Source organism: Rutidosis leptorrhynchoides, chromosome 4, assembly GCF_046630445.1.
Source record: "Rutidosis leptorrhynchoides isolate AG116_Rl617_1_P2 chromosome 4, CSIRO_AGI_Rlap_v1, whole genome shotgun sequence".
NCBI lineage: Eukaryota > Viridiplantae > Streptophyta > Magnoliopsida > Asterales > Asteraceae > Rutidosis > Rutidosis leptorrhynchoides.
This window is the reverse complement of record NC_092336.1, coordinates 163,486,391-163,558,479: the sequence shown is the minus strand read 5'-3', so window position 1 is coordinate 163,558,479 and position 72,089 is coordinate 163,486,391.

The window sequence follows — 72,089 nt, the reverse complement described above, 5'->3', positions numbered from 1 at the left end:
TTCTCTCTATCCTTATTCCATATCATGATTAGTATTATTGAAAATACTAATCAACGGTATTCTTGTGTTTTGAATGGAACAATGCCTCCTCGCCGTGTACCGCATCATGAGACTCCCGAACAAGCTCTACAACGAATGATAGCCACCGCTGTGGATGCGGCCATGGCCGGACACTCATCCAACAACAACAACAATAACAACAACCACAACAACAACAACAATGGAGCCGGTAACTCAAACGAGGGATGCTCCTATAAAGCTTTCATGGGGTGCAAACCTCACACTTTTGATGGAACCGGAGGACCGGTTGTGCTCACCCGATGGTTTGAGCAAACGGAAGCCGTTTTTAGCATAAGCGGTTGTAGGGACCAAGATAAGGTCAAATACTCCACTCACACTTTCGCCGGTGTCGCTCTCACTTGGTGGAACACCTATGTACAATCGGTGGGTACCGATGAAGCCCACGCCCTCTTTTGGGCCGATTTAAGGGAAAAGATGATCATCAAATATTTCCCTCGTGAAGAAACCCGAAAGCTCGAACAAGAGCTAAGAACTTTAAAAGCGGTCGGAAACGATCTCAAGGCTTATAATCAACGATTTTCCGAATTAGCCTTGATGTGCCCAAACCTTGTGAACCCCAAGTCTTCAAGGGTTGAACTTTACATGGATGGTCTTCCAAAGAGCATCAAACACGGAGTAATATCATCCAAACCCACTAATCATCAAGAAGCTTTGAACATGGCCGGAAAATTGATAGAAACGGTGGACGAAATCGTAGTACCGGTACCTAAAGCCGAGGATAAGTCGGGTAGCAACAAAAGAAAATGGGAAGCCACTCCATCAAGCAACTACAATAACAACTTCACCAAAAAGCCTTTCACCTCCGACACCAAGAAAACTTATGGCGGAAATAAACCCTTTTGTAACAAATGCCACAAACATCACTATGGTGAATGTGATAAATCATTTTGCGACCAGTGCCAAAGGAGTGGTCATGTGGCCAACGATTGTAGAATTGCCGCCCCCGTCGCTCAAAAGGGGCCCAATGCACCAAAACCGGGTGCTTGTTTTGAATGTGGCCAAACGGGTCATTTTAGAAATGCATGTCCGAAGAAGAAGGCTAACCCCAACACACGCGGCCGAGCTTTCAACATTAACGCCCAAGAGGCCCGAGATGACAATGAACTAGTCACGGGTACGTTTCTTCTCAACAAAACTTATGTTTCTTGCTTATTCGATTCGGGTGCCGATAAATATTTTATATCCAAGACTTTGGTTCATACTCTTAGCACTCCATCACTCCCCCTAGATACTATTTATGCCATTGAGGTGGCCAACGGGAACCTATTGAGTGCCAACACATATTACCGGGGGTGTACGTTAAATATTTTGGGAAATGAGTTTGAAATTGACTTGATACCCATGGAACTAGGGAGCTTCGATGTAATAATCGGTATGGATTGGTTAGCCAAAATGAAATCTCACATTCTTTGAGATCTTAATGCAATCCGGATTCCTATCGAGAACGGTGAACCCTTGATTGTCTATGGCGATAAGAGTTGCACCGGACTCAACCTCGTCTCGTGCTTTAAAGTTATAAAACTACTCCGTAAGGGTTGTTTTGCGATCCTAGCCCACGTTAAGAAAGTCGAGTCCGATGAGAAGCATATCGATGATGTGCCTATTGTTAGTGACTTTTCCGATGTATTTTCCGACGAATTGCCGGGTCTTCCACCTCATCGACCGGTTGAATTCTAAATCGATCTTATTCCGGGAGTCGTGCCCATAGCACGTGCACCATATAGACTTGCTCCATTCGAAATGCAAGAATTGCAAAGTCAAATCCAAGAACTACTTGACCGTAGTTTTATCCAACCTAGCCATTCACCATGGGGCGCTCCGATTTTATTCGTTAAGAAGAAAGATGGATCCCTACGAATGTGTACCGACTATCGTGAACTAAACAAATTGACGGTTAAGAACCGATACCCTCTTCCATGCATCAATGACCTCTTTGATCAATTACAAGTGTCTCATGTATATTCGAAAATCGATCTCCGCTTGGGTTATCATCAATTAAGGGTTAAGGGGGAAGATGTCTCCAAAACTGCTTTCCGGACTCGTTATGGTAGTTATGAAATTCTTGTAATGCCATTCGGTCTCACTAACACACCGGCGGTGTTCATGGACCTTATGAATCGCGTGTGCAAACCGTATCTAGATAAATTCGTTATTGTGTTCATCGATGACATCTTGGTCTATTCTAAAAGCGAAGAAGAAAACGAACAACACCTCCGACTCGTACTCGAACTCCTTAGACAAGAACGACTCTACGCCAAATTCTCCAAGTGTGAATTTTGGTTGAGGGAAGTTCAATTTCTTGGTCATGTTGTAAGCGATCAAGGTATTAAGGTAGATCCCTCAAAAATCGAAGCCATTAGCAAATGGGAGACTCCTACTACTCCTACTCACATACGTCAATTCTTGGGTCTCGCCGGGTACTATCGTAGATTCAATGTAAACTTCTCTTTGGTTGCACGTCCTTTAACCGCGTTGACTCACAAGGGAAAGAAATTCATTTGGGCGACCGAGCAAGAATCCGCGTTTTAAGTCTTGAAGACAAAGCTAACCACCGCTCCTATCTTGTCTCTTCCCGAAGGCAATGATGATTTTATTGTATATTGCGATGCCTCGAAACATGGTTTTGGGTGTGTATTGATACAACGAAATAAAGTCATTGCTTATGCCTCTCGACAACTAAAAATTCATGAATGAAACTACACGACACATGATCTTGAACTCGGAGCCGTTGTCTTTGCAATTAAAATGTGGAGACACTATCTTTATAGAACCAAGAGTACTATCTTCACCGATCACAAAAGCCTCCAACACATCTTCGACCAAAAGCAACTAAACATGAGACAACGCCGGTGGATTGAAACTTTAAACGATTATGATTGTGAGCTTCGTTACCATCCCGGGAAGGCAAACGTAGTGGCTGATGCCTTAAGTCGTAAGGAAAGAGCGGTGCCTCTTCGTGTCCTAGCTTTAAACATCACCATTCACACCAACCTCAATAGTCAAATTCGTGTAGCCCAAGACGAGGCTCTCAAGGATGAAAACATCTCTCTCGAACACTTGAACGTCCTCACCTCTCGATTCGAAGTTAAAAAAACCGGACTCCGATATTTCGCCGGAAGGATTTGGGTACCTAGTTATGGGGACCTACGAAGCCTTATTTTAGACGAAGCCCATAAGTCAAGATATTCGATTCACCCCGGTGCCAATAAGATGTACCACAACCTCAGGGAACAATATTGGTGGCCAAACATTAAAAGGGACGTCGCTACTTATGTTGGAAAATGCCTAACTTGCTTCAAAGTCAAAGCCGAACACCAAAGGCCATCCAAGTTACTTCAACAACCCGAAATCCCGCAATGGAAGTGGGAAAGAATAACGATGGACTTCATCACCAAGCTACCAAAAACGACGGGCGGTTACGATACCATTTGGTTTATTGTTGACCGTCTCACCAAATCCGCCCACTTCCTAGCCATGAATGAAACCGACAAAATGGAAAAGCTCGCACAACTTTACATCAGAGATATCGTAGCCCGTCACGATGTACCTTTATCGATTATTTCTGACCGAGATGGCCGTTTTGTTTCTAGATTTTGGCGTACCTTACAAGAAGCGTTGGGAACGCGATTGGACATGAGCACCGCATATCATCCACAAACCGATGGGAAAAGCGAACGCACAATTCAAATTTTGGAAGATATGCTACAAGCTTGCGTTGTCGACTTCGGAAAATCTTGGGAAAAGCATTTGCCACTAGCCGAGTTCTCTTACAACAATAGCTATCACGCGAGTATTAACGCCGCACCATTCGAAGCACTATATGGCCGAAAATGTCGTTCTCCTCTTTGTTGGGCCGAAGTAGGCGACGTGAAAATCACCGGACCTGAACTTATTCACGAAACGACCCAGAAGATCGTTCAAATCCGAGATAGACTCCGGACGGCCCGAAGTCATCAAAAGAGCTATACCGACAAAAGACGCAACGACCTCGAATTTCAAGTCGGTGACCGCGTAATTTTAAAAGTCGCACCTTGGAAGAGTGTGATCTGTTTTGGGAAGCGCGAGAAACTAAATCTGCGGTATATTGGTCCTTACGAAATCTTGGAGCGTGTTGGAACCGTTGCTTATCGTTTAGATCTCCTACCTCAATTGAGATCCGTTCATCCTACCTTCCATGTATTCAACTTGAAAAAGTGTCTTGCCGAACCCGATATCGTCATCCCTCTCGAAGAACTTACTATTGATGACAAACTTCATTTTGTGGAGGAACCGGTTGAAATTGTGGACTCCACCGTCAAAACGTTAAAACAAAGCCGAATCCCGATTGTTAAGGTCCGTTGGAATGCCAAAAGGGGACCCGAGTTTACATGGGAAAGACAAGATCAAATGCAAAAGAAATACCCTCATTTATTCGCGGATTCGGAAACGCAAGATCTCGAGGAAGAAACAACGACTACTACGCCTACTTAAATTTTGTGACGAAATTTCTTTTAAGGAGTAGGTAATGTAACATCCTGCCTTTTTCTGTTTACTTTCCGTTTAACTATTTTAAAGTCCGTTATATATTTATAACATCTCCCGTTGACACGCATTTTAAAATTATCTCGTTTAGGTAATTCACGCACCATTTCCAAAGTTGAGGGACTAAGATTGTCAAAAGAGCAAAGAGGTGACTAGGTCAAAGAGTCAACACTCTTCCTCATCCATTCATTTATCCATTTTCATTTCCTTTTTCTTTTCATACTTTCACCATTTTCTCTAAATCTCCAATACAAAGATTCATCATCTAAATCAAATCGAGCAAGCATCAATCCAAACAAATTACATATTCGGAATCCTTGCATCTTCCTCTTCGAATCCATACCGATTACATCTCATTTGGGTAACTTTCTAAAATCACTAGATTTTGTGTTCTTGATGTTTTTAACTTATAAAGTTGTTAATTAGTGTCTATGGCCCAAGTCTAACATGAATATATGATTTATATGCTTGATCTCGCTGTTTAAATGTAACTAGCATGAACTTGAAAAGTGTGTTTTTGATTTTGAGTTTTGGTTGCTTAAATGTTGTTAGATGTTATAAATGCATGTATTAAATGTGTTCCTAACATCACTAGCTTCAATTTGATACGTAGGTTGACATGGATTAGCTTCATAAGTAAAATTGTTAAATTTGTGAATTTGGGTTAGGGTTTGATAGGAGTAAAATGAACCTTTGATGCATTGAATGCTTTGCAATGTTGTTTGTAAGTGTTTAATTACATTGTATGCGTAATTATCTACGAAACGGCGTATCATATGTGTGCATTTATTTCCCGAATCATAATTATGCATTTATGAAATTGAAGCATTTATGATGAGAATTAATTGATCATTTAATTTGGAAATTTCGATTATTGCAAATGATGTTTTTGATTGATGAAACATGTTTAGTTGTGTTCCTTGTCAAATTACCTTTCCAACGATATAAGATACGTGTCGTAAGTGTTTACGGTTTGTGAATTGTGCTAAATTGAAGATTTAATTTAGACTTGAACAATTGAAACTGACCAGGCACCAGACCACGTTATATGTCGCGGCACGGCCCTCCTTGGTCGCGGCGCGGCATTTTCCGTGTTTGGCTTCTGAACTACATGGTCAAATTTCGAAAAATGTTTGCTATGCTACGCACCTCCGATTCACATGTAACTTGTTCTAACATGCTTATATATGAATAAAAACCTCAGAAAAATAGTTCGGGACCCGACCCGAACGTGTTCACTTTTTCGTTGACTTTGACTTGACCAAAGTTGACTTTTGTTCAAATTTAATCAAATAATTATGCAATCATTCTAACATGCTTTTATACTTGTACCTTGCATGAAACTTGACAATTTAATTCACATGCTATAATAATCGAGTTGTAACGAGCCATAGGACTAATTGAACACCTTGACCTATCGTGTTTACCGTTATTGATACGACCTACTTGTTTAGGTCAAGACTAGCATTCGTTCTTGCACACGTTTACTTGTGAAGTACTTTTATACGCTTGCACTCAAGGTGAGATCATAGTCCCACCTTTTCAACAACTTTTACTTTTAAACTAGGGGATGAGAAACATATACGTATCATACTTTTATGGTTTGAACACAAGTACGAAAACAAACATTCCACGTGCGAGTTTGAACAAAAAGCCTCAATTCAATTATCATTAGTTACACTTGCAGGGTGTAAACGAGAACTTATATTATGTGATCACATGGGCTTGACGAGCCTCATTCGGACGGTTCGTTACCGTTAGCGGATGAAATATATTTTCGAGTATAGTGTATGTTCTAACACTACATAACAGGGTACAAAACAGTTAAGTTTGATAATTGGGTGCTCGCGAACATACTTTTGGAATACAAACGATTTAGATAATCACTATATTAAATCTTGTGGTTCAAAAACAAACGTTACTAATACACCTATGATTTCACCAACGTTTTTCGTTGACAGTTTTTAAATGTTTTCTCAGGTCCGTAAATGCTATGTGATACATGCTTCCGCACTCTTTTTGTTAGTTGCTTGGATGTCGAGTATATATGCATACATGGAGCATCTTTTGGATTACTTTCAAAATTGTGTTGCATAGGTTTCATTTGTACGTTAAACATTGTAATGTAACTAGTCGTGGAACTACCTTTGTAAACTTGAAATACTTTTACATTTGAAATGAATGCGACACATTTTGGTCAAACGTCATTTTAAGGACTTATGACCACGTAACGGGACCTAAGTAGACGGCGCCGTCAATGACGATTTTGTCGGGTCGCTACACCAGTACGCCGTTCAACAAATTCACAATTTAGCCTCTTAGTTTCATCTTGGACCTCGTTGAAATCTCCGCAAAGTACCCAAGCCACGTCATAAACACCTACAAATTTTTCAAGGCTCGCCCACATTTTCAATTTATTAGCATCATGATGGGGGCCATAAAGATTAACTATAATGGAATCCTCATCCCGCCCTTTCCATTTCTCTTTAACCTCGATAAAGAATTCATCAATGAAAGGAACTCCAGCAATGAATTCATTTGTGTCCCACATTAGCAGACAACCCCCCGATTTTCCTATAGCCTCCTTTTGGATAAAATCAAAATCCTCAGTCCCACATAAAATGTCTATCATTATCTTATCAATCAATTTCAGCCTTGATTCCTGAATTGCAATCACATAAGGTTTTTCACGAAGAATGATTTTCCTAAAGTCCCCGACTTTGCTTTCCTTACCTGACCCAAATTCACGTATATTCAAAGAAAGAATTTTCATAAAAACAAATAAAAAATGAAGGAAGGCAGGAAGGGAAGGTTAAACTTGACCTTCATCCCAGACGAGTCCAATTTGATTTGCGAAGGCACCTAATTCAGCACTGTTTTCTAATTTTGCTCCCTATTTACCAATTTCAATCAAAACAGAATTCCTGGAAATTGAATTCTTCGATCTTCTATCTTTTGAGTCATGGTCAGAAATCCTGTCACTTTTTGAAGTTTTGCTTTTCTTCATATTGCCTTTCTTATCAGATTTTTTCTTAGAGCAAAGCACTTTCCTCTTAGAACAAAGGATGCCCTCCAGTTACCACTTAATTGAGTGTCATCCCTTGAGTTTGAAACTCCGTTCTTAGGGATTTCAATGTTTACCCCATCATCCCGGATATCTGCTGTGAAGGGAGTAAGATCATCTTCATAATAGCTATCGGTCGTATCCCCTTCAATTGACACATCGATGCTATTTTTATCCCCTTTCACATTTGAACCTGCATCGATACCCCTGCTTTTGGGTTCATTATTTGAACCTGCATCAATACCCTTGCTTTTGGGTTAATTATTGTGCATGTCTTGGGCCTGGGCTTCCATATTGTTATCTCTAGACAACTCATTGGGGTTAAAGTAATTATTAACAGGCTCGTGACTAGATTGGATTGGATCACGTGCAATCTCATTACTAGGCTCCGGATTACGTTTTAGCCCATCTGTCGTTTTCATCGAACTGGGCTCGTCAGGCCCAATTTCCTTACCATTTGGACCGTTAGGGTTGCTAGAAGATTGCCCTGACGTTTCATTTCCCACGTTCGCTGTATCTCCAGGCAATTCACCATGTCCCATGTTTTTTTGTCTCGGGAATAGAAGAGTCACCATCATTACTGTTGTTGTTATCCATTGCGGCTCCTGCAGCTCCCGATTCCAAGTCTTCCAATGGTTTTTTCGGCATCTTTCTTCCGGTAGATTTACCGTTCACCTGATGTTCATCTTCATCAGAACTGAAGTTGGAAATTTCGTCTTCAGAACTATACTCATCGTCACCCCAATTACTAGATTTTTAGTCTTCCATATCAATCTCTATAATATTCCCAACTTCTTCAATGGCTTTCACGTAAAAAAGACTTGTTCCTATTCTCAAATTGATGGTTTCATTTATAAGACCACATCCCCAGACTTCAACCAGGATCCTTCCGGCCACTAGACTTTGATTACCTTTAAGATCACAGTTATCAGTTTGATAGATTTGCCCCCACCACTGACCAAATTTTTGAAACGTACTCATTGACTAGTACTTTACAGGAACCCCTATGATATTAATCCACGCTAATCTTCCGGCAGGTGTGGTAGGGTTAACTCCACTTCTGACATTTGTGAGCCAATTTTTCAAAAAATGATTCTCATCTTCAAGAACATTCTTTACTGTTGTAACATCTTCAAACATAAGCATCATTTCTAGCCCACCGAGATATTTCAAATCGAAGTAAATTAGACCCTCAGCTTCACAAAATGAACGTAGGTTTTCTAAGTATTCAACCTTCTTTACCTCTCCAATTATCGCCTTCTCCATGATACTGGTGTTATCAACATCTTTCGGTATGTGGACAACCCGTTCATTGGATTTAGGGGCATCCTGAACACTAGTTTTTGTGTTATGCTCCGTTCTTTTGTTAAGGACCGTATCCCTCAAGTCATACGGACCCAAGACTACTGTCCTTCCTCCAATTACATCGCTGAATTTCCGTTCATCTCTAAAGGATTTAAGTGATGGGTTGGAGCTTCTACTATTGTTGTCGTGGACCTTGTTCTTCATGGTGTTGTTACCTTGAACTTCATCCTTGTTGACCTCGTTGTGGTTACCCTCCGGGTTACCTGTTCTTTCCCCTGCCTTGAAGATTTTAAGGATCTGTCCGTCAATCCCAATATCCCTTAGTTTACTTAGTAACCTCTCTTCATCATCCACTTCCCCAAAACGAACAAAAGCAAATCTTTTCCCATTTTAGTGTCTTTTTTGCCACATACACATCTCTCACCCAATCGAAATGTTTGAACATTTTCCATAGTTCCACAACTTTCCATTCATCCGGGAAATTGAAGAATATAAACGGTTTCAAGTGTTTTCCGGTTAAATACAGATTTCGTCGACCCCCTAAGTTACCGCTATACTCTTCCCGAACTCTATTCGTGCTTGTGGATTTTTTTTCCTCACTTCTCTCCATTGGAATCTCTCTCTCTCTCTCTCTCTCTCTCTCTCTCTCTCTCTCTCTCTCTCTCTCTCTCTCTCTCTCTCTCTCTCTCTCTCCCCCCCCCACCCCACATGTTTCTCTCTCAAGTAGTAATAATTCATCAAATCTAGAAAAGGATTAAAAACAATCGATCCGGATTTAGAAAAGGGTTATAATTAATTAAGTATATTGATTAATGGTTCAGAAATTTATTGCTTAATTCATTGTTAGATATGTATCCTAAAACTTTCACTGCGAGATCGTCAATTGCATCAATAATGTTTTCAGTGTTATTAATCAACTAGATTATGTATAAAATTAGTTCCTATGTTAACTGAAAAAATTAGTCCCTCACATTGTATGTTTTAACGGAAAAAATTAATTACACTAGCATGTTTAACAAATACCATATTTATCATGTTGAAACTTTATATGTGTTAATAATAACACATAAACAATAAGTTCAAAGTCTACACTATTATTTTTAGGGTATAGAACCTACATTGAAACAAAAACGAAAGTATATGATATATTCGTAGCTTTAACCCAATAATATAATATAATATAATATAATATAATATAATATAATATAATATAATATAATATAATATTACGGCTACTTGTTTCAACGGATATATATCCCAGCCAATCCCACATCGCCATGTCACCTTCTTCTTCTTCTTCTGGATGACAAACGCAGACTGACAAACGTCGACTGACAAACGCCGATCGTCAAACGTCCCATTACAGGCGTTTGTGGGCGTTTGTATAGCCATGTAGGCGGCACCAGGGAGACGAAATCAACCTGATCAACTTGCTTTACCTTTTACATCTGCCCAATCTGCGCCTAAGCATGTTTCTCGTATCACTGTCAGTGAAGATCTAGCACATGAATTAAATGACCTTAGCTCTAAGTTCTTAACTAAATTAGACTTCGTCGAACGAAAATTAACACTGATCGGATATAATTGTTTCTCTAGCTTTAACATTGATCTTTTTCCTTGTTCATTTTCAAATTAAATATGAGCAAAATGTAATTAATGTGAATCTACTATACTCTCTTATAGAATACAAAGAAAAATCCCGAAATTACTTAGGATAACTATTAGTTTTAAATTTTCTTAATTACCTCTGCTTTTTGTGGAACGAATCGGGACTTACTGTTTACTTCTACTACACAGATAAGGTAATTGCCTATATGGGTGGTAGTTTTAGTGGTACTTTCTAATTTAAATTTAAAAGTTAAATTTCACTCATCAGCGGCCATAAATATATAATATAATATAATATAATATAATATAATATAATACAATACAATTTGAACTCAGTTACCATACAATATTATATAATATAACAAATATAATATAATACAATATAATATAATATAATACAATATAGTACAATATAGTAAAGTACCATACAACACAGTATAGTACAATACAGTGCAACACATACAATACAATACAGTATATTACAATACTGTACATTACAATACAGTACCGTGCAATACAATACAACACAATACAATACAATACAATACAATAAATACAATACGATATAATACAATACAATATACTGTGTAATATAATACAATACCATATGATACGATATAATATAATACAATATAACATAATATAATATACATAGTAAGCTATGATATGATGCAATGTAAGCTAATATGGTATATATACTATAATATGATATGGTATAATGTGATATAATATAATTATATTTATATAATTATAATATAATATAATATGACACAATATGATACAATACTATTATGATACAATGTGATATGATGTAATTTGATATAATAGATGATATGATATGATGTAATTTGACATAATATGATATGATGTAATTCATACAATAATTTCAATAAATTTCCTACCTTACTTTCTTGAATAAATAAATGTACATGCTACTTTCTGTTTCTCGTGTATATAAATATCAGAGTGAATGTCATTCAATCTACCAATGACTAGACATTTTATCATGGCACGACCTTTAATCTTCATTGCGTTTTTTGTACTTTTTTTGATAACAGGTAGTTTTATTTTAATTTTTCTAATTTTTTTAGGACGATTTCGTTCATATTAAAATTTTATGTTTCGTTGGATGTACTATTAGATTAAATTCTTATCTCACTAATCAATTAGTATTATTTAGTTAACAAAAACCATTGTTTCTACATTTACAGGAATGGAGTCGCGTAATGATGCCAAGATATGTAAGGCGGATTATAGAGTTCCTCAGTGTGTTGAAGAGAATTGTGATAAAGTTTGTAAAGATCTATATGAATCTTCTACCGCCACCGGACATTGCACATCTAAAACAATTTGTCGTTGTCAATTTAGTTGCTCATAAAAAAAGAATATTGTTGATTCCTCCGCTAAAGATTAACAAAGTTATAAATTTTTATCACAATAGTTATTACTTAATGTAATTCAATGATTAGCATTTAACTAAATTAACAAACTAAATGCTTCATAGCATTTAAGTTTTTGTTTGTTAAGCATTTTCTAATGAATAATGATATACTAATATGAATAAAATATTTATATCTTCCGTGTATAATCCATTAAACACAAATAAATCAGTTTCGAAAACAAAGAGAATCTTGAAATAGTGAACTTTGAAGAACTCCCCTGTCCTAATTTTTCGGTACTCGACGGTTGTTCTAGACATTGACATCCGCCAATGGGGCTTTGCCTCATTGGTCACCATGTTAACATGGTGTTCGAGGAGACCAGGGTTCGAGTCTCGGGGGGGGGATTTTCGTGAATTAACTTCGTGAGCTAACCACTAACATTGCCTTTCAACAAAAAAAAAAAAAAAAAAAAAAAAAAAAAAAAAAAAAAAAAAAAAGCTTATTCATTTCCATAAAACATCAACGATTGATGATGCAACGATTCCAGCTTGTGAGAAAAACACTTAAGAACGTGTTTTGCACTATTATGTGTATAAAGCCATACTCAAAATAAAAGAAAATATATATTTTTTAGAAATTTAGAAACATATTTTTTAATTTTATATTTTTCACATCTATCACTATTTTTCAATGTCAATTCATTTGTCAACCAAACAAGAATATTGTTGATGCCTCCGTTAAAGACTATCAAAATTACAATTTTAACTTAATGTAATGTCATGTAAGTCCATGATTAGCAATCAACCAAATTAACAAAATAAATGCTCCATAACATCAAAGTTTGTGTTTGTTTAGCAGATTCTAATAAAAAAATATACAAATATGAATCAAAATTTTATATCGTCCGTGTATTATACACGAAGAAATCAGTTTCGAAAATGAAGGTGACACGACCCCGCCCGATGTCCATGGTACGAACCGTGTGTCTCAACAATAACTAAACAATCTTCTACATGCAATACTTAAGTTTATATAAAATTTTATAATTGGTTCATGGATATGGTAGTTACAAATGAGATACACAAAATACATGTTCTTAACATTCATTTAAAGCACAACGACAAGCTGTCATCGGTGGGTCTAGTCTATAGACTCCCATGATACGAGAATCCATGAACTTGACCATAGTGCGAAAGAGTTACCATTATGACATGAGAATATGTGCATAAAAACAGTCAACGTAATGATGGTGAGTTCATATGTTTAATACGACATATAAAGTAAATAGATCATAAGGTTTCACAGTTTATAATATATTTGTAAAATACATTCCACAAACATGAACTCCCATATAGAACTTAACCAAGCCGTACCCGAAAAACCTAGTCACTAATAATCCTAAAGTAACAAGAATGACGCATGAGCATCTGATTAGTTGAGACTAATTCGGATGTGAATCTTCATTTCCAGATAGATCTATCCCCATTATTTGTGTATACTTACCCAGTAATTAACGATATCAGAATAGGGATTCAATGGATTATAAACGTTACTCGGTTATACAAATAGAATGTAGTTCAAAATACATGTGTCCACAAAGAAAATAGAACGTGAGACAAGCATGATTCTCACCATAAAGATGAAAAATAGTAAAAAGGGGTTATAATACTCACAATTCAAATGTCAAGTGTTCTTGTTGTCGGTCGCAGTGTAGTAGCCAACGAATGTAATCCGAGACAAGGTACATAGGTCAATTTGGTGGGTCGAAGACTAAAAATATCCATTATATATTAGTAAGTTTGTTTTAGGTTACGTTTCCTCAAGTTTACATGTTTGATTAGTAGTTACGGTTTCGTTGTTTAGAGTTTTAGTCTTAAAGTAGACTGTCTAGAATGGTCAACTTCGGTAGAGTGTATCTCACTCAATTTTAATTCTTTTAAAGTGAACCCAATTCTAAAAGTTAGTTCTATGACTAAGGTTTTCAAAAAAGTAATGTTTTCTACTTGACTCCAAGTATTCATTAGTCTAGAGTTGGATTTCTCACTAGGGGTCAAAATGCTTACTTTTTGACCTAAAAAATATGATTTATTACTAAAAATACTAATAGTAAACTTACTCATTTACCGTCAATATTTTACCAAACGTTGTGTATTAAGTTATATTTTAACATAAAAAATTCACTTGATTTCAAAAACTTGTTTAGGTTACTTTTATGTGCAGAATGATAACAAAAGTTTTTAAGTATGAGCAAAACCAAAGGTTAACTTTCAAAGACCATATCTAACTCATCCTTCGTCAGAAGCTAAGGGATGTGGTGATCAGAAGAAGAGGTTTGATGGGTTGAGGTCCGTTTATGCTAAGGTTGTTTCTCAGGTTGTTCCCCATGTGTGCAAGGAGTTGGTAAACAACCAAGAGGTGAGCAATTATCTTACTGAGATTGTTCTCGCAGCTAGGTAACATGAGAGATGTACCCTTCTGGGGGAACTGGCTGAAAAGGGCACCGTTCGTTTAGAAGATTATTCTGAATACACTTACCAGGGTAATGCTTTTGTTGACACAGCTTGTGCCAAACTGGTTGATGCTCAATTTGACTATGTTGCTGTTATTGCTGCTCACCCTGATGCGAAGCCAGTTTAGTTGATGAAGCTTTGTGCTAATGGTAACCTACCTTGACTCTTGTCCTCTTTATGTTTTGACCGTATGTGGTAACCAATTTGTGGCCTAGTGCTTTTAGGTAATTTGTCGTTTTCGTTTTATATTTATGTCGTTTCTGCATGATTGTATATTTATGAAATCAGACAGCTTGTAGCGTTGTCTTCTTTTTGGGAACACTTCAAAAGTGTTCTTTTGTGAGGAGTTCACTAGGTATCTATTCGTGAGCTATATTCGCTCTTCTTGTGAATACCTTGGTGTTCCCCTTTTACGAAGAATATGTAGGATTTGTTTTGTTGGTGTTCTTTTCACCGGAAGAACCTATAGGATATCCCTTTAGGAGGGATAACTTAGTAAGTTATTTTGGTTCTTTTTAAGTGGAGAATCCATTAGGAATTTTTTTTGTGCACAAGGGAATACAGTTTACATTTTCCAAGTATCTTGGTGTTCCGTTTATGTTGAAGAACCCATTATGTACTTGTTATGTGTTCTATGGAACACAGTTTATATTTTCCAAGTATCTTGGTGCTCTTTTAATGTAAAGAACCCATTATGTACTTGTTATGTGTCCTAGGGAACACAGTTTATATTTTCCAAGTGTCTTGGTGTGATGCCCCGTCCAAAACCATCATGTACGGATCATCAACAACAGGTCCATTATACGGTATAACACTACATGCTGTTTTAAAAACAAAGTTTTGCATTCATAAAAGATAACATCTTTCCAAAGACAAATGTTTTACAAAAGTGACGTGCTTCTACGGATAGAAAGCATTAATAAAAGTACGTGACACTTAGGTCATTACAAACCATGGTTCGAATATAACATAAGTAGTGAATGCAAAATAAAAGTCCATGCTTAAGAGACATCTCTAATAATGCAGAGTACAGCGAAAGTCTAACACAGCAAGTCTATTACAGCGGAAGCAATTTCATCTAAGCATCTGAGAAATAACATGCTTTAAAAAGTCAACACGAATGTTGGTGAGCTATAGTTTTATTGTAAACAATAATGTAATGTAAACCACGAGATTTGTATTCAAAATAGTATGAAAAGTATATGCTTAACCGTGGGCACTTGGTAACTAACTTAACAAAGAAATATAATATATCACCCCCTAAAAGTACACTTGGCGAGTGCGTTAAAACAGACGAAGTATTAAACACCCGTTAAATGCTAGCGCAACTAGCCCGAGTGGGGATGTCAAACCCTATGGATCCATATCTAAGATTTGCGTTCACCGGTTCATAAACCAATGACTAAACGTTACCGAGCTAAGGGGAAAGTTTGTGTCGGTATGTCACCCACACATATATAAAGTTAAAGTACTCGTGTCTAGTATGTCAAACATAAAAAGCGCATGTATTCTCAGTCCCAAAAATAGTTAAAGTAAAAAAGGGAGCTATAACTCACAGTGAATGTATGGTAAAGTCGATACGAAAACGTAAGCAAGTAGTAAGTCGGTCCAAAAGTCATCAACCTAAGTCAATGGTTGCTAAGTCAGTAAATCGTCCCAAAAAGTTTAAAAGTAATTAAGTTGAGTCTTAAGTATCATCATTATCATCATACGTAAAAGATAAAGTAAGTTTTCAATAAGAATAGAGGTCGAAACGAAAAGCTGAATTCGAACAGCGCTACGACCTCTACACAAACTGAAATGACACGCGGCTAGTGGCCAAGGCTCCGTTTGTGAGTCCTCTTACCGCTGTACGAAATTCAGATCCTAACTCGATGTTGTTTGACCGTGGCGACGGTCAAAGCGCGAGTATGTCAGAAATTTCAGCAAGTCGTTACGAAGGTGTAGTGAACTTCGGAAGACTATATATCCTAAACCGTATATCGAATTTAGACGAGTCTTAAACGAAAAGTCATCTACACAAACAGAACTATCTGGAAATCAACTTTCCAGAAGCTCCAGGAGTCTGATCAGACCCTGAAAAACAGATTCAAGTGCTCTGGTGGGTTTCTTGGTGTTTGATGCTTATCACGGTTCTCATCCTTGATGCGTATAAGCCTCAAGTGTACAACTCTTTGATGTTTTAGCATCATTTTGACCAATTTTTAACTATCAACACACGATGTCAAGACTAAGAAAAGAAATACAAATCACTTAAGAGTTTTAGAAGGATGATGAACCAAAGTTACATCAAGTTCTTAGTTTTGACTTACGTATAAGTTCTATTTGGAATTTAAAGCTACAAACTTGGATTCAAACCAAACAAGCAAGACCTTAAGTCATAGAACTTAGATCTTAGATAAATATTAAAGACCTTAGACTAGAAAGTCTAGATCTTGTGTTCTAGGTGAAATCCTAAGTTATAGAACTTAGACTTTCAACTTTTACAAAACCTTAAGTTATAAAACTTAGATTTTTGCAAAGTAGAATGAATATAAGCTAATGAGCTTTTGTTTTAACAACTTGGATGACCATAAGTTACATAACTTAGATCAAACAAAATAATGAAACCCTAAACTAGAAAGCTTGGAACTCTTAACAATACTTATGAGACTTCAAGCTAGAAAGCTTGTATCTTTGTTTAATGAAAACACAAGTTACAAAATTGATGTAAAACAAATTAAAGAAGATCATAAGTTAATAAAATTGATCTTTTAACAAACTTTTTGTAGAAACCTAAAGCTAAAAAGATTGGATTTTTAATGTTCTTGAAGATCCTTAAAGCAAAAAGCTAGATCTGCAAATACATGAAGATCATAAACATAAGTTTTGATCTTTTAACAAAAATAAAGAGATCTTAAGCTACGAGCTTAGATCTAAGAAAAGTAATGAAGATTCAAAGCTAAAGAGCTTGAATCCTCCATGTTCTTGCATCTTCTTCAACTAAAGTTTGAAATTACAAGATATATGAAGATTCAAGTTACAAAACTTGAATCTTTGAACATGATGATGATGATTTACGAAAATAAGAAGGAAAAAGAAGATAGAAATTCAAGAAAACTTACAAGTTTTCTTAAGTATTTTAGAGTGAGAAACTAGAGAGAAAACAAGAGAGCATTTGTGTGTGTGTTTTGAGAAATGAGAGTGAAGTTAAAAAAATGAAATGGTAGTGGTGAGGTATGTAGGCCGACGGTTTAGGGTGGGGATAGGGGGACCATTTTGGCTTCATGTGGTGTGGTGGTTCAAGGTGATGTATGCATGTTGGGATCCCATGTAGCATGGTGTAAGAAATGGTACATAAGCATGCATGAATCTTGTCTTAATACTTAATGGGTTTTGTCTTTAGTTAAATGGGCTAATCAACCCATTAATTAGCCCACTAAAATTAGTCCATTAACTTGAGTAGGTTGGGCCATGGAAGTCCTAGTCCATTAAGGTGATAAGTCCATTAAGACTAACTAGTGTGCATTAGTAAAACACTAAGCATAATTAAGCAACCATCAAGCTAATTAATTGTCATTAGGAAATAACATTCAAGATCAAGTAGTCATAACACTTCAATTATGAAAAAAGTTTAACGTGTACCAAGTACGTATCTCGTTCTAAATGACTAGTGACACTAACGGTAATAAAAACATTCGACGATCAAGTTAAGTGATTAAGCACTTAATAACACGTTTTAAGATATTAACAAAAGTAATTAACATGGATTATGATCCCAGAATGTTATCTTGCTCAGTACGTACAAATACGCAGACCCGTGAAAGTATAAAGTATAAATATAAGTCGAAAAAGTCGGGTCGTTACATTACCCACATGTTAAAGAAAATTTCGTCCCGAAATTTTAAGCTGAGGTAGATGGCAGGGTGATGTGTGAAATCTAGTATATAATTTATCTTTGGAAAATGCCGGTTTAAAGATTACTACACACTAACGGGCAGTGTACCCGATCGAGCAATAGTATAAAGTTGGTAATTCCGAAATCGTTCCAAGGACAGTTTAACATGAGAATTAAGATTGCAACTAATAAAAATAAACTAAGTTAATCTATGAAAATTGAAAGTACGAGATAATTTGTTTTGCGGCTATTTAACGATTAGCCAAATCAAAGATTGATTAAAAGTAAAAGACAATATTTTTGTGTTTTTAAGTTTATAGGAAATAAATGCAGACTCAACGAAAAGTAAATATATTTGAATTCAATAGATAAAAAAATGTTCGCCTAGATTTCCTATTTACAGTGTCAGATGATTTGTTATTAAGCACTAGTTCAATTTATCAATACATGCAACTACAGAGTCGGTTTACCCAGAGTTCTCTTTTAACAAACACGTCAAACTAGGATTTATTGGCTTAGGGTTCCCTTTCACCAAAGACCTCTTTCATTTGTGACTTAGTAATTAACTAATTATAAGATTAAGATTCAATTGGTTACACGTTCGTTCCACACAATTCACCCCTATTTCGTTCAATCTATGTTACCCGGTTTACCCCCTTGGTCCAGTAAGCACCCAATTGGTTAAGACAAATCAATTGGAAATTTGTCAAAGACTCCGTCCTAATCCTCCTGGACGAAGTCATCAACATTTGGTCCCATTGCGAGGCTTGACTTAAATATGCCATGAACGACTCCAAGTAATATCTCTAAAATGAGCAAATGCACAGCGGAAGGTTTCTTTCATACCTGAGAATAAACATGCTTAAAAGTGTCAACCAAAAGGTTGGTAAGTTCATAGGTTTATCATAACAATCATTTCTATACCTTAATAGACCACAAGATTTCATATAGACAAACGATTTAATAAAAATATTCTAAGTGGTTGAGCACTTGGTAACCATACTTAACATTTAATCAACGTCGCATATTCCCTTTATTATGAAATCTCACTACACTGTACCAAGTGTAGTCACGAAACGAAGTACTGTGCAACCGTTGAATACTGGTCGTCCAGCACGGTTGGGGTTGTCAGGCCCGATAGATCTATCAATAGGATTCGCGTTTACAATACCCATGTAAATAGTAGTTACCAAGCTACAGGGAAGTATGCCAGTGGTACAACTCAAAGTAGAATGTATTTTTAAGTACTTGTGTCTATTTTGTAAACATTTATAAAAGCAGCGCATGTATTCTCAGCCCAAAAATATATATTGCAAAAGCAATTAAAAAGGGAGCAAATGAAACTCACCATACTGTATTTTGTAGTAAAAATACATATGACGTCATTTAACAAGTGTAGGTTTGACCTCGGATTCATGAACCTATATCATTTATATGTATATTAACACATATAATGGTATTCGAACAAATTTATATATTATAAATGTTATCTTAATAAATTATGTGTTTCATTAATAATTTAATTAAATGTATTTATTTTGTATACTTTAATAAAAAAATATTAATATAGTTTTGTTAAGTATATTTTTATATTACTAACTTTTATTGTAATAATGATAATAATATTAGTAGTAATATTGATTCTAATAGTTTTGATGATAACTTTAGTCATTTTATTTTGTAATAATAATATAATAATATTGATAATAATAATATATTAAAAAAATATAATAATGATACTAATAATAACTTAAATTCTAATGTTCATATTAATACCTATAATAATAATAATAATGGAAGTCAAATACTACCTTAAAGAGTTTTTCCCAAAAAAAAAATGCCACAGACAGGGCCTAACCGGAATCATCCCTTAACCACTCCTCTATTTCCGATTTTCCTGAATTAATACCGAAACTATGTAATATAACCCAATATTGGCCCAACAGTTCCATCCTTTTAGTTCATGTACGGCCCAAACATTATCTCGGCCCAATGAAACTTGGTAGCCCAACAACACTTCAAGTTTACGCCCCATTTCTCTTTATTAGAAAAAAAATACGACAGCATCTTGATTAAAGTTTTGGTCCCATAAAATATTAATGTAGTGACCCGAACTTTTTCATGTTTATATATATTAATTGAGATTTATATTTACATGATTAAATGTTTCCAACATATTAAGCAATCAAACTTGTTAAGACTTGATTAATTGAAATATGTTTCATATAGACAATTGACCACCCAAGTTGACCGGTGATTCACGAACGTTAAAACTTGTAAAAACTATATGATGACATATATATGGATATATATATAGTTAACATGATACTATGATAAGTAAACATATCATTAAGTATACTAACAATGAACTACATATGTAAAAACAAGACTACTAACTTAATGATTTTTAAACGGGACATATATGTAACGATTATCGTTGTAAAGACATTTAATGTATATATATATCATATTAAGAGATATTCATACATGATAATATCATGATAATATAATAATTTAAAATCTCATTTGATATTATAAACATTGGGTTAACAACATTTAACAAGATCGTTAACCTAAAGGTTTCAAAACAACACTTACATGTAACGACTAACGATGACTTAACGACTCAGTTAAAATGTATATACATGTAGTGTTTAATATGTATTTATACACTTTTGAAAGACTTCAATACACTTATCAAAATACTTCTACTTAACAAAAATGCTTACAATTACATCCTCGTTCAGTTTCATCAACAATTCTACTCGTATGCACCCGTATTCGTACTCGTACAATACACAGCTTTTAGATGTATGTACTATTAGTATATACACTCCAATGATCAGCTCTTAGCAGCCCATGTGAGTCACCTAACACATGTGGGAACCATCATTTGGCAACTAGCATGAAATATCTCATAAAATTACAAAAATATGAGTAATCATTCATGACTTATTTACATGAAAACAAAATTACATATCCTTTATATCTAATCCATACACCAACGACCAAAAACACCTACAAACACTTTCATTCTTCAATTTTCTTCATCTAATTTATCTCTCTCAAGTTCTATCTTCAAGTTCTAAGTGTTCTTCATAAATTCCAAAAGTTCTAGTTTCATAAAATCAAGAATACTTTCAAGTTTGCTAGCTCACTTCCAATCTTGTAAGGTGATCATCCAACCTCAAGAAATCTTTGTTTCTTACAGTAGGTTATCATTCTAATACAAGGTAATAATCATATTCAAACTTTGGTTCAATTTCTATAACTATAACAATCTTATTTCAAGTGATGATCTTACTTGAACTTGTTTTCGTGTCATGATTCTGCTTCAAGAACTTCGAGCCATCCAAGGATCCATTGAAGCTAGATCCATTTTTCTCTTTTCCAGTAGGTTTATCCAAGGAACTTAAGGTAGTAATGATGTTCATAACATCATTCAATTCATACATATAAAGCTATCTTATTCGAAGGTTTAAACTTGTAATCACTAGAACATAGTTTAGTTAATTCTAAACTTGTTCGCAAACAAAAGTTAATCCTTCTAACTTGAATTTTAAAATCAACTAAACACATGTTCTATATCTATATGATATGCTAACTTAATGATTTAAAACCTGGAAACACGAAAAACACCGTAAAACCGGATTTACGCCGTCGTAGTAACACCGCGGGCTGTTTTGGGTTAGTTAATTAAAAACTATGATAAACTTTGATTTTAAAGTTGTTATTCTGAGAAAATGATTTTTATTATGAACATGAAACTATATCCAAAAATTATGATTAAACTCAAAGTGGAAGTATGTTTTCTAAAATGGTCATCTAGACGTCGTTCTTTCGACTAAAATGACTACCTTTACAAAAACGACTTGTAACTTATTTTTCCGACTATAAACCTATACTTTTCTGTTTAGATTCATTAAATAGAGTTCAATATGAAACCATAGCAATTTGATTCACTCAAAACGGATTTAAAATGAAGAAGTTATGGGTAAAACAAGATTGGATAATTTTTCTCATTTTAGCTACGTGAAAATTGGTAACAAATCTATTCCAACCATAACTTAATCAACTTGTATTGTATATTATGTAATCTTGAGATACCATAGACACGTATACAATGTTTTGACCTATCATGTCGACACATCTATATATATTTCGAAACAACCATAGACACTCTATATGTGAATGTTGGAGTTAGCTATACAGGGTTGAGGTTGATTCCAAAATATATATAGTTTGAGTTGTGATCAATACTGAGATACGTATACACTGGGTCGTGGATTGATTCAAGATAATATTTATCGATTTATTTCTGTACATCTAACTGTGGACAACTAGTTGTAGGTTACTAACGAGGACAGCTGACTTAATAAACTTAAAACATCAAAATATATTAAAAGTGTTGTAAATATATTTTGAACATACTTTGATATATATGTATATATTGTTATAGGTTCGTGAATCAACCAGTGGCCAAGTCTTACTTCCCGACGAAGTAAAAATCTGTGAAAGTGAGTTATAGTCCCACTTTTAAAATCTAATATTTTTGGGATGAGAATACATGCAGGTTTTATAAATGATTTACAAAATAGACACAAGTACGTGAAACTACATTCTATGGTTGAATTATCGAAATCGAATATGCCCCTTTTTATTAAGTCTGGTAATCTAAGAATTAGGGAACAGACACCCTAATTGACGCGAATCCTAAAGATAGATCTATTGGGCCTAACAAACCCCATCCAAAGTACCGGATGCTTTAGTACTTCGAAATTTATATCATATCCGAAGGGTGTCCCGGAATGATGGGGATATTCTTATATATGCATCTTGTTAATGTCGGTTACCAGGTGTTCACCATATGAATGATTTTTATCTCTATGTATGGGATGTGTATTGAAATATGAAATCTTGTGGTCTATTGTTACGATTTGATATATATAGGTTAAACCTATAACTCACCAACATTTTTGTTGATGTTTAAAGCATGTTTATTCTCAGGTGAATATTAAGAGCTTCCGCTGTTGCATACTAAAATAAGGACAAGATTTGGAGTCCATGTTTGTATGATATTGTGTAAAAACTGCATTCAAGAAACTGATTTCGATGTAACATATTTGTATTGTAAACCATTATGTAATGGTCGTGTGTAAACAGGATATTTTAGATTATCATTATTTGATAATCTACGTAAAGCTTTTTAAACCTTTATTTATGAAATAAAGGTTATGGTTTGTTTTAAAAATGAATGCAGTCTTTGAAAAACGTCTCATATAGAGGTCAAAACCTCGCAACGAAATCAATTAATATGGAACGTTTTTAATCAATAAGAACGGGACATTTCAATTAATACCGATTGGTAGTTGCAAGTGGGATAAATAAAAAAAAATCTTCATCATCATTTATTTTGGCACCGACGGTTTTTCTTGAGTGGCCTTTGTAATGTTAATCCCTTTCGTTATCACCTTTAATTATCAATCATCATCAACCTTATTTGTCATATACTAACGTCTTTGTTCTTATGTTATTATCCTACGATTATTATTATCATTAACACCGAATCATCACAAAAAAAAATCATAATTATCTTCATCCTATCCTAACATCATAATCATCATCTTTTCCTTATGATCATCCACTCTTATTATACTTATATCACCATTCATTCGGCTCAAGAACAGTCCATAAATTCATGATGCAATCTCGTGAAAACATAAATGGCCTACTAAAAGAAAGAGTCCAATTCACTTTTAAAAGCAAAAGGAAAAGGAACACCAAACATACTTGATTTCCTTGTCTGCTCACTAGTATTAATATTTATTCATTATCATCATTCTTATCACATGAATTGAAAGGATATATCAATATTACTGTAGAAGTAACGTTAATGGTGTTTATTTGATGGCGGTTTAATTGTTTTTTGAGGTGGTACCTTGAATTAATAACTTGAAGTAGAAGTAATGAAAAGCGATGGCAAAAATGGTGGTGGTTCCTCGATCAAAACAGTAGCATAGACAGAAACGCTACAGTAGCAGGTAGTGATCATATATGGTGATGATCTCATGAGTTCGATGGTTACTTGAATTAAAAACAGAAATATAGAGAACATACGCATAGCAGTTCGAAGGTGTTTGGGTCTGAGATTTACATCGAGCAATAGGAATAAAAAGCATAGTTAATGGTGTCGATTGGGGTGATTTTATGGTGGTGATGGGTTTCATGGTGATTGTAGGTGGAGGAAGTGTGTTGGTGGTTTCGTCAAACAAGAAAGAAACAACAACGTAGGGGTGGTCCTTGACGGATAACAAATGGGTTTCGAAGGAACGGAAAAAAATAAGAGAGGGAGAGAATGAGAGAGAGAGACCGTGGTTGTTCATGGTGATTGTTCTCGGTGGTGGTTCAAGGGTGGCGGTTGTAATGTCCTACGGTGATTGTGGTTGCCGAATATATCAAAAAAAAAAAAAAAAGGATGGGGTTGTTCACGAAGGTGGTGCGACAGTGGCCGAGTATGATGGGGTTCGATGGTGGTTTGTACATGATGATGTAGTTGTCGTGCAGGTGGTGATAGAATATGGATTTGGTGGTGTTGCCATGGCGGTTCAAGGATGGAAGAAGATGAAGGAGATGAGCAAATATTGTGTATGTAGTCTATGTATGTCTATATATCTATAGGTTATGTATATATAAATGTAGATTTTATTGCAGAGATCCAAACAAAACTAGTACAGTGATCCAGTAGCATCTTCCACTTAAATCACGGATGATATGAGATAAAAGTAGGTGTTCTCTTTTTCTTTACAAATCACGGATACGTTTAACTAATTGAGAACGATAGTATAATATATAATTAAATTAAAACCTAACAAATAAATCACACAATTAAGCAGCCGCCCCTTTTGGAGTTTTCATCTACCGACAGATTACACGGAGTATAGTATCGTGCTCCGTTGTTTAATTAATGGCGGATAAAAAAAATCCTCTGAAAAATCTCATATTTTTAAATCAAATGTCTTTATTTATTTCAGTCATTATGGTATAAAATTTGATCATTAATTTATTACATAAAAATTACATCAACTGTCCCTCTCAATTCTGGGTAAAATATAAAAAGTTCCAAAATTTAATAGACAGCTCCTAAATGCATTTTCAATAAGTCTATAATTTATAGAACTCATTTTCGGATCACCGTTTATTTTAGAATCATATAAGTTCGGATTTAACTTGCTTAATATTAATCGGAACATTAAACAAGTATTACCATCATTTAATATATATTTTTTTAATATACTTTTATTTATATATAGATATGTTTTTTTTTAAATAATAATTATAATCATATTTCATAACAACAAAATTTAATATTACCAATCATACTTCCAATTATTATTTATATATATATATATACACACATATCTATTTACAATTAATTGTTCGTGAATCGTCGAGAGCAGTCGAAGGTCAATTGAATATATGAAAACATTTCAAAATTTTTGAGACTCAACCTAACAGACTTTGCTTATCGTGTTAAAGATATTAAATCGTATCGAGAGTTTGGTTCAAAATTAGTCGAAATTTTCCGGGTCGTGACAGTACCTACCCGTTAAAGAAATTTCGTCCCGAAATTTGAGTGAGGTCGTCACGGCTAACAATAAAAATATTTTCATGACGAATATGAGTTAGAGTTTTATCATTATTGATTAATATAGATAAAACGATTCGATCATGTGTAGCGTACGAGTGAAGCTATCACAAAAGAGTGAAAGTTTCGTCTTAACTTTTGATGTAGTTATGGTGGATTTTCGGAATTCAAAGAATTTAAAGAAATCTTCTAATCAGAAAGAAAATGGAATAGCACGATTAATTAGCAAACTGATGGAATTACGGAAGAACATGAATATCAAAGGAAATATTTCCGTGATATGCTTAGAAATTAAGTAGAATGAAAGAGTTGTGTAACATGGCACATGATGAGGGTAAGATCTGTAAACCATCATCACATTCCATTAGAAATTTAGCATGACTTACTGTAATATAATCACGTTGGCCAAGCGCATTATATTATATTAACTCATGCCTCAGTTCCCAACACTTCTCTAGGAAATCATTCATAATTCAAACTCGAATTTTAAAGAAATTTAGAAACTAAAATAGTTTTCTTTATGACGTAACACGGATAGCACGAAGAGATAGATAATTTCAAATAAAGATATTTATGAAGGTATCTTCAGAAATATCTAAGATATTTATAACTAAAGATACGATGATATCTTAGAATTTAAAATATTTAAGATCAGAAGATGATGAAGAAATTCGTCTGCAAGGATTTGGACTAATTAAGGAGCTAGAGATTTCGTCAGATACTGAATCGTCTGGATTCGTTAAGTACAGGTTTAATCCTGGTGATTTGTCTACAGACTCCTTCATGGTGTGCTCAATCCGATTTTCAGTACCAAATTTTCTATCGAGCGTTCCTAACACTTCCTTCTTTATCATCAACTTTTGGCCATTAAGACCATCTACAACATGCTGCTTCGTCAGCATTTTAAAATTTAACGGATCTGGATCATCGGTTATCAAACCGAGGTGTTTTCAGGAGAATTGTGTTTTTAGATGATTAAACGCTGATGGTAGTATGGTGGAATATAAAAGGTTCCCCGATAACAATAAAAGAGTACGCATATATATCAAGGTTCTAATAAGGTTGTTTCGGATGAAAAGTCGGAGTTGACTTGTTGGAGCTGTGACAAAATTGGCTAATTTGGAAAGGGATTGCAAAGTTATTTTGGGTAATAATAACACTAAAGGAATTAACACAGCTATGTGTTAAACGTTTATTCAGTTTCCGAGAGTTTTCAGGTGTATAGCTATATGCATCAATCTCTTCTTACGTAGATGAAGTGCGGCTGGTTCATCCTCTCGATCGAGGTGTTTTCAAGAATTATGAAAGATTTGAACGCTGATTGTATTCGTCAAGATACAATTAAGGTTTAAGATGAAATCAAGTGGCAAACTTGAAGAATTGTTTAGTTTCATATGTTATAATCAACATTTTAAATTCATTTTTAATTGTCCAATGTTGATAGTCCAATAATCGATTTATATATATATTTATAATCTTAGAATTATCCCACGACGTATTGTATACGTATTGTCTTTGCATCAACCCATAGACGTATTGTAGACGTATTGTCTTAGAATTAACTAAGACGTATTGTGTACGTATTGTCTTAGGATTTATCAAAACGTATTGTATACTTATTGTGTTAGGATGTACCAAATATTCGAATTAATAAATACGTATCATGAACCGTGTACAACTTATTGTCTCAGAATTAATCCGACGTATTGTGTACATGTGTCCCGATTTATCCGACGATATGTAAAGTGCGTAAAATAAATAACAGTAATTAATGACAATAAATAAAATTACGATAAATAAATTGTGATAAATAAAATGTAATAAGTTAGCTAGGAACAGTTAGCGTGGATTCCTAACAAAATTTCAATTAGTTAATTCGTTTGTTTCTATCAAATTTTATTTTGTCCAATGTTTTTCTTCATTATGCCACTTGTTGGATTATGATAAGTCAAAATCCAAATATGAAATTGAATAAAAATGGTTATTCTGTGGTGAACAGATTCGTATATAAGTAGGATAGTAAATGACTGTTGAATCAGATTCGCAGAATGTACCGTGTAACTGATTAATGTGAAATTTAAATATTCCTCGGGTATTACCTACCCGTTAAAATATTTTCACCATTAACAGTCTGTACAAAAGAATTTTTAATTACAATCTTTATGAAAATATACATACATATATATTTTCTTCAGATGTAATCATGGATTTAATGAGTCAATAAGATATTAAACTCATTTGATTTATCGTTAATACTAGTTTACATAACCTCTAGAACTTTAAAAATTACATAATCGCCATGTTGAGGGGAGATAATCGATGTAGAACGATATGTAGAACGAAGATAAAGTAGATAAAACGATACGTAGAACGATGATTATGCTCGAGGTACAGAATGAGATGTTGAGGCGTGTGATGTTGAAACTTGGGTTGTTGGTGGTACTGGTGTTGATGTTGGTGGTACTGTTGGTGCCGGTGATGTTGCTGAAGCTGGTAGGTTCTGCACCATATTTTCCAAAGCTACAACTCGAGCGCGAAATTCGTTGACTTCTTCTATTATTCCGAGATGATTGGTGGTTTGAACAAGGGGATGGATAAGGTTTAGAATTTGAGATATTATATAATCATTGCGAGATATTCTGGAAATGAGAGTGAAGATGGTGTTTCGAGCTGGTTCGTCGGTAAGTGCTTCAGGTTTTTCGCTAAGAGGTGAATTCGGTTGGTGGAAGGAAAGGATCGCCTTCTCCTCGTCTCCATTGATTAAGTCAACTATGAACACATCAGATGAATTGGGGATGGATGACTTGGTGATTCATTCTGGTGATGCTGCTTTCGGAGCTTAGGTGAAAATCCATATCAGAATCCGAGGGACTTGAACTAGTGGTGAGTTCCATTTCGTACGATTAGATAAAGAGTTTTCGATATGAAATGATTTTCGGATATCGGATGATATTCTAATTACATAGAATACCTATACATAGTACAGGAGATCCCGTAGATTACGGAGGGAATTAAGGAAATGTGTCAGACAAGACTTAATGTGATGGGATGTGAATTTGTCTGTACACCGTCTATGCAATAATTGCAATAAGACGCGTCGAGACTGAAAATGATAAGTAGATATATTTCGACAAATGGTGGTAAGCAAACACTTTTAACTTGCAGACCAGGTTCAAGTCTAGACTCATTAATATAACCTAACAACTACATAGGTCGAAGTCCAGACTCACTAATGCATCCTAACAACTACCTGTTAGACACACTAATGCAAGGCCTGGTTCGCTACGACCACCGCTCTGATACCATTCTGTCAAACACCCCGTCCTAATCCTCCTGGACGAAGTCATCAACATTTGGTCCCATTGCGAGGCATTGACTTAAATATGCCATGAACGACTCTAAGTAATATCTCTAAAATGAGCAAATGCACAGCGGAAGGTTTCTTTCATACCTGAGAATAAACATGCTTAAAAGTGTCAACCAAAAGGTTGGTGAGTTCATAGGTTTATCATAACAATCATTTCTATACCTTAATAGACCACAAGATTTCATATACACAAACGATTTAATAAAAATATTCTAAGTGGTTAAGCACTTGGTAACTATACTTAACATTTAATCAACGTCGCATATTCCCTTTATTATGAAATCTCACTACACCATACCAAGTGTAGTCACGAAATGAAGTACTGTGCAACCGTTGAATACTGGTCGTCCAGCCCGGTTGGGGTTGTCAGGCCCGATAGATCTATCAACAGGATTCGCGTTTACAATACCCATGTAAATAGTAGTTACCAAGCTACAGGGAAGTATGCCAGTGGTACAACTCAACGTAGAATGTATTTTTAAGTACTTGTGTCTATTTCGTAAACATTTATAAAAGCAGCGCATGTATTCTCAGCCCAAAAATATATATTGCAAAAGCAATTAAAAAGGGAGCAAATGAAACTCACCATACTGTATTTTGTAGTAAAAATACATATGACGTCATTTAACAAGTGTAGGTTTGACCTCGGATTCATGAACCTATATCATTTATATGTATATTAACACATATAATGGTATTCGAACAAATTTATATATTATAAATGTTATCTTAATAAATTATGTGTTTCATTAATAATTTAATTAAATGTATTTATTTTGTATACTTTAATAAAAAAATATTAATATAGTTTTGTTAAGTATATTTTTATATTACTAACTTTTATTGTAATAATGATAATAATATTAGTAGTAATATTGATTCTAATAGTTTTGATGATAACTTTAGTCATTTTATTTTGTAATAATAATATAATAATAATAATATATTAAAAAAAATAATAATAATGATACTAATAATAACTTAAATTCTAATGTTCATATTAATACCTATAATAATAATAATAATAATAATAATAATAATAATAATAATAATAATAATAATAATAATAATAATAATAATAATAATAATAATAATAATAATAATGGAAGTCAAATACTACCTTAAAGAGTTTTTCCCAAAAAAAAATGCCACAGACAGGGCCTAACCTGAATCATCCCTTAACCACTCCTCTATTTCCGATTTTCCTGAATTATTACCGAAACTATGTAATATAACCAAATATTGGCCCAACAGTTCCATCCTTTTAGTTCATGTACGGCCCAAACATTATCTCGGCCCAATGAAACTTGGTAGCCCAACAACACTTCAAGTTTACGCCCCATTTCTCTTTATTAGAAAAAAAATACGACAGCATCTTGATTAAAGTTTTGGTCCCATAAAATATTAATACCGATTGGTAGTTGCAAGTGGGATAAATAAAAAAAAATCTTCATCATCATTTATTTTGGCACCGACGGTTTTTCTTGAGTGGCCTTTGTAATGTTAATCCCTTTCGTTATCACCTTTAATTATCAATCATCATCAACCTTATTTATCATATACTAACGTCTTTGTTCTTATGTTATTATCCTACGGTTATTATTATCATTAACACCGAATCATCACAAAAAAAAAATCATAATTACCTTCATCCTATCCTAACATCATAATCATCATCTTTTCCTTATGATCATCCACTCTTATTATACTTATATCACCATTCATTCGGCTCAAGAACAGTCCATAAATTCATGATGCAATCTCGTGAAAACATAAATGGCCTACTAAAAGAAAGAGTCCAATTCACTTTTAAAAGCAAAAGGAAAAGGAACACCAAACATACTTGATTTCCTTGTCTGCTCACTAGTATTAATATTTATTCATTATCATCATTCTTATCACATGAATTGAAAGGATATATCAATATTACTGTAGAAGTAACGTTAATGGTGTTTATTTGATGGTGGTTTAATTGTGTTTTGAGGTGGTACCTTGAATTAATAACTTGAAGTAGAAGTAATGAAAAGCGATGGTAAAAATGGTGGTGGTTGCTCGATCAAAACAGTAGCATAGACAGAAACGCTACAGCAGCAGGTAGTGATCATATATGGTGATGATCTCATGAGTCCGATGGTTACTTGAATTAAAAACAGAAATATAGAGAACATACGCATAGCAGTTCGAAGGTGTTTGGGTCTGAGATTTACATCGAGCAATAGGAATAAAAAGCATAGTTAATGGTGTCGATTGGGGTGATTTTATGGTGGTGATGGGTTTCATGGTGATTGTAGGTAGAGGAAGGGTGTTGGTGGTTTCGTCAAACAAGAAAGAAACAACAATGTAGGGGTGGTCCTTGACGGATAACAAATGGGTTTCGAAGGAAAGGAAAAAAAATTAAGAGAGGGAGAGAATGAGAGAGAGACCGTGGTTGTTCATGGTGATTGTTCTCGGTGGTGGTTCAAGGGTGGCGGTTGTAATGTCCTACGGTGGTTGTGGTATGATGGGGTTCGATGGTGGTTTGTACATGATGGGGTTGTTCACGAAGGTGGTACGACAGTGGCCGAGTATGATGGGGTTCGATGGTGGTTTGTACATGATGATGTAGTTGTCGTGCAGGTGGTGATAGAATATGGATTTGATGGTGTTGCCATGGCGGTTCAAGGATGGAAGAAGATGAAGGAGATGAGAAAATATTGTGTATTTAATCTATGTATGTCTATATATCTATAGGTTATGTATATATAAATGTAGATTTTATTGCAGAGATCCAAACAAAACTAGTACAGTGATCCACTAGCATCTTCCACTTAAATCACGGATGATATAAGATAAAAGTAGGTGTTCTCTTTTTCTTTACAAATCACGGATACGTTTAACTAATTGAGAACGATAGTGTAATATATAATTAAATTAAAACCTGACAAATAAATCACACAATTAAGCAGCCGCCCCTTTTGGAGTTTTCATCTACCGACAGATTACACGGAGTATAGTATCGTGCTCCGTTGTTTAATTAATGGCGGATAAAAAAAATCCTCTGAAAAATCTCATATTTTTAAATCAAATGTCTTTATTTATTTCAGTCATTATGGTATAAAATTTGATCATTAATTTATTACATAAAAATTACATCAACTGTCCCTCTCAATTCTGGGTAAAATATAAAAAGTTCCAAAATTTAATAAACAGCTCCTAAATGCATTTTCAATAAGTCTATAATTTATAGAACTCATTTTCGGATCACCGTTTATTTTAGAATCATATAAGTTCGGATTTAACTTGCTTAATATTAATCGGAACATTAAACAAGTATTACCATCATTTAATATTTATTTTTTTAATATACTTTTATTTATATATAGATATGTTTTTTTTAAATAATAATTATAATCATATTTCATAACAACAACATTTAATATTACCAATCATACTTCCAATTATTATTTATATATATATATATATATATATATATATATATATATATATATATATATATATATATATATATATATATATATATATATATATATATATATATATATACTCACATATCTATTTACAATTAATTGTTCGTGAATCGTCGAGAGCAGTCGAAGGTCAATTGAATATATGAAAACAGTTCAAAATTTTTGAGACTCAACCTAACAGACTTTGCTTATTGTGTTAAAGATATTAAATCGTATTGAGAGTTTGGTTCAAAATTAGTCGAAATTTTCCGGGTCGTGACAAAATTAGTGTACTAAATTGAAACAGGGTTCCCTTTGTTCAAACAAGATCACTAATCAAGCCTAGTAACAATAATCAACACCCACAAGAATGGTTCTTAATCAAAACTCATAATTATCATGCATTAATCAAATTAAACATTAAAGTATCATCCAAACACATACGAATATTCAATCTAGACAAACATTAACGTGCTTAGCCAACACTCATAGCTAACCAAAATCACAATCAAAATAATAGAAGAATTCATTGTTTGAAACAAAGAGATAAACCTAATTAATGATTGAATCTTGAACGATGAATGAATCAAAGCACGTTCCCGTAATGATTGAAGCGTTAGAATGATCTTAGGATTCCCCAAAAATCAACTTTTTCGTCCAAAAGCTGCTGCAAATCGTCTGGGAGAAAGAATGAATAATTAGGGTATTTTTCGGGCCTTAAATACCTGCCAAAAATACCTAGACCGACCTACCGCCGCGCCGCGACCCTCTATTGTTACGCCGCAACAAACAACGTAAACTGGGACCTTCCTAAATCCTCTTCTGAATTTGAAAATAGGCAATCGCCGCGCCACGGCTTAGATTCTCGCGCCTCGACATATAGCTGATTCTGGACCCTTCTTTAAACCCTTTCATGATGTCGAAACCTTTTGATTACCGCGCCGCGGCCTAGGTCTCCGCGCCGCGGCCTTCAACGTATTCTGGTTCTCACCTTTCTTTGCACTTTTTCGACAATAATACTAACTTAAAACCAACATACCAGATATGTACTTAACATTTCCAACCCATAAGCACCAATAATAATAATCGATCAACAACATGCCTAAAAAACTCTATAAAATGCCACTCTTTTACAATAAACACTTTAAACTTGGACGCTCTCAATGTCATCAAAATAACCGCCAAATCGTATCCGAGCAGACTAAAATGTGATCGATATCGCTAAGGAAAACGTGTATAAAATATGCGATATCAAACCACCCCACACTAGAGTTTTGCTTGTCCTCAAGCAATAGAACTCGAAAATAATCTCTACCATATAATAACTTCTTCAACATGTTTGTAGAACCAAATGAATAATCAACAAACCAAAAACTAGCATGGGCACGATTTGGAGTAAATATCAACCATACCTCCCACTTGCATTCCCCCGAAATTAACTTCTCAAACCTCAAGCAAATAATATGAACAAAGTAGCTAAACATAATCTCGAATAGCGTACCAAATAAAATGAAGCAGAGAGTCTCGAACCATAATGTAAGTCTTCAAAGGAACCGTGAATCAAGTGAGAACCGAGCACCAAAAATATAGCTATCGAACATGTGTGCCAAAAAGAACGCATGGGCTACCCTTCAATTGGTCAAGCCAATGCCTCCCACAGTACCTAACATCGTGAGATGTCGGTAAGAAAATAATATGCTTAGGAGGATACACATTACATCCAGATATCATCGATAATCATGAGGTAATCATCTAATCCGTTAAGTCAACCATAAAGATTGAGGTTCATCAGGCCTAAAAGCTGATATCTTACCTTTCCGGAGGTTATTCACTGGGAATCTGATTAATCGAAGATTTGTGTATCATGGTGCGCTTTCCATTTGGCGAGACAGATCTCCCTCATTGAGATAAGTCTGACTACCAGTTTCCCTGTTTGATGTTGAGGCCTGGTAGATTTCCAGTCGATTTTAGCAATGACTTTTCAAGATTTTTCGTCACCCTGCAACTGGTCTGGACTACAACTTCTGAAATAAATCAGCAAGTGTGTCGATTTGGAGACTTTACTCCTAGGGTTATTCAAAGTGGTCGGGTGCAACATTGTCCTTGTTAGGAGAAACAATGAGGATCGCCCAATTAAAGTTTTCGATCTAGCGTATGGTCCGGCTTCGACCACACGACCAATCACCGTTCATACGGTTGACACCCGCGTTGGTGCAGATGACCTACGATTGAATTCTTAAAGAATTCGTAGGATTTCACATTCAATGGTAATGAATGTGTTTGAAATTAATTCCAAGTTGCCTACTTCCCACATGACAAGTTTTTCTGCTTGTTTTAAGAAAGGTAGGAAGTAGATACTACCCTTTCGATAAATCCCAAAACCTTTGGGTGCCACAGCTTTTGGCTATGGGTTGTGTTGTCTAAGCAAACACAAGCACGTAGCTATTGTTCCTATAAAGGACAACACTGGTGAAGCTCAAGGCTCCTCTTCCCACAGTATCACACCATTAGATGATGTAATAATAAAATGGTATAGTTTCGGAAGTCTGCTATACCAAGTAACCAAAAGTTTTTGATCTGGCACGTGATTTGGTCATAATTACGCTATGCAATCACCGCTCTCTCACGGTTTACACCCGTTTTGAAATGTCCCGTTCATATCGATTATAAACGTTTCATATTAATTGATTTCGTTGCGAGGTTTTGACCTCTATATGAGACGTTTTTCAAAGACTGCATTTGATTTTTAAACAAACCATAACCTTTATTTTATCAATAAAGGTTTAAAAATATTATGACGATTATCAAATAATGATAATCTAAAATATAGCGTTTTCACACGATTATTACATAATGGTTTACAATAATATTACACATCAATTTAAATCTTCGAATGCAGTTTTTAAACATTATTATACAAGCATGCTGACTCCAACTCTTGTCCATAAATTAGCATGCAACAGCGGAAGCTCTTAATAATCACCTGAGAATAAACATGCTTTAAACGTCAATAAAAATGTTGGTGAGTTATAAGTTTAACCTATATATCAAATCGTAATAATAGATCACAAGATTTCATCTTTCAATAACATACAATCTGTATAAAAATCATTCATATGTTGAACACCTGGTAACCGACATAACAAAATGCATATAGAATATCCCCAAAACAGAAATCCATCTGTATTAATAACTCGAAGTAATAAAGCATACCATTTTCTAGTATGGGGGGAGTTGGTGCCCGTAGATCTACCTTTAGGATTCGCGTCAATTAGGGTGTCTGTTCCCTAATTCTTAGGCTACCAAGCTAAAAGGGTGATATTCGGTATTCATAATCCAACATAGAATGTAATTTCAAGTACTTGTGTCTATTTTGTAAAACATTTACAAAACTGCATGTATTCTCATCCCAAAAATATTAGATTTAAAAGTGGGACTATAACTCACTTTCACAGATTTTTACTTTGTCGGAATTAAGACTTGGCCATGGTCGATTTACGAACCTATAACAAATATGTACATATGTATCAAAGTATGATCAAAATATAATTACAACCTATTTTTATTACATTTTAATAATTTGAGTTTGTTAAGTCAGCAGTCCTCGTTAGTAACCTACAACTAGTTGTCCACAGTTAGATGTACAGAAATAAAGCAATATATATTATCTCGAATCAATCCACGACCTCGTGTATACAAGTCTCAGGCTAGATCACAACTCAAAGTATATATAATATTTTGGAATCAACCTCAACCCTGTATAGCTAACTCCAACATTACTGCATATAGAGTGTCTATGGTTGTTCCGAAATATATATATAGATGGGTCGATATGATATGTCAAAACATTATATTCGTGTCTATGGTATCCCAAGATTACATAATATATGTTAGAATACATGTATAATACAATATAAGTTAGTTAAGTTATGATTTGTATAAATTTGTTACAAATTTCACGTAGCTACAACAAGTAAAATTATCCAATCTTGTTTTACCCATAACTTCTTCGTTTTAAATCCGTTTTGAGTGATTCAAGTTGCTATAGTTTCATATTGAACTTAAGTTTATGAATCTAAACATAAAAAGTATAAGTTTATAGTCAGAAATACAGGTTATAAGTCATTTTTGTAAAGGTAGTCATTTCAGTCGAAAGAACGACGTCTAGATGACCATTTTGGAAAAACATACTTCCACTTTGAGTTTAACCATGATTTTTGGATATAGTTTCATGTTCATAAGAAAAATCATTTTCCCAGAAGAATAGCTTTTAAATCAAAGTTTATCATAGTTTTTAATTATCCAAACCAAAACAGCCCCCGGTTTTACTACAACGGCGTATATCCGATTTTACAGTGTTCTTCGTGTTTCCAAGTTTTAAATCATTAAGTTAGCATATCATTTAGATATAGAACATGTGTCTAGTTGATTTTAAAAGTCAAGTTAGAAGGATTAAATTTTATTTGCGAACAAGTTTAGAATATACTAAACTATGTTCTAGTGATAACAAGTTTAAATCTTCGAATAAGATAGTTATATATATATGAATCGAATAATGTTATGAACATCATTACTACCTCAATCTTAGTAGGTAAACTTACTGGAAGTGACAAGAAATGATCTAGCTTCAAAGGATCTTGGATGGCTTGAAAGTTCTTGAAGTAGGATCATGACACAAAAATAAGTTCAATTAAGATTTTTACTCGAATTAAGATAGTTTAGATTTATAGAAATCGAATCAAAGTTTGAATATGAATATTACCTTGAATAAGAAAGATAACCTACTGTAAATAACAAAGGTTTCTTGATCTTAGATGATTACTTGGAATGGATTAGAAAGCTTGGAAGTAAACTAGTAAACTTGAAAGGATTTTTGAAGTGTTCTTGATGTGTTCTTCCTATGATGATTATAGCTTGATTCTTGAAGTAATTTTTGATGAAGATGATGATTAGTTTACTGGAAAAATTCGTTCATAAGTGTGTGTAGGTGTTGAGAGAGAACTAGAAAGAGAATTGGAAGTGAAGTGGATTGATTGGTGAGTGATGAATGATGAGTGGTGAGTGGGGTTAAAAGGAATTCTAGTTAGTTGACTAGTTCATGGTAGAAGTTAAATTTGATTAGTCATGCATGACATAATCAAGAGTGAAATCCCATGCTAGTTCCTATTGGTATATACTCATAGTAAGTACGTCTAGAAGCTGTGTATAATACGAATACGAATATTGAATGACTACGAGTAGAATTGTTGATGAAAATGAATGGAAATGTAATTGTAAGCATTTTTGCTAAGTAGAATTACTTTGATATGTGTCTTGAAGTCTTTCAAAAGTGTACTAATACATCTTAATACACTACATGTATATTCATTTTAACTGAGTCGTTAAGTCATCGTTAGTCGTTACATGTAAGTGTTGTTTTTGAAAGCTTTAAGTTAACGATCTCATTTAATGTTGTTGAAAGCTTTAAATCAAATTTTAACACATTTTTAATAAAGCGATATTAACGCAAACAAAAAAATATCCAAGCTGACCTGGCAGCTCGACCCCAGCCAGGGGCTTTGCCCCTTGGACCCCGCAGGGGTTGCCACCCCTTGGACCCCGCTATCGGGGGCGCTGCCTCCGAACCCCCCTCATAATTACGATAAGTTCAAACAAGTGTGCACTCCACCCTTTCCCAAACTTGTTCGATATTTATTAAGGTTATTTTGGTTAACAAAATAATCCCATTACACTTAAATCATATCGGTGACACAAATTACCAACAATGAATATATCTTAATATGATACATATGTATTTAGTAAGGCGTTGCTATAACGATAATCGTTATATATATCGTTTCGAGTTTCATAATTCAATAGTCTCATTTTATGTGTATAACTCATTGTTAATATACCTAGTGAGATACTTACTTTTCATAATATCATGTTAGCTATATACATATCCATATATATATATATATATATATATATATATATATATATATATATATATATATATATATATATATATATATATATATATATATCATATCGTTTTTACAAGTTTTAACGTTCGTGAATCGCCGGTCAACTTGGGTGGTCAATTGTCTACATGAAACCTATTTCAATTAATCAAGTCTTAACAAGTTTGATTGCTTAACATGTTGGAAACATTTAATCATGTAAATATCAACTACATTTAATATATATAAACATGGAAAAGTTCGGGTCACTACACGTTTTAGGACAGGTGACCTACTATTTAGTTCCCCGAACTCGTAGGATTTCATGTCCAAAATAATGAATATGTGGAACAATTTTGGTTTCTTTGAAATCATGAAATATGCCATAAAATACCAAGCCAATTTTCATAATAAAGGTTTTGGCCGAATTTTCAATTGTTTTTCTACTTTTTTTTTATTTTTAAACTAACTTTTCTATTTTTTTATAATTTTTCCCCTAATTTTTCAATTTTTTTTACGACCAAAACCCGTGAAATGTCAAGTCTTTTTAGATCAAAACTAATATGATGATGATTCCATTAACAACCAACCCGAGAGATTTTACATCCCCCACCCCACACTTGAGATCAAGTAATGTCCCCATCACTTGAGATCAAAATTAGATAAAAATCAAAAGGGTTATGTGAGAAATAAAATATAAAAACTTATCGAGCTTAACCACTGATCGCGGAATGCCAGTGACAGATGGGGCTGAACTGACTGCCAGCATAAGAACATCGTCCATTCCCGATCATCACACCAATATCATCAATCATGCAGTTTTGCTGAACTTAATGCCAGACTTGAAAAATCATTTCACCAACGAACCTAAGAAAAGAAAAACAAACGAACTACATAAACAGGACAAGGTGGCACTACCCGATGCCGAAACGTCTTGCCCCCAGAATAAGTGTCAAAGTACATAAGCAGAATACATAATTATCCAAATACAGACCAACGGAAAGGAAATAGTTTTAAACAAATTACAACATAATCAACGGGCTCGCAGGCCCTCCTCACTGAAAACCATCATACGGCCAATTATCGTACGGATACTGCTGCTGAAACCTCTGATGCGCATCCTGCAACCGTTCCTGCTCACTATAAATCGGGGCCTGCACTCGTGGCCGAACTGGACTACGATAATATACGGGTGTCTGAGAAGTAGTACCATAATAATGATCCGGGTTGAAGTAGAAAAGACGAGCATTGTACCTTTTCCAATCGTTCCCATAAGCAATCCATTGCTGGTCATGCACGGACTCGGCCGACCTCTCATCGACCCGCTGCTGACTTTCCCACATACGGTTATTATGCGACCGTTGTTCTCCCCGAAAATCATTAAAACTCTCCGACACACCGATTTGCACATTATCAACCCTCGAGATCAAGTTATCCCAAATTTCTAGGGAAATACCCCAAGGCTGACCCCCTGCAGGAACATTCTGGGCCACCGGCTCTGCCTCATCACCTGCTTGATCATGATCACCAGCCTTAGGCACTTGTTGCCGAATATACTCCACTAAGCCAACTCGATTTACATCCCACATTACAAAATTTGCACTAATATAAAACCTTACATTAAAAGGTTTCATAATCTGTAATGGGTCGGTCAATTTCGTACACCTGCTGAAATCAATGTTGAAAAACCTCGCAATTTTTGTAACAAAATGACCACCAAGAAGTGGCCTTGATGCCCTTGTTTCCCTCGCATGATGAGATAAATAAGTAGCAATTAACATACATAAATCAACATGTGCATCGGCTCGAACTCGATGCATAATCCACAACTCGGTCGAATTGACTTTATCGTTCCCATTTCTTCGACCACAAAAAGTACACGAAAGCAATTTATGAAGTAACCGAAGCTGTCTGCTCCGAATATCAGACCCCTTCGACTCATTGAAAACAAAAGGAGTCAAACCCGAAATTTCATACCAAAAGTCTCGCTCGTTATAATCCTTCGGATGTCCTATAAATTCAGTTTCTTTTTGGCAGCGGCGCCAAAAACTTGATGTGTGAAATCTAGTATATAATTTATCTTTGGAAAATGCCGGTTTAAAGATTACTACACACTAACGGGCAGTGTACCCGATCGAGCAATAGTATAAAGTTGGTAATTCCGAAATCGTTCCAAGGACAGTTTAACATGAGAATTAAGATTGCAACTAATAAAAATAAACTAAGTTAATCTATGAAAATTGAAAGTACGAGATAATTTGTTTTGCGGCTATTTAACGATTAGCCAAATCAAAGATTGATTAAAAGTAAAAGACAATATTTTTATGTTTTTAAGTTTATAGGAAATAAATGCAGACTCAACGAAAAGTAAAGATATTTGAATTCAATAGATAAAAGAATGTTCGCCTAGATTTCCTATTCACAGTGTCGGATGATTTGTTATTAAGCACTAGTTCAATTTATCAATACATGCAACTACAGAGTCGGTTTACCCAGAGTTCTCTTTTAGCAAACACGTCAAACTAGGATTTATTGGCTTAGGGTTCCCTTTCACCAAAGACCTCTTTCGTTTGTGAATTAGTAATTAACTAATTATAAGATTAAGATTCAATTGGTTACGTGTTCGCTCCACACAATTCACCCATATTTCGTTCAATCTATGTTACCCGGTTTACCCCCTTGGTCCAGTAAGCACCCAATTGGTTAAGACAAATCAATTGGAAATTAGTGTACTAAATTGAAACAGGGTTCCCTTTGTTCAAACAAGATCACTAACCAAGCCTAGTAACAATAATCAACACCCACAAGAATGGTTCTTAATCAAAACTCATAATTATCATGCATTAATCAAATTAAACATTAAAGTATCATCCAAACACATACGAATATTCAATCTAGACAAACATTAAAGTGCTTAGCCAACAATCATAGCTAAAGCCAAAATTACAATCAAAATAATAGAAGAATTCATTGTTTGAAACAAAGAGATAAACCTAATTAATGATTGAATCTTGAACGATGAATGAATCAAAGCACGTTCCCGTAATGATTGAAGCGTTAGAATGATCTTGGGATTCCCCAAAAATCACCTTTTTCATCCAAAAGCTGCTGCAAATCGTCTGGGAGAAAGAATGAATAATTAGGGTATTTTTCGGGCCTTAAATACCTGCCAAAAATACCTGGACCGACCTACCGCCGCGCCGCGGCCCTCTATTGTCGCACCGCAACAAACAACGTAAACTGGGACCTTCTTAAATCCTCTTCTGAATTTGAAAGTAGTCAATCGCCGTGCCGCGGCTTATATTCTCACGCCGCAACATATAGCTGATTCTGGACCCTTCTTTAAACCCTTTCCTGATGTCGAAACCTTTTGATTACCGTGCTGCGGCCTAGGTCTCCGCGCCGCAGCCTTCAACGTATTCTGGTTCTCACTTTTCTTTGCACTTTTTCGACACTAATACTAACTTAAAACCAATATACTAGATATGTACTTAACATTTCCAACCCATAAGCACCAATAATAATAATCGATCAACAACATGCCTCAAAAACTCTATAAAATGCCACTCTTTTACAATAAACTCTTTAAACTTGGATGCTCTCAATATCATCAAAATAACCGCCAAATCGTATCCGAGCGGACTAAAATGTGATCGATATCGCTAAGGAAAACATGTATAAAGTATGCGATATCACAGGGTCGGGAAGAGGTGAGGATATTTCTGCTTCATTTGATCCTCTCGCTCCCAAGTAAACTCGGGTCCTCTTTTGTCATTCCAACGAACTTTGACAATCGGGATTTTACTTTGTTTTAGCGTCTTGTCGGAGTGATCCACAATTTCAACCGGTTCTTCCACGAAGTGAAGTTTGTCATCAATAATAAGCTCCTCAAGAGGGATGACGAGTTCGGGTTCAGCAAGACACTTCTTTAAGTTTGATACATGGAAAGTAGGATGAACGGAGCTCAATTGAGTCGGAAGATCTAAACGATAAGCAACGGGTCCAATACGCTCCAAAATTTCAAAAGGACCAATATATCGCGGATTTAGCTTTTCACGCTTTCCGAAATGGATTACACATTTCCAAGGTGTGACTTATAACATTACACAGTCACCCACTTTGTGATGCCCCTTCCAAAATCATCTTGTACGGATCATCAACAACAGATCCATTACACGGTATAACACTACATGCTGTTTTAAAACAAGTTTTGCATTCATAAAAAGATAACGTTTTTACCAACGACAAATGTTTTACAAAAGGAATGTGCTTCTATGAATAGAAAACATTAACAATATTACATGACACTTAGGTCATTACAAACCATGGTTCAAATTAAACATAAGTAATGAATGCAAAATAAAAGTCCATGCTTAAGTGACATCTCTAACAATGCAGCGGAAGTCTAACACAACAAGTCTATTACCACAGAAGTAATCTCATCTAAGCACCTGAGAAATAACATGCTTTAAAACGTCAACACGAATGTTGGTGAGTGATGTGTGCGAGGTGGGGTACGAAATAGTATTATTTTTACTACGAAATACGTTACAAATTACACAAGTTTTAATTATTTATTTACAGATGGGATATACCTAAACCTTGCTACAACACTATAGGCAGTGTACCTAATCGTAGAGTAGTATAGTTTTTAGTAAGTCCGGTTCGTTCCACAGGGAGCTGGCTTATTTCACACTATATTTTAATTAACTATATTTGTACAAAATATATATAATTATATATAATAATATATAAAAGGGGGTTTACCATTTAATGACCGATTTGTCGATTTTATATTTTAAGCGAAGCGTAATGAAATGTCCCGTTCTTATTGATTAAAAACGTTTCATATTAATTGATTTCTTTGCGAGGTTTTGACCTCTATATGAGACGTTTTTCAAAGACTGCATTCATTTTTAAAACAAACCATAACCTTTATTTCATAAATAAAGGTTTAAAAAGCTTTACGTAGATTATCAAATAATGATAATCTAAAATATCCTATTTACACACGACCATTACATAATGGTTTACAATACAAATATGTTACATCGAAATCAGTTTCTTGAATGCAGTTTTTACACAATATCATACAAACATGGACTCCAAATCTTGTCCTTATTTTAGTATGCAACAGCGGAAGCTCTTAGTATTCACCTGAGAATAAACATGCTTTAAACGTTAACAAAAATGTTGGTGAGTTATAGGTTTAACCTATATATATATATCAAATCGTAACAATAGACCACAAGATTTCATATTTCAATACACATCCCATACATAGAGATAGAAATCATTCATATGGTGAACACCTGGTAACCGACATTAACAAGATGCATATATAAGAATATCCCCATCATTCCGGGACACCCTTCGGATATGATATAAATTTTGAAGTACTAAAGCATTCGGTACTTTGGATGGGGTTTGTTAGGCCCAATAGATCTATCTTTAGGATTCGCGTCAATTAGGGTGTCTGTTCCCTAATTCTTAGATTACCAGACTTAATAAAAAGGGGCATATTCGATTTCGATAATTCAACCATAGAATGTAGTTTCACGTACTTGTGTTTATTTTGTAAATCATTTATAAAACCTGCATGTATTCTCATCCCAAAAATATTAGATTTTAAAAGTGGGACTATAACTCACTTTCACAGATTTTTACTTCGTCGGGAAGTAAGACTTGGCCACTGGTTGATTCACGAACCTATAACAATATATACATATATATCAAAGTATGTTCAAAATATATTTACAACACTTTTAATATATTTTGATGTTTTAAGTTTATTAAGTCAGCTGTCCTCGTTAGTAACCTACAACTGGTTGTCCACAGTTAGATGTACAGAAATAAATCGATAAATATTATCTTGAATCAATCCACGACTCAGTGTATACGTATCTCAGTATTGATCACAACTCAAACTATATATATTTTGGAATCAACCTCAACCCTGTATAGCTAACTCCAATATTCACATATAGAGTGTCTATGGTTGTTCTGAAATATATATAGATGTGTCGACATGATAGGTCGAAACATTGTATACGTGTCTATGGTATCTCAAGATTACATAATATACAATACAAGTTGATTAAGTTATGGTTGGAATAGATTTGTTACCAATTTTCACGTAGCTAAAATGAGAAAAATTATCCAATCTTGTTTTACTTATAACTTCTTCATTTTAAATCCATTTTGAGTGAATCAAATTGCTATGGTTTCATATTGAACTCTATTTTATGAATCTAAATAGAAAAAGTATAGGTTTATCGTCGGAAAAATAAGTTACAAGTCATTTTTGTAAAGGTAGTCATTTCAGTCGAAAGAACGACGTCTAGATGACCATTTTAGAAAACATACTTCCACTTTGAGTTTAACCATAATTTTTGGATATAGTTTCATGTTCATAATAAAAATTATTTTCCACGAATAACAACTTTTAAATCAAAGTTTATCATAGTTTTTAATTAACTAACCCAAAACAGCCCGCGGTGTTACTACGATGGCGTAAATCCGGTTTTACGGTGTTTTTTGTGTTTCCAAGTTTTAAATCATTAAGTTAGCATATCATATAGATATAGAACATGTGTTTAGTTGATTTTAAAAGTCAATTTAGAAGGATTAACTTTTATTTGCGAACAAGTTTAGAATTAACTAAACTATGTTCTAGTGATTACAAGTTTAAACCTTCGAATAAGATAGCTTTATATGTATGAATAGAATGATGTTATGAATATCATTACTACCTCAAGTTCCTTGGATAAACCTACTGGAAATGAGAAAAATAGATCTATCTTCAAAGGATCCTTGGATGGCTTGAAAGTTCTTGAAGCAGAATCATGACACGAAAACAATTTCAAGTAAGATTTCCACTCGAAATAAGATTATTATAGTTATAGAAATTGAATTAAAGTTTGAATATGATTATTATCTTGTATTAGAAAGATAACCTACTATAAGTAACAAAGGTTTCTTGATCTTGGATGATTACTTGGAATGGATTTAGAAAACTTGGAAGTAAACTTGCAATCTTGGAAGTATTCTTGATTTTATGAAACTAGAACTTTTGGAATTTATGAAGAACACTTAGAACTTGAAGATAGAAATTGAGAGAGATCAATTAGATGAAGAAAATTGAAGAATGAAAGTGTTTGTAGGTGTTTTTGGTCATTGGTGTATGGATTAGATATAAAGGATATGTAATTTTGTTTTCATGTAAATAATTCATGAATGATTACTCATATTTTTGTAATTTTATGAGATATTTTATGCTAGTTGCCAAATGATGGTTCCCACATATGTTAGGTGACTCACATGGGCTGCTAAGAGCTGATCATTGGAGTGTATATACCAATAGTACATACATCTAAAAGCTGTGTATTGTACGAGTACGAATACGGGTGCATACGAATAGAATTGTTGATAAAACTGAACGAGGATGTAATTGTAAGTATTTTTGTTAAGTAGAAGTATTTTGATAAGTGTCTTGAAGTCTTTCAAAAGTGTATGAATACATATTAAAACACTACATGTATATACATTTTAACTGAGTCGTTAAGTCATCGTTAGTCGTTACATGTAAATGTTGTTTTGAAACCTTTAGGTTAACGATCTTGTTGAATGTTGTTAACCCATTATTTATTATAATAAATGAGATGTTAAATTGTTATATTATCATGATATTATGATATATAATATATCTTAGTATGATATATATACAGTTAAATGTTGTTACAACGATAATCGTTACATATATGTCTCATTTCGAAATCATTAAGTTAGTAGTCTTATTTTTACATATGTATTTCATTGTTAATACACTTAATAATATATTTACTTATCATTTAACATAATTAACCAAGTGTATCAATATCTTAATATGATTCATATGTACCTAGTAAGATGTTGTTATAACGATAATCTTTATATATATCGTTTTCGAGTTTCTTAAATTAATAGTCTCATTTTTATGTATATAACTCATTGTTAAAATACCTAATGAGATACATACTTATAATAAAATCATGTTAACTATATATATAACCATATATATGTCATCGTATAGTTTTTACAAGTTTTAACGTTCGTGAATCACCGGTCAACTTGGGTGGTCAATTGTCTATATGAAACCTATTTCAATTAATCAAGTCTTAACAAGTTTGATTGCTTAACATGTTGGAAACACTTAATCATGTAAATAACAAATTCATTTAATATATATATAAACATGGAAAAGTTCGGGTCACTACAGTACCTACCGTTAAATAAATTTCGTCCCTAAATTTTAAGCAGTTGGAGGTGTTGACGTATCTTCTGGAAATAAATGCGGGTATTTCTTCTACATCTGATCTTCACGCTCCCAGGTGAACTCGGGTCCTCTACGAGCATTCCATTGAACCTTAACAATCGGTATCTTATTTTGTTTAAGTCTCTTAACCTCACGATCCATTATTTCGACGGGTTCTTCAATGAATTGAAGTTTTTCATTGATTTGGATTTCGTCCAACGGAATAGTGAGATCTTCTTTAGCAAAGCATTTCTTCAAATTTGAGACGTGGAAAGTGTTATGTACAGCCGCGAGTTGTTGAGGTAGCTCCAGTTGGTAAGCTAGTGGTCCGACACGATCTATAATCTTGAATGGTCCAATGTACCTTGGATTTAGTTTCCCCCGTTTACCAAATCGAACAACGCCTTTCCAAGGTGAAACCTTAAGCATGACCATTTCTCCAATTTCAAACTCTATATCTTTTCTTTTACTGTCCGCGTAGCTCTTTTGTTGACTCTGGGCGGTTTTCAATCTTTGTTGAATTTGGATGATTTTCTCGGTAGTTTCTTGTATTATCTCCAGACCCGTAATCTGTCTATCCCCCACTTCACTCCAACAAATTGGAGACCTGCACTTTCTACCATAAAGTGCTTTAAAAGGCGCCATCTCAATGCTTGAATGGTAGCTGTTGTTGTAGAGAAATTCTGCTAACGGTAGATGTCGATCCCAACTGTTTCCGAAATCAATAACACAAGCTCGTAGCATGTCTTCAAGCGTTTGTATCGTCCTTTCGCTCTGCCCATCAGTTTGTGGATGATAGGCAGTACTCATGTCTAGACGAGTTCCCAATGCTTGCTGTAATGTCTGCCAGAATCTTGAAATAAATTTGCCATCCCTATCAGAGATAATAGAGATTGGTATTCCATGTCTGGAGACGACTTCCTTCAAATACAGTCGTGCTAACTTCTCCATTTTGTCATCTTCTCTTATTGGCAGGAAGTGTGCTGACTTGGTGAGACGATCAACTATTACCCAAATAGTATCATAACCACTTGCAGTCCTTGGCAATTTAGTAATGAAATCCATGGTAATGTTTGAAATGTCCCGTTCTTATTGATTAAAAATGTTCCATATTAATTGATTTCGTTGCGAGGTTTTGACCTCTATATGAGACGTTTTTCAAAGACTGCATTCATTTTAAAACAAACCATAACCTTTATTTCATTAATAAAGGTTTAAAAAGCTTTACGTAGATTATCAAATAATGATAATCTAAAATATCCTGTTTACACACGGCCATTACATAATGGTTTACAATACAAATATGTTACAACAAAATAAGTTTCTTGAATGCAGTTTTTACACAATATCATACAAGCATGGACTCCAAATCTCGTCCTTATTTAAGTATGCGACAGCGAAAGCTCTTAATAATCACCTGAGAATAAACATGCTTAAAACGTCAAAAAAAATGTTGGTGAGTTATAGGTTTAACCTATATATATCAAATCATAATAATAGACCACAAGATTTCATATTTCAATACACATCCCATACATAGAGATAAAAATCATTCATATGGTGAACACCTGGTAACCGACATTAACAAGATGCATATATAGGAATATCCCCATCATTCCGGGACACCCTTCGGATATGATATAAATTTCAAAGTACTAAAGCATCCGGTACTTTGGATGGGGTTTGTTAGGCCCAATAGATCTATCTTTACGATTCACGTCAATTAGGGTGTCTGTTCCCTAATTCTTAGATTACCAGACTTAATAAAAAGGGGCATATTCGATTTCGATAATTCAACCATAGAATGTAGTTTCACGTACTTGTGTCTATTTTGTAAATCATTTATAAAACCTGCATGTATTCTCATCCCAAAAATATTAGATTTTAAAAGTGGGACTATAACTCACTTTCACAGATTTTTACTTCGTCGGAAAGTAAGACTTGGCCACTGGTTGATTCACGAACCTATAACAATATATACATATATATTAAAGTATGTTCAAAATATATTTGCAACACTTTTAATATATTTTGATGTTTTAAGTTTATTAAGTCAGCTGTCCTCGTTAGTAACCTACAACTAATTGTCCACAGTTAGATGTACAGAAATAAATCGATAAATATTATCTTGAATCAATCCACGGCCCAGTGTATACGTATCTCAGTATTGATCACAACTCAAACTATATATATTTTGGAATCAACCTCAACTCTGTATAGCTAACTCCAACATTCACATATAGAGTGTCTATGGTTGTTCCGAAATATATATAGATGTGTCGACATGATAGGTCGAAACATTGTATACGTATCTATGGTATCTCAAGATTACATAATATACAATACAAGTTGATTAAGTTATGGTTGGAATAGATTTGTTACCAATTTTCACGTAGCTAAAATGAGAAAAATTATCCAATCTTGTTTTACCCATAACTTCTTCATTTTAAATCCGTTTTGAGTGAATCAAATTGCTATGGTTTTATATTGAACTCTATTTTATGAATCTAAACAGAAAAAGTATAGATTTATAGTCGGAAAAATAAGTTACAAGTCATTTTTGTAAAGGTAGTCATTTCAGTCGAAAAAACGACATCTAGATGACCATTTTAGAAAACATACTTCCACTTTGAGTTTAACCATAATTTTTGGATATAGTTTCATGTTCATAATAAAAATCATTTTCTCAGAATAACAACTTTTAAATCAAAGTTTATCATAGTTTTTAATTAACTAACCCAAAACAGCCCGAGGTGTTACTACGACGGCGTAAATCCGATTTTACGGTGTTTTTCATGTTTCCAGGTTTTAAATCATTAAGTTAGCATATCATATAGATATAGAATATGTGTTTAGTTTATTTTAAAAGTCAAGTTAGAAGGATTAACTTTTGTTTGCGAACAAGTTTAGAATTAACTAAACTATGTTCTAGTGATTACAAGTTTAAACCTTTGAATAAGATAGCTTTATATGTATGAATCGAATGATGTTATGAACATCATTACTACCTTAAGTTCCTTGGATAAACCTACTGGAAAAGAGAAAAATGGATCTAGCTGTAGTGACCCGAACTTTTCCATGTTTATATATATTAATTGAGATTGATATTTACATGATTAAATGTTTCCAACATGTTAAGCAATCAAACTTATTAAGACTTGATTAATTGAAATATGTTTCATATAGACAATTGACCACCCAAGTTGACCGGCGATTCACGAACGTTAAAACTTGTAAAAACGACATGACGATATATATATGGATATACATATGGTTAACATGAGATTATGATAAGTAAGTATCTCCATAAGTATATTAACAATGAGTTATATACATATAAACAAGACTACTAACTTAAGGATTTCGAAACGAGACATATATGTAACGATTATCGTTGTAATGACATTTAAATGTATATATATCATATTAAGATATATTAATATATCATAATATCATGATAATATAATAATTTAACATCTCATTAGATATAATAAACAATGGGTTAACAACATTAATTGAGATCGTTAACTTAAAGGTTTCAAAACAACACTTACATGTAACGACTAACGATGACTTAACGACTCAGTTAAAATGTATATACATGTAGTGTATTTAGATGTATTAAAATACTTTTGGAAGACTTCAAGACATATATCAAAACACTCATACTTAACGAAAATGGTTACAGTTACTTTTCCATTCTTTTCTTTCATCAAGAATTCTAGTCGTATTCTTACCCGTATTATACACAGCTTCAAAACGTACTTACTATGAGTATATACCAATAGGAACTAGCATGGGATTCCACTCTTGATTATGTCATGTATGACTAATCAATTTTAACTCCTACCATGAGCTAGTCAACTAACTAGAACTCCTTTTAACCCCACTCACCACTCACCAATTACCACTCATCATTCACTCCATTTCACTTCCAATTCTCTTTCTAATTCTCTCTCAACACACACACACACTATTATGAAAGTATTTTTACAGTAGTTAATCATCATCTTCATCAAAAATCACTTCAAGAATCAAGCTATAATCATCATAGGAAGAACACTTCAAGAACACTTCAAAAATCCCTTCAAGTTTACTAATTTACTTCCAAGCTTTCTAATCCATTCCAAGTAATCATCTAAGATCAAGAAACCTTTGTTATATACAGTAGGTTATCTTTCTTATTCAAGGTAATATTCATATTCAAACTTTGATTCAATTTCTATAACAATAAACTATCTTAATTCGAGTAAAAATCTTACTTGAACTTGTTTTTGTGTCATGATCCTACTTCAAGAACTTTCAAGCCATCCAAGATCCTTTGAAGCTAGATCATTTCTTGTCACTTCCAGTAGGTTTACCTACTAAACTTGAGGTAGTAATGATGTTCATAACATCATTCGATTCATATATATAAAACTATCTTATTCGAAGGTTTAAACTCGTAATCACTAGAACATAGTTTAGTTAATTCTAATCTTGTTCGCAAACAAAAGTTAATCCTTCTAACTTGACTTTTAAAATTAACTACACACATGTTCTATATCTATATGATATGCTAACTTAATGATTTAAAACCTGGAAACACGAAAAACACCGTAAAATCGGATTTACGCCGTCATAGTAACAACGCGGGCTGTTTTGGGTTAGTTAATTAAAAACTATGATAAACTTTGATTTAAAAGTTGTTATTCTGAGAAAATGATTTTTATTATGAACATGAAACTATATCCAAAAATTATGGTTAAACTCAAAGTGGAAGTATGTTTTCTAAAATGGTCATCTAGACGTCGTTCTTTCGACTGAAATGACTACCTTTACCAAAACGACTTGTAACTTATTTTTCCGACTATAAACCTATACTTTTTCTGTTTAGATTCATAAAATAGACTTCAATATGAAACCATAGCAATTTGATTCACTCAAAACGGATTTAAAATGAAGAAGTAATGGGTAAAACAAGATTGGATAATTTTTCTCATTTTAGCTACGTGAAAATTGGTAACAAATCTATTCCAACCATAACTTAATCAACTTGTATTGTATATTATGTAATCTTGAGATACCATAGACACGTATACAATGTTTTGACCTATCATGTCGACACATCTATATATATTTCGGAACAACCATAGACACTCTATATGTGAATGTTGGAGTTAGCTATACAGGGTTGAGGTTGATTCCAAAATATATATAGTTTGAGTTGTGATCAATACTGAGATACGTATACACTGGGTCGTGGATTGATTCAAGATAATATTTATCGATTTATTTCTGTACATCTAACTGTGGACAACTAGTTGTAGGTTACTAACGAGGACAGCTGACTTAATAAACTTAAAACATCAAAATATATTAAAAGTGTTGTAAATATATTTTGAACATACTTTAATATATATGTATATATTGTTATAGGTTCGTGAATCAACAGTGGCCAAGTCTTACTTCTCGACGAAGTAAAAATCTGTGAAAGTGAGTTATAGTCTCACTTTTAAAATCTAATATTTTTGGGATGAGAATACATGCAGGTTTTATAAATGATTTACAAAATAGACAAAAGTACGTGAAACTACATTCTATGGTTGAATTATCGAAATCGAATATGCCCCTTTTTATTAAGTCTGGTAATCTAAGAATTAGGGAACAGACACCCTAATTGACGCGAATCCTAAAGATAGATCTATTGGGCCTAACAAACCCCATCCAAAGTACCAGATGCTTTAGTACTTCGAAATTTATATCATATCCGAAGGGTGTCCCGGAATGATGGGGATATTCTTATATATATGCATCTTGTTAATGTCGGTTACCAGGTGTTCACCATATGAATGATTTCTATCTCTATGTATGGGATGTGTATTGAAATATGAAATCTTGTGGTCTATTGTTACGATTTGATATATATAGGTTAAACCTATAACTCACCAACATTTTTGTTGACGTTTTAAGCATGTTTATTCTCAGGTGATTATTAAGAGCTTCCGCTGTCGCATACTTAAATAAGGATGAGATTTGGAGTCCATGCTTGTATGATATTGTGTAAAAACTGCATTCAAGAAACTAATTTTGTTGTAACATATTTGTATTATAAACCATTATGTAATGGTCGTGTGTAAACAGGATATTTTAGATTATCATTATTTGATAATCTACGTAAAGCTTTTTAAACCTTTATTGATGAATTAAAGGTTATGGTTTGTTTTAAAATGAATGCAGTCTTTGAAAAACGTCTCATATAGAGGTCAAAACCTCGCAACGAAATCAATTAATATGGAACGTTTTTAATCAATAAGAACGGTACATTTCAGTTGGTATCCGAGCGTTGGTCTTAGAGAACCAGAAAATTTGCATTAGTGTGTCTTATCGAGTTTGTTAGGATGCATTAGTGAGTCTGGACTTCGACCGTGTTTTCTTTAAAAATGATTGCTTAACATTTTTGTTGGAAACTATATATTTTTAACATATGAATATTATGTGATATATTAATCTCTTAACGTGTTTGATATTATGTGATAGATGTCTACCTCTAGAACAAGTCCCATTGACTCACCTAATAATAATGAAGAGTCAAATGTAAATTGGAATGATTCGTGGACTGATTCACAAGTTCCCGAAGAGGAACCGGAAGAAGAGTCGAAACCGGAAGAAGAATCGGAACCGGAAGAAGAATCGGAACCGGAAGAAGAAATAGAACCGGTGGGGGAAATAATAAAACGGTTAAGTAAAAGAGAATCCTCAACCAACCGACCAAGGTTAATTATGGTCAATGGTGTTTCCGCCAAGGAAGCAAAATATTGGGAGGATTACCAATTCTCCGATGAATCGGATTCCGACGAGAATTCCGATGATGTTATAGAAATTACCCCAACTGAATTTAAAAAGGCAAAAGAAAATAATAAGGGAAAGGGCATAAAAATAGAGAAATCTAATTCCAACCCCGATGAACTTTATATGTATCGTCAACCCCCGAAGTCCTTAAGTTGTAACAATGACCCGGGAACCTCTAAACCACCAGGTTTTTCTAAACCAATGTGGATAACGACGGCTCGTATTAGGGGAACATCATATATCCCTAGAAACTTGGCAAAATGAACCAAAACCGAAGAAGAAGAAACAAGCGAGTCGGAATAAGATAGTTGTATTCGTGTGGTGTAATATATGTAATATAGTTTGCTTATGCTTTATGATATATGTAAAAATTGCTTGTATTAATAAGTATTTTTATTTTTTTATTTTTATGAATCTAACTCTTGTCTATTTTAGAGTATAAAAACACAAAATGGATAGACAACCCAATATTTTAAGAGACCTACCCGGAGACATGATTGATGAAATCTTGTCTAGAGTCGGTCAGAATTCTTCAGCACAACTATTTAAGGCGAGATCAGTTTGTAAGACATTCGAAGAACGTTCCAAGAATGCCTTGGTTTATAAAAGGCTTTCGTTCGAAAGATGGGGGATATCACATTGGGAAATCCATAAGTTACGATGTGTTTACTTTGACGCATATATTGCGGGGAACCCAAATGCTATTTTACGCAATGGGTTAAGAAATTATTTTGACTCAATATATCCGAATATTGGACTTCGTGATTTAGAAAAAGCGGCTAACATGCAACATAAAGAAGCATGTTATGCTTACGGATTAGTAATGTTCGCTTCTCACCAAAGTGAGAACAAGAACATCGGCCTACAACTATTAAACAAAACGTTCCCACAAGTGACGGAGTCGGTAATTGGGGTAAGAAATGAGGTTTTTAGATTGTTACGGGATTGTTGGACACTACGTAACCCTCGTCCCTTTGACGACGTTACAACACGCTGTCTTATCAACGGCCATAACGGTTATGTTCCACAAGACCAAGGATGGGAAGTAGTCCTAGTAAAACCAGAATGCATGACTTGTTTCTGGACATATGAATTACGTGTCTTTATTGCCTTTGCTGAACGACTTGTGTACTAGCTAGAATTATCTTCACAACTATCTTGTATCAAAGTTATTGTGTGCTATATTTCATGCTTTATGTAAAATAAGCGGTATTGTAAGTTTGTAAAATATTGTATAACAGTTTGAACGCGAAATATTATTATAATTAGTTTTTCATATAGAATTGTAGTAGTTGAATTGTATATTAGCTACTAAGTATGAACTTAACGGGTAGGTACTACCCGAATTTAAACTTATAAAACGCTAATATGAAGAAAAAGCTTTTATAAATGAGTTCATATTATGCTACGAAATACTATTAACTACTCTTAATATTCTGTATGATTAACTTGTTCCATTTGACTATTTTGAAGGAAATGGCACCGACTACTCGACACACCGTGAATATGAATGAAGAGGAATTCCGTACTTTTCTAGGTTCAAACATAGCTGCAGTACAGGCTGTGCTACATACCAACAATAACCTTGGATCTAGCAGTACAGGAAATCGTGTAGGATGCACCTACAAAGAATTCACTGCCTGCAAACCTTTGGAATTTAATGGAACCGAAGGACCGATCGGATTGAAATGGTGGACCGAGAAGGTCGAATCGGTGTTTGCCATAAGTAAGTGTACTGAAGAGGACAAAGTAAAGTACGCTACGCATACCTTCACAGGTTCTGCGTTAACATGGTGGAATACCTATCTAGAGCAAGTGGGACAAGACGATGCGTACGCACTACCGTGGTCAGTATTCAAGCACTTGATGAACGAGAAGTACCGTCCCAGAACCGAGGTCGATAAGCTCAAGACAGAACTTAGAGGGTTACGAACCCAAGGATTTGATATTACCACGTACGAAAGACGATTCACAGAATTGTGCCTATTGTGTCCGGGAGCATTCGAAGATGAGGAAGAGAAGATCGACGCGTTTGTGAAAGGATTACCGGAAAGAATCCAAGAAGATATAAGTTCACACGAGCCCGCCTCCATACAACAGGCATGTAGAATGGCTCACAAACTAGTGAACCAGATTGAAGAAAGAATTAAAGAACAGACTGCTGAAGAGGCCAATGTGAAGCAAGTCAAAAGAAAGTGGGAGGAAAACGGTGAAAAGAATCACCAATACAACAACAACAGCAATTACAACAATAATCGCAACAATTATCCCAACAATCGCAACATCAATCGCAACTACAACAAACGGCCCAACAACAACAACAACAACAACAACAACAACAACAACAGCAACTACAACAATCATCCCAACAATAATAATAACCGCAACAACAACAACAATCAGAAGCAGCTATGCCAAAGGTGTGAAAAGTATCACTCGGGGTTCTGCACCAAATTTTGCAACAAGTGTAAAAGAAATGGTCATAGCGCGGCGAAGTGTGAGGTCTACAGACCAGGGGTTAATAGAACGAAAGGAACAAATGGTGTCGGAACGAGTAATGGCGGAGGAAGTAGTGTCGGAGCAAGTTATGCCAATGTAGTTTGTTATAAATGTGGAAAACCGGGCCACATTATTAGAAATTGCCCGAACCAGGAGAACACGAATGGACAAGGCCGCGGAAGAGTTTTCAATATTAATGCGGCAGAGGCACAGGAAGACCCGGAGCTTGTTACGGGTACGTTTCTTATTGACAATAAATCTGCTTACGTTTTATTTGATTCGGGTGCGGATAGAAGCTATTTGAGTAGAGATTTTTGTGCTAAATTAAGTTGTCCATTGACGCCTTTGGATAGTAAATTTTTACTCGAATTAGCAAATGGTAAATTAATTTCAGCAGATAATATATGTCGGAATCGAGAAATTAAACTGGTTAGCGAAACATTTAAGATTGATTTGATACCAGTAGAGTTAGGGAGTTTTGATGTGATAATCGGTATGGACTGGTTGAAAGAAGTGAAAGCAGAGATCGTTTGTTACAAAAATGCAATTCGCATTATTCGAGAAAAAGGAAAACCCTTAATGGTGTACGCAGAAAAGGGCAACATGAAGCTACATCTTATTAGTAATTTGAAGGCACAAAAACTAATAAGAAAAGGTTGCTATGCTATTCTAGCACACGTCGAGAAAGTACAAACTGAAGAAAAGAGCATCAATGATGTTCCCGTCGCAAAAGAATTTCCCGATATATTTCCGAAAGAATTACCGGGATTACCCCCACATCGATCCGTTGAATTTCAAATAGATCTTGTACCAGGAGCTGCACCAATAGCTCGTGCTCCTTACAGACTCGCACCCAGCGAGATGAAAGAACTGCAAAGCCAATTACAAGAACTTTTAGAGCGTGGTTTCATTCGACCAAGCACATCACCGTGGGGAGCTCCTGTTTTGATTGTCAAGAAGAAAGATGGTACATTCAGGTTGTGTATCGACTACCGAGAGTTGAACAAACTTGCCATCAAGAACCGCTACCTACTACCGAGAATCAACGACTTATTTGATCAACTACAAGGCTCGTCTGTTTATTCAAAGATTGACTTACATTCCGGGTATCATCAAATGCGGGTGAAAGAAGATGATATTCCAAAGACTGCTTTCAGAACACGTTACGGTCATTACGAGTTTATGGTCATGCCGTTTGGTTTAACTAATGCACCAGCTGTGTTCATGGACCTTATGAACCGAGTGTGTGGACCATACCTTGACAAGTTTGTCATTATTTTCATTGATGACATACTTATTTACTCAAAGAATGACCAAGAACACGATGAACATTTGAGAAAGGTGTTAGAAGTATTGAGGAAGGAAGAATTGTACCCTAAGTTTTCAAAGTATGCATTTTGGTTGGAAGAAGTTCAATTCCTCGGTCACATAGTGAACAAAGAAGGTATTAAGGTGGATCCGGCAAATATAGAAACTGTTGAAAAGTGGGAAACCCCGAAAACTCCGAAACACATACGCCCGTTTTTAGGACTAGCTGGTTACTACAGAAGGTTCATCCAAGACTTTTCCAGAATAGCAAAACCCTTGACTGCATTAACGCATAAAGGGAAGAAAATTGAAGGGAATGATGAACAAGAGAAAGCGTTTCAGTTATTGAAGAAAAAGCTAACTACGGCACCTATATTGTCATTGCATGAAGGGAATGATGATTTTGTGATTTATTGTGACGCATCAAAGCAAGGTCTCGGTTGTGTATTAATGCAACGAACGAAGGTGATTGCTTATGCGTCTAGACAATTGAAGATTCACGAACAAAATTATACGACGCATGATTTGGAATTAGGTGCAGTTGTTTTTGCATTAAAGACTTGGAGGCACTACTTATATGGGGTCAAAAGTATTATATATACCGACCACAAAAGTCTTCAACACATATTTAATCAGAAACAACTGAATATGAGGCAGCGTAGGTGGATTGAATTATTGAATGATTACGACTTTGAGATTCGTTACCACCTGGGGAAGGCAAATGTGGTAGCCGATGCCTTGAGCAGGAAGGACAGAGAACCCATTCGAGTAAAATCTATGAATATAATGATTCATAATAACCTTACTACTCAAATAAAGGAGGCGCAACAAGGAGTTTTAAAAGAGGGAAATTTAAAGGATGAAATACCCAAAGGATCGGAGAAACATCTTAATATTCGGGAAGACGGAACCCGGTATAGAGCTGAAAGGATTTGGGTACCAAAATTTGGAGATATGAGAGAAATGGTACTTAGAGAAGCTCATAAAACCAGATACTCAATACATCCTGGAACGGGGAAGATGTACAAGGATCTCAGGAAATATTTTTTGGTGGCCGGGTATGAAAGCCGATGTTGCTACATACGTAGGAGAATGTTTGACGTGTTCTAAGGTCAAAGCTGAGCATCATAAACCATCAGGTCTACTTCAACAACCCGAAATCCCGGAATGGAAATGGGAAAACATTACCATGGTTTTCATCACTAAATTGCCAAGGACTGCAAGTGGTTTTGATACTATTTGGGTAATAGTTGATCGTCTCACCAAATCAGAACATTTCCTGCCAATAAGAGAAGATGACAAGATGGAGAAGTTAGCACGACTGTATTTGAAGGAAGTCGTCTCCAGACATGGAATACCAATCTCTATTATCTCTGATAGGGATGGCAGATTTATTTCAAGATTCGGGCAGACATTACAGCAAGCATTAGGAACTCGTCTAGACATGAGTACTGCCTATCATCCACAAACTGATGGGCAGAGCGAAAGGATGATACAAACGCTTGAAGACATGCTACGAGCATGTGTTATTGATTTCGGAAACAGTTGGGATCGACATCTACCGTTAGCAGAATTTTCCTACAACAACAGCTACCATTCAAGCATTGAGATGGCGCCGTTTGAAGCACTTTATGGTAGAAAGTGCAGGTCTCCGATTTGTTGGAGTGAAGTGGGGGATAGACAGATTACGGGTCCGGAGATTATACAAGAAACTACCGAGAAGATCATCCAAATTCAACAACGGTTGAAAACCGCCCAAAGTCGACAAAAGAGCTACGCTGACATTAAAAGAAAAGATATAGAATTTGAAATTGGAGAGATGGTCATGCTTAAAGTTGCACCTTGGAAAGGCGTTGTTCGATTTGGTAAACGAGGGAAATTAAATCCAAGGTATATTGGACCATTCAAGATTATTGATCGTGTCGGACCAGTAGCTTACCGACTTGAGTTACCTCAACAACTCGCGGCTGTACATAACACTTTCCACGTCTCGAATTTGAAGAAATGTTTTGCTAAAGAAGATCTCACTATTCCGTTAGATGAAATCCAAATCAACAAAAAACTTCAATTCATCGAAGAACCCGTCGAAATAAGGGATCGTGAGGTTAAAAGACTTAAGCAAAACAAGATACCAATTGTTAAGGTTCGATGGAATGCTCGTAGAGGACCCGAGTTCACCTGGGAGTGTGAAGATCAGATGAAGAAGAAATACCCGCATCTATTTCCAGAAGATTCGTCAACACCTTCAACAGCTTAAAATTTCGGGACGAAATTTATTTAACGGGTAGGTACTGTAGTGACCCGAACTTTTCCATGTTTATATATATATTAATTGAGATTTATATTTACATGATTAAATGTTTCCAACATGTTAAGAAATCAAACTTGTTAAGACTTGATTAATTGAAATATGTTTCATATAGACAATTGACCACCCAAGTTGACCGGCGATTCACGAACGTTAAAACTTGTAAAAATGACATGACGATATATATATGGATATACATATGGTTAACATGAGATTATGATAAGTAAGTATCTCCATAAGTATATTAAAAGTGAGTTATATACATATAAACAAGACTACTAACTTAAGGATTTCGAAACGAGACATATATGTAACGATTATCGTTGTAACGACATTTAAATGTATATATATCATATTAAGATATATTAATATATCATAATATCATGATAATATAATAATTTAACATCTCATTAGATATAATAAACAATGGGTTAACAACATTAATTGAGATCGTTAACTTAAAGGTTTCAAAACAACACTTACATGTAACGACTAACGATGACTTAACGACTCAGTTAAAATGTATATACATGTAGTGTATTTAGATGTATTAAAATACTTTTGGAAGACTTCAAGACATATATCAAAACACTCATACTTAACGAAAATGGTTACAGTTACTTTTCCATTCTTTTCTTTCATCAAGAATTCTAGTCGTATTCTTACACGTATTATACACAGCTTCAAAACGTACTTACTATGAGTATATACCAATAGGAACTAGCATGGGATTCCACTCTTGATTATGTCATGTATGACTAATCAATTTTAACTCCTACCATGAGCTAGTCAACTAACTAGAACTCCTTTTAACCCCACTCACCACTCACCAATTACCACTCATCATTCACTCCATTTCACTTCCAATTCTCTTTCTAATTCTCTCTCAACACACACACACTATTATGAACGTATTTTTCCAGTAGTTAATCATCATCTTCATCAAAAATCACTTCAAGAATCAAGCTATAATAATCTTAGGAAGAACACTTCAAGAACACTTCAAAAATCCCTTCAAGTTTACTAATTTACTTGCAAGCTTTCTAATCCATTCCAAGTAATCATCTAAGATCAAGAAACCTTTGTTATATACAGTAGGTTATCTTTCTTATTCAAGGTAATATTCATATTCAAACTTTGATTCAATTTCTATAACTATAAACTATCTTAATTCGAGTAAAAATCTTACTTGAACTTGTTTTTGTGTCATGATCCTACTTCAAGAACTTTCAAGCCATCCAAGATCCTTTGAAGCTAGATCATTTCTTGTCACTTCCAGTAGGTTTACCTACTAAACTTGAGGTAGTAATGATGTTCATAACATCATTCGATTCATATATATAAAACTATCTTATTCGAAGGTTTAAACTCGTAATCACTAGAACATAGTTTAGTTAATTCTAAACTTGTTCGCAAACAAAAGTTAATCCTTCTAACTTGACTTTTAAAATTAACTACACACATGTTATATATCTATATGATATGCTAACTTAATGATTTAAAACCTGGAAACACGAAAAACACCGTAAAACCGGATTTACGCCGTCGTAGTAACAACGCGGGCTGTTTTGGGTTAGTTAATTAAAAACTATGATAAACTTTGATTTAAAAGTTGTTATTCTGAGAAAATGATTTTTATTATGAACATGAAACTATATCCAAAAATTATGGTTAAACTCAAAGTGGAAGTATGTTTTCTAAAATGGTCATCTAGACGTCGTTCTTTCGACTGAAATGACTACCTTTACAAAAACGACTTGTAAGTTATTTTTCCGACTATAAACCTATACTTTTTCTGTTTAGATTCATAAAATAGACTTCAATATGAAACCATAGCAATTTGATTCACTCAAAACGGATTTAAAATGAAGAAGTAATGGGTAAAACAAGATTGGATAATTTTTCTCATTTTAGCTACGTGAAAATTGGTAACAAATCTATTCCAACCATAACTTAATCAACTTGTATTGTATATTATGTAATCTTGAGATACCATAGACACGTATACAATGTTTCGACCTATCATGTCGACACATCTATATATATTTCGGAACAACCATAGACACTCTATATGTGAATGTTGGAGTTAGCTATACAGGGTTGAGGTTGATTCCAAAATATATATAGTTTGAGTTGTGATCAATACTGAGATACGTATACACTGGGTCGTGGATTGATTCAAGATAATATTTATCGATTTATTTCTGTACATCTAACTGTGGACAACTAGTTGTAGGTTACTAACGACGATAGCTGACTTAATAAACTTAAAACATCAAAATATATTAAAAGTGTTGTAAATATATTTTGAACATACTTTAATATATATGTATATATTGTTATAGGTTCGTGAATCAACAGTGGCCAAGTCTTACTTCTCGACGAAGTAAAAATCTGTGAAAGTGAGTTATAGTCCCACTTTTAAAATCTAATATTTTTGGGATGAGAATACATGCAGGTTTTATAAATGATTTACAAAATAGACACAAGTACGTGAAACTACATTCTATGGTTGAATTATCGAAATCGAATATGCCCCTTTTTATTAAGTCTGGTAATCTAAGAATTAGGGAACAGACACCCTAATTGACGCGAATCCTAAAGATAGATCTATTGGGCCTAACAAACCCCATCCAAAGTACCGGATGCTTTAGTACTTCGAAATTTATATCATATCCGAAGGGTATCCCGGAATGATGGGGATATTCTTATATATATGCATCTTGTTAATGTCGGTTACCAGGTGTTCACCATATGAATGATTTTTATCTCTATGTATGGGATGTGTATTGAAATATGAAATCTTGTGGTCTATTGTTACGATTTGATATATATAGGTTAAACCTATAACTCACCAACATTTTTGTTGACGTTTTAAGCATGTTTATTCTCAGGTGATTATTAAGAGCTTCCGCTGTCACATACTTAAATAAGGACGAGATTTGGAGTCCATGCTTGTATGATATTGTGTAAAAACTGCATTCAAGAAACTTATTTTGTTGTAACATATTTGTATTGTAAACCATTATGTAATGGTCGTGTGTAAACAGGATATTTTAGATTATCATTATTTGATAATCTACGTAAAGCTTTTTAAACCTTTATTGATGAATTAAAGGTTATGGTTTGTTTTAAAATGAATGCAGTCTTTGAAAAACGTCTCATATAGAGGTCAAAACCTCGCAACGAAATCAATTAATATAGAACGTTTTTAATCAATAAGAACGGGACATTTCACTGGCTTCAACGGATCCTTGGATGGCTCGAAGTTCTTGAAGCAGAATCATGACATGAAAAAAAGTTCAAGTAAGATCATCACTTGAAATAAGATTGTTATAGTTATAGAAATTGAACCAAAGTTTGAATATTATTATTACCTTGTATTAGAATGATAACCTACTGTAAGAAACAAAGATTTCTTGAGGTTGGATGATCACCTTACAAGATTGGAAGTGAGCTAGCAAACTTGAAAGTATTCTTGATTTTATGTAACTAGAACTTGTAGAATATATGAAGAACACTTAGAACTTGAAGATAGAACTTGAGAGAGATCAATTAGATGAAGAAAATTGAAGAATGAAAGTGTTTGTAGGTGTTTTTGGTCGTTGGTGTATGGATTAGATATAAAGGATATGTAATTTTGTTTTCATGTAAATAAGTCATAAATGATTACTCATATTTTTGTAATTTTATGAGATATTTCATGCTAGTTGCCAAATGATGGTTCCCACATGTGTTAGGTGACTCACATGGGCTGCTAAGAGCTGATCATTGGAGTGTATATACCAATAGTACATACATCTAAAAGCTGTGTATTGTACGAGTACAAATACGGGTGCATACGAGTAGAATTGTTGATGAAACTGAACGAGGATGTAATTGTAAATATTTTTGTTAAGTAGAAGTATTTTGATAAGTGTATTGAAGTCTTTCAAAAGTGTATAAATACATATTAAAAGACTACATGTATATACATTTTAACTGAGTCGTTAAGTCATCATTAGTCGTTACATGTAAGTGTTGTTTTGAAACCTTTAGGTTAACGATCTTGTTAAATGTTGTTAACCCAATGTTTATAATATCAAATGAGATTTTAAATTATTATATTATCATGATATTATCATGTATGAATATCTCTTAATATGATATATATACATTAAATGTCTTTACAACGATAACCGTTACATATATGTCTCGTTTAAAAATCATTAAGTTAGTAGTCTTGTTTTTACATATGTAGTTCATTGTTAATATACTTAATGATATGTTTAGTTATCATAGTATCATGTTAACTATATATATATATATATATATATATATATATATATATATATATATATATATATATATATATATCCATATATATGTCATCATATAGTTTTTACAAGTTTTAACGTTCGTGAATCACTGGTCAACTTGGGTGGTCAATTGTCTATATGAAACATATTTCAATTAATCAAGTCTTAACAATTTTGATTGCTTAATATGTTGGAAACATTTAATCATGTAAATATCAATCTCAATTAATATATATAAACATGGAAAAGTTCAGGTCACTACAGTACTTACCCGTTAAATAAATTTCGTCCCGAAATTTTAAGCTGTTGAAGGTGTTGACGAATCTTCTGGAAATAGATGCGGGTATTTCTTCTTCATCTAATCTTTACGCTCCCAGGTGAACTCGGGTCCTCTACGAGCATTCCATCGAACCTTAACAATTGGTATCTTGTTTTGCTTAAGTCTTTTAACCTCACGATCCATTATTTTGACGGGTTCTTCGATGAATTGAAGTTTTTCGTTGATTTGGATTTCATCTAACGGAATAGTGAGATCTTCTTTAGCAAAACATTTCTTCAAATTCGAGACGTGGAAAGTGTTATGTACAGCCGCGAGTTGTTGAGGTAACTCAAGTCGGTAAGCTACTGGTCCGACACGATCAATAATCTTGAATGGTCCAATATACCTTGGATTTAATTTCCCTCGTTTACCAAATCGAACAACGCCTTTCCAAGGTGCAACTTTAAGCATGACCATCTCTCCAATTTCAAATTCTATATCTTTTCTTTTAATGTCAGCGTAGCTCTTTTGTCGACTTTGGGCGGTTTTCAACCGTTGTTGAATTTGGATGATCTTCTCGGTAGTTTCTTGTATAATCTCCGGACCCGTAATCTGTCTATCCCCCACTTCACTCCAACAAATCGGAGACCTGCACTTTCTACCATAAAGTGCTTCAAACGGCGCCATCTCAATGCTTGAATGGTAGCTGTTGTTGTAGGAAAATTCTGCTAACGGTAGATGTCGATCCCAACTGTTTCCGAAATCAATAACACATGCTCGTAGCATGTCTTCAAGCGTTTGTATCGTCCTTTCGCTCTGCCCATCAGTTTGTGGATGATAGGCAGTACTCATGTCTAGATGAGTTCCTAATGCTTGCAGTAATGTCTGCCAGAATCTTGAAATAAATCTGCCATCCCTATCAGAGATAATAGAGATTGGTATTCCATGTCTGGAGACGACTTCCTTCAAATACAGTCGTGCTAACTTCTCCATCTTGTCATCTTCTCTTATTGGCAGGAAGTGTGCTGATTTGGTGAGACGATCAACTATTACCCAAATAGTATCAAAACCACTTGCAGTCCTTGGCAATTTAGTGATGAAATCCATGGTAATGTTTTCCCATTCCCATTCCGGGATTTCGGGTTGTTGAAGTAGACCTGATGGTTTCTGATGCTCAGCTTTGATCTTAGAACACGTCAAACATTCTCCTACGTATTTAGCAACATCGACTTTCATACCCGGCCACCAAAAATGTTTCTTGAGATCCTTGTACATCTTCCCCGTTCCAGGATGTATTGAGTATCTGGTTTTATGAGCTTCTCTAAGTACCATTTCTCTCATATCTCCAAATTTTGGTACCCAAATCCTTTCAGCCCTATACCGGGTTCCGTCTTCTCGAATATTAAGATGCTTCTCTGATCCTTTGGGTATTTCATCCTTTAAATTTCTCTCTTTTAAAACTCCTTGGTGCGCCTCCTTTATTTAAGTAGTAAGGTTATTATGAATCATTATATTCATAGATTTTACTCGAATGGGTTCTCTGTCCTTCCTGCTCAAGGCATCGGCTACCACATTTGCCTTCCCCGGGTGGTAACGAATCTCAAAGTCGTAATCATTCAATAATTCAATCCACCTACGCTGCCTCATATTCAGTTGTTTCTGATTAAATATGTGTTGAAGACTTTTGTGGTCGGTATATATAATACTTTTGACCCCATATAAGTAGTGCCTCCAAGTCTTTAATGCAAAAACAACCGCGCCTAATTCCAAATCATGCGTCGTATAATTTTGTTCGTGAATCTTCAATTGTCTAGACGCATAAGCAATGACCTTCGTTCGTTGCATTAATACACAACCGAGACCTTTCTTTGATGCGTCACAATAAATCACAAAATCATCATTCCCTTCAGGCAATGACAATATAGGTGCCGTAGTTAGCTTTTTCTTCAATAACTGAAACGCTTTCTCTTATTCATCATTCCATTCAAATTTCTTCTCTTTATGCGTTAATGCAGTCAAGGGTTTTGCTATTCTGGAAAAGTCTTGGATGAACCTTCTGTAGTAACCAGCTAGTCCTAAAAACTGGCGTATGTGTTTCAGAGTTTTCGGGGTTTCCCACTTTTCAACAGTTTCTATCTTTGCCGGATCCACCTTAATACCTTCTTTGTTCACTATGTGACCGAGGAATTGAACATCTTCCAACCAAAATGCACACTTTGAAAACTTAGCGTACAATTCTTCCTTCCTCAATACTTCTAACACCATTCTCAAATGTTCACCGTGTTCTTGGTCATTCTTTGAGTAAATAAGTATGTCATCAATGAAAACAATGACAAACTTGTCAAGGTATGGTCCACACACTCAGTTCATAAGGTCCATGAACACGGCTGGTGCATTAGTTAAACCAAACGGCATGACCATAAACTCGTAATGACCGTAACGTGTTCTGAAAGCAGTCTTTGGAATATCATCTTCTTTCACCCGCATTTGATGATACCCGGAACGTAAGTCAATCTTTGAATAAATAGACGAGCCTTGTAGTTGATCAAATAAGTCGTCGATTCTTGGTAGTGGGTAGCGGTTCTTGATGGTAAGTTTGTTTAACTCTCGGTAGTCGATACACAACCTGAATGTACCATCTTTCTTCTTGACAAACAAAACAGGAGCTCCCCACGGTGATGTGCTTGGTTGAATGAAACCACGCTCTAAAAGTTCTTGTAATTGGCTTTGCAGTTCTTTCATCTCGCTGGGTGCGAGTCTGTAAGGAGCACGAGCTATTGGTGCAGCTCCTGGTACAAGATCTATTTGAAATTCAAAGGATCGATGTGGGGGTAATCCCGGTAATTCTTTCAGAAATACATCGGGAAATTCTTTTGCAATGGGAACATCATTGATGCTCTTTTCTTCAGTTTGTACTTTCTCGACGTGTGCTAGAACAGCATATCAACCTTTTCTTATTAGTTTTTGTGCCTTCAAATTACTAATAAGATGTAGCTTCGTGTTGCACTTTTCTCCGTACACCATTAAGGGTTTTCCTTTTTCTCGTATAATGAGAATTGCATTTTTGTAACAAATGATCTCTGCTTTCACTTCTTTCAACCAGTCCATACCGATTATCACATCAAAACTCCCTAACTCTACTGGTATCAAATCAATCTTAAATGTTTCGCTAACCAGTTTAATTTCTCGATTCCGACATATATTATCTGCTGAAATTAATTTACCATTTGCTAATTCGAGTAAAAATTTATTATCCAAAGGCATCAATGGACAACTTAATTTAGCACAAAAATCTCTACTCATATAGCTTTTATCCGCACCCGAATCAAATAAAACGTAAGCAGATTTATTGTCAGTAAGAAACGTACCCGTACCAAGCTCCGGGTCTTCCCGTGCCTCTGTCGCATTAATATTGAAAACTCTTCCGCAGCCTTGTCCATTTGTGTTCTCCTGATTCGGGTAATTTCTAATAATGTGGCCCGGTTTTCCACATTTATAACAAACTACATTGGCATAACTTGCTCCGACACTACTTGCTCCGCCATTACTCGTTCCGACACCATTTGTACCTTTCGTTCTATTAACCCCTGGTCCGTAGACCTCACACTTCGCCGTGCTATGACCATTTCTTTTACACTTGTTGCAAAATTTGGTGCAGAACCCCGAGTGATACTTTTCACACCTTTGGCATAGCTGCTTCTGATTGTTGTTGTTGTTGTGGTTATTATTATTATTGGGATGATTGTTGTAGTTGCTGTTGTTGTTGTTGTTGTTGTTGTTGTTGTTGTTGGGCCGTTTGTTGTAGTTGCGATTGATGTTTCGATTGTTGGGATAATTGTTGCGATTATTGTTGTAATTGCTGTTGTTGTTGTATTGGTGATTCTTATCACCGTTTTCCTCCCACTTTCTTTTGACTTGCTTCACATTGGCCTCTTCAGCAGTCTGTTCTTTAATTCTTTCTTCAATCTGGTTCACTAGTTTGTGAGCCATTCTACATGCCTGTTGTATGGAGGCGGGCTCGTGTGAACTTATATCTTCTTGGATTCTTTCCGGTAATCCTTTCACAAACGCGTCGATCTTCTCTTCCTCATCTTCGAATGCTCCCGGACACAATCGGCACAATTCTGTGAATCATCTTTCGTACGTGGTAATATCAAATCCTTGGGTTCGTAACCCCCTAAGTTCTGTCTTGAGCTTATTGACCTCGGTTCTGGGACGGTACTTCTCGTTCATCAAGTGCTTGAATGCTGACCACGGTAGTGCGTACGCATCGTCTTGTCCCACTTGCTCTAGATAGGTATTCCACCATGTTAACGCAGAACCTGTGAAGGTATGCATAGCGTACTTCACTTTTTCCTCTTCAGTACACTTACTTATGGCAAACACCGATTCGACCTTCTCGGTCCACCGTTTCAATCCGATCGGTCCTTCAGTTCCATCAAATTCCAAAGGTTTGCACGCAGTGAATTCTTTGTAGGTGCATCCTACACGATTTCCTGTACTGCTAGATCCAAGGTTATTGTTGGTATGTAGTGCAGCCTGTACTGCGGCTATGTTTGAAGCTAAAAAAGTACGAAATTCCTCTTCATTCATATTCACGGTGTGTCGAGTAGTCGGTGCCATTTCCTTCAAAATAGTTAAATGGAACAAGTTAATCATACAGAATATTAAGAGTAGTTAATAGTATTTCGTAGCATAATATGAACTCATTTATAAAAGTTTTTTCTTCATATTAGCGTTTTATAAGTTTAAATTCGGGTAGTACCTACCCGTTAAGTTCATACTTAGTAGCTAATATACAATTCAACTACTACAATTCTATATGAAAAACTGATTATAATAATATTTCGCGTTCAAACTTTTACACAATATTTTACAAACTTACAATACCGCTTATTTTACATATAGCATGAAATATAGCACACAATAAATTTGATACAAGATGGTTGTGAAGATAATTCTAGCTAGTACACAAGTCGTTCAGCAAAGGCAATAAAGACACGTAATTTATATGTCCAGAAACAAGTCATGCATTCTGGTTTTACTAGGATTACTTCCCATCCTTGGTCTTGTGGAACATAACCGTTATGGCCGTTGATAAGACAGCGTGTTGTAACATCGTTAAAGGGACGAGGGTTATGTAATGTCTAACAGTCCCGTAACAATCTAAAAACCTCATTTCTTACCCCAATTACCGACTCTGTCACTTGTGGGAACGTTTTGTTTAATAGTTGTAGCCCGATGTTCTTGTTCTCACTTTGGTGAGAAGCGAACATTACTAATCCATAAGCATAACATGCTTCTTTATGTTGCATGTTAGCCGCTTTTTCTAAATCACGAAGTCCAATATTCGGATATATTGAGTCAAAATAATTTCTTAACCCATTGCGTAAAATAGCATTTGGGTTCCCCGCAATATATGCGTCAAAGTAAACACATCGTAACCTATGGATTTCCCAATGTGATATCCCCCATCTTTCGAACGAAAACCTTTTGTAAACCAAGGCATTCTTGGAACGTTCTTCGAATGTCTTACAAACTGATCTCGCCTTAAATAGTTGTGCCGAAGAATTCTGACCGACTCTAGACAAGATTTCATCAATCATGTCTCCGGGTAGGTCTCTTAAAATATTGGGTTGTCTATCCATTTTGTGTTTTTATACTGTAAAATAGACAAGAGTTAGATTCATAAAAAAAATACTTATTAATACAAGCAATTTTTACATATATCATAAAGCATAAGCACACTATATTACATATATTACACCACACGAATACAACTATCTTATTCCGACTCGCTTGTTTCTTCTTCTTCGGTTTTGGTTCGTTTTGCCAAGTTTCTAGGGATATATGATGTTCCCCTAATACGAGCCGTCTTTTTCCACATTGGTTTAGAAAAACCTGGTGGTTTAGAGGTTCCCGGGTCATTGTTACAACTTAAGGACTTCGGGGGTTGACGATACAAATAAAGTTCATCGGGGTTGGAATTAGATTTCTCTATTTTTATGCCCTTTCCCTTATTATTTTCTTTTACCTTTTTAAAATCAGTTGGGGTAATTTCTATAACATCATTGGAATTCTCGTCGGAATCCGATTCATCGGAGAATTGGTAATCCTCCCAATATTTTGCTTCCTTGGCGGAAACACCATTGACCATAATTAACCTTGGTCGGTTGGTTGAGGATTTTCTTTTACTTAACCGTTTTATTATTTCCCCCACAGGTTCTATTTCTTCATCCGGTTCCGATTCTTCTTCCGGTTCCGATTCTTCTTCCGGTTCCGACTCTTCTTCCGGTTCCTCTTCGGGAACTTGTGAATCAGTCCACGAATCATTCCAATTTACATTTGACTCTTCATTATTATTAGGTAAGTCAATGGGACTTGTTCTAGAGGTAGACATCTATCACATAATATCAAACGCGTTAAGAGATTAATATATCACATAATATTCACATGTTAAAAAATATATAGTTTCCAACAAAATTTGTTAAGCAATCATTTTTCAAGTAAACACGGTCGAAGTCCAGACTCACTAATGCATCCTAACAAACTCGATAAGACACACTAATGCAAAATTCTGGTTCTCTAAGACCAACGCTCTGATACCAACTGAAATGTCCCGTTCTTATTGATTAAAAACGTTCCATATTAATTGATTTCGTTGCGAGGTTTTGACCTCTATATGAGACGTTTTTCAAAGACTACATTCATTTTAAAACAAACCATAACCTTTATTTCATCAATAAAGGTTTAAAAAGCTTTACGTAGATTATCAAATAATGATAATCTAAAATATCCTGTTTACACACGGCCATTACATAATGGTTTACAATACAAATATGTTACAACAAAATAAGTTTCTTGAATGCAGTTTTTACACAATATCATACAAGCATGGACTCCAAATCTCGTCCTTATTTAAGTATGCGACAGCGAAAGCTCTTAATAATCACCTAAGAATAAACATGCTTAAAACGTCAACAAAAATGTTGGTGAGTTATAGGTTTAACCTATATATATCAAATCATAATAATAGACCACAAGATTTCATATTTCAATACACATCCCATACATAGAGATAAAAATCATTCATATGGTGAACACCTGGTAACCGACATTAACAAGATGCATATATAAGAATATCCCCATCATTTCGGGACACCCTTCGGATATGATATAAATTTCGAAGTACTAAAGCATCCAGTACTTTGGATGGGGTTTGTTAGGCCCAATAGATCTATCTTTAGGATTCGCGTCAATTAGGGTGTCTGTTCCATAATTCTTAGATTACCAGACTTAATAAAAAGGGGCATATTCGATTTCGATAATTCAACCATAGAATGTAGTTTCACGTACTTGTGTCTATTTTGTAAATCATTTATAAAACCTGCATGTATTCTCATCCCAAAAATATTAGATTTTAAAAGTGGGACTATAACTCACTTTCACAGATTTTTACTTCGTCGGAAAGTAAGACTTGGCCACTGGTTGATTCACGAACCTATAACAATATATACATATATATCAAAGTATGTTCAAAATATA